The sequence below is a fragment of the Lactuca sativa genome, chromosome 9, assembly GCF_002870075.4.
Source record: "Lactuca sativa cultivar Salinas chromosome 9, Lsat_Salinas_v11, whole genome shotgun sequence".
Taxonomy (NCBI): Eukaryota; Viridiplantae; Streptophyta; class Magnoliopsida; order Asterales; family Asteraceae; genus Lactuca; species Lactuca sativa.
In genome coordinates, this window is record NC_056631.2 from 64,709,078 (window position 1) to 64,770,025 (window position 60,948).

General features: G+C 36.9%; 4 protein-coding genes and 1 long non-coding RNA gene across 5 annotated transcripts; 2 read left to right on the forward strand and 3 right to left on the reverse strand.

Annotated features, from left to right (window-relative positions):
* Positions 1-31,113: 31,113 nt before the first annotated feature.
* LOC111878104 (ABC transporter B family member 19) lies at positions 31,114-39,543 on the forward strand. Its single transcript, XM_023874644.3, has 8 exons — positions 31,114-31,362; positions 31,437-31,667; positions 31,760-31,960; positions 32,049-32,308; positions 32,385-32,701; positions 32,787-33,010; positions 37,148-37,934; positions 38,029-39,543. The coding sequence occupies exons 1-8, from the start codon at positions 31,114-31,116 to the stop codon at positions 39,495-39,497; spliced, it is 3,738 nt and encodes a 1,245-aa protein (XP_023730412.2). The 3' UTR covers positions 39,498-39,543.
* LOC111917577 (chloroplastic import inner membrane translocase subunit HP30-2) lies at positions 39,511-41,313 on the reverse strand. Its single transcript, XM_023913274.3, has 6 exons — positions 40,834-41,313; positions 40,385-40,500; positions 40,176-40,302; positions 39,951-40,099; positions 39,813-39,875; positions 39,511-39,707 (listed from the first exon to the last, which is right to left on the reverse strand). The coding sequence occupies exons 1-6, from the start codon at positions 41,131-41,133 to the stop codon at positions 39,674-39,676; spliced, it is 789 nt and encodes a 262-aa protein (XP_023769042.1). The 5' UTR covers positions 41,134-41,313; the 3' UTR covers positions 39,511-39,673.
* Positions 41,314-41,444: 131 nt separating this feature from the next.
* On the reverse strand, positions 41,445-43,133 carry LOC111917482 (pathogenesis-related thaumatin-like protein 3.5). Its single transcript, XM_023913198.3, has 3 exons — positions 42,207-43,133; positions 41,842-42,109; positions 41,445-41,718 (listed from the first exon to the last, which is right to left on the reverse strand). Exons 1-3 carry the CDS (start codon positions 42,712-42,714, stop codon positions 41,502-41,504), a joined length of 993 nt encoding a protein of 330 aa, XP_023768966.1. The 5' UTR covers positions 42,715-43,133; the 3' UTR covers positions 41,445-41,501.
* Positions 43,134-43,372: 239 nt separating this feature from the next.
* LOC111917397 (uncharacterized) lies at positions 43,373-45,161 on the forward strand. Its single transcript, XM_023913112.3, has 3 exons — positions 43,373-43,787; positions 44,120-44,652; positions 44,748-45,161. Exons 1-3 carry the CDS (start codon positions 43,533-43,535, stop codon positions 45,091-45,093), a joined length of 1,134 nt encoding a protein of 377 aa, XP_023768880.1. The 5' UTR covers positions 43,373-43,532; the 3' UTR covers positions 45,094-45,161.
* Positions 45,162-48,905: 3,744 nt separating this feature from the next.
* LOC111917339 (uncharacterized) lies at positions 48,906-50,074 on the reverse strand. Its single transcript, XR_002858866.3, has 2 exons — positions 49,747-50,074; positions 48,906-49,208 (listed from the first exon to the last, which is right to left on the reverse strand). It is a non-coding gene; the product is annotated as an uncharacterized LOC111917339 (long non-coding RNA).
* Positions 50,075-60,948: the final 10,874 nt, after the last annotated feature.

Below are 60,948 nucleotides of genomic sequence, written 5' to 3' on the forward strand. Positions count from 1 at the left end.
TGAAGATGAACTCGACGAGTTGTTCATACAACTCGGCGAGTAAGATGAAGGACTTGAATATCAGTTTAGAAGGAGAACTCGTCGAGTCGTCGCCTAACTCGACGAGTAGAAACGGGATTCAGGACAATCGTTTGGGTAGGGACTCGGTGAGTTGGAAAGCCAACTCGGCGAGTCGGGTCAACTGAAAGTTGACTCTAACTTTGACTTAGGGCATGATCAGGGGTAAAATGGTCATTTTAACCAAAGGACAGTTAGCAGTGTTTGATTGAGTATGTTGTGGGAATTGCAGCCGAAGGGTTTCTAGAGCAGCAGCAGGAGTAGTAGACAGTTAGTTCCCAATCAGATCAGCAGCTACTTCGAGGTGAGTTACCTTCCAGTAGCGATGGGTCTACGGCCACAATGTCGGCCCACCAGTAGGAGTTGTATGTAGATGATTGTCTCTGTGATATTCATCTAAGGAATTCTACTACCTGTGTTATGTTTATGTGCTAGTATGATATGATGCTATGTGCTAGTGACAGTAGGGGGGAGATAGTCCCCGAGGTATCCGGTCGGTAGGGCCGAAGGGGTAGTCATACCCATCCATGTTAGATAGATTATGATATTGTGATACATGTTATGTGGTAGTAGTGGAGGGGAGGAATAGTTCCTCAGTATCCGGTCGAGAGGACCGAAGGGGAGGCCAGCACCCAGATATGCTAGGCAATATCCGGTCGAGAGGACCGAAGGGGAGGCCAGCACCCATATATGCTAGGCAATATTCGGTCGAGAGGGCTGAAGGGGTAGGTCGGGCACCCAGATATGCCTGACAATATATGTATGTTATGAGATTATATGGTATGTGGTACAGTGGGGGAACTCACTAAGCTTCGTGCTTATGGTTTTCAGTTTTGGTTTCAGGAACCTCCTCAGCTAGGGGAAAGGAGCCGGCGCGGTAGCAGCATGTCACACACACACACACACACTCTCTTGTTTCCGCAGTTACGAGTTTATTCTGGGATTGATACTCTGATATTTTATTGATCAAATGTTGTGGTTTTCAATTTGTGTTTCGATGTGAAATGTTTTAATCAAACAATGTTTTAACTATTAATGCTTTCATGTAATGTTTTATAACGAAATTTTTGGACGTGAAAATTGGGTCGTTACAAGTTGGTATCAGAGCCCTAGTTTGAGGGATTCGGACACACCTTCGGGGGTTTCTGAACTCAAATCGAGGGATTAAAAGATTTTCTAAAAGAAAATGTTTTCTAAAAATTGAAAAAAGAGTTTTGAGGAAGAACGAAGTGTGTGATGTGCGCGACCGGCCGAGCTCAAGTAAGTATTCCCCAAAGTACCCATACGAGTTTATGTTATGTTTATCAGCTTTTGTAGAACAGCATGCTAGAATAGGACTAAGGATCTAGGAGTGATGCCTTATGTGCCTACTTTATGTGTTTCAGTTGTATGAGAATTGCATGCTAGTTATTGAGTAGACAGCAAGTAGGATAGCCTGATTAGGTTATGCCTGATAGTATGAGCTTAGCACTTTATGCTAGTACAGTTTCTGTAAGCAAATAGAGTTGATTGAGATTGTTACCCTTGTCTGAATGTTGCTTGCTTCGTGCTATTTGGGACTCTGAATAATGGGAGTTAGCCATTAGGCGAATACGTCACGTCACATGTGATCAGGGTTGAATAATCTTAGAGTGTCGGATTTGATCCTACTACGCAGCTCTTGTTTGAGTCCAACCGTTGTAGGGACGAGTTGGGTACTCGAAGGATTATCTGAGCCTCGTCACATGTGATGGTATTCCGGTAATGGCTAATTGGCATTACAAGGAGGCCTGCAGCAGCTGAGGACTGGGTAGAGTAGAATCAGAGATTTCCCTAGGGCAAGCCTAGGATGAGTATAGCAGTGATCAACAGTAGTGAAAGGGATCTGGTGGAGTCGAGGCATTCCTTGAAGAAGGCACGGATAGATGTGGAAGGTAGTATGGGCCCGTACTACTGAAAGCAGAGGATCCGTACCCGAACCAAGGAAGGCCAAGATAAGACCAGGGAACTTGTAAGTAGCAGTGATCCCTCAGGAAGTATCAGTATCACTAATGATTGTATTATGTATTGCAGAATGGTGGTACTTCGACCGAGGCCGGTAGATGGCGGTTCAGGAGAGGGGTCAGGTTCGGGATCAGGTTCCGAGCCGATAGATGAGGGACTACGTGAGTTCATCGCGTCAGAGATCACCAGAGGCATCCTTGAGTCGACCCCCATCATCTTTGGGTCGATCAAGGAAGGGATCATCGAGTTGATGGAGGATCGCCTTCGGGCATTCAGGAGTGATATGGCATCTAGCCAGTCGGGATCTTACACACTGTCCTTCAAGGACTTCAGGGGTAGTGGTGCGCCGGATTTCCATGGGGTGAAAGACCCCATTGCTACCAGGAGATGGATTGCAGACATCGAGTCTGCACAGTTGACTAGCTTCTGCCCCGAGGGGTCGAAGGTGAGGTATGCAACAGGGTGTTTATGGGACCGAGCCCGGGATTGGTGGCAGTCAGTGGGTGACTCATTGGGAGCCTCAGCTATCGAGGCTATGACCTGGTCGGACTTTGTGGCCAGGTTCAGGGCAGAGTTTGCACCGGCTGTCGAGCTTCAGCAACTGGCCAAGGAGTTTCTGGACATGAGACAGACGACGGAGACTGTGGCGGAGATCACCGCCAAGTTCTGGGAGAGGGCTTTGTTGGTGCCCCAGTATGCTGGTGACGAGGATATGAGGAGGAACCGCTATCACGACATGCTCCGGGCTGATATCCGGGAGCACGTTAGTTTTTCAGCTTGCCCCACCTTGGACTCCATGATTGCCAGGGAGAGGGAGAGAGAGATAGATTTGGAGCACATCCGGAAATGGAAGGCAGAAGAGGGTCAGTCAGGAGGGGCTTCGGGGAAGAAGCCCAAGGGATCAGATGCGGGGCCGAAAGGCCAACAGGGACGGGGATGCTGCAGGAAATGCGGCAAGACGCATGAGGGGGCGTGCAGGTTGGGATCATCATGCTGCTACATGTGCGGCAAGTCTGGGCACTTTAGCAGGGATTGCACTGCTCTGACAACAGTTATTCAGACGTCTGAGTTGCTGTGTTTCCACTGCAACCAGAGGGGCCACAAGAAGGCCAATTGTCCCCAGTTGACAGTTTCAGTGCCAGTGAAGGCGCCAGCTCCAGCGACCCTGCGAATCACGGATGGCCGGCAGGGCAAGGTAGACGCTCCGGTGGTGAGAAGCCGAGCGTTTCAGTTGACTACCGAGGAGGCACCCGTCGCACCCGATGTGGTGACGGGTATGATTCTTTCCCTCTATTTTATTTTTATGATGTTATGATATTGATATGTGCTCCGTATGTATATGTATGCATTAGGATCGTTCCATGTGAACGGCATCCCAATTCAGGTGTTGTTCGACTCGGGTGCATCCCGATCATTTGTTTCCCTTGCGCTTAGCAAGAAGTTTCATGAGACTTCGGGCGAGTTAGATTGCCCTTTAGAGGTAGAGATTGCTGATGATTGATCGGTGCGAGCATCGATGGTGTTTCGAGATTGCGTATTGCGTTTGTTTGAGGAGCGCTACTTGGTAGACTTGGTTCCCATTCTGTTGCGCGGGAACAAGGTGATTATAGGCATGTATTGGTTGAGACCTAATGGGGCGGTGATAGATTGCGCACAGCAGCTAGTGCGGGTCAGGACCCCAAGTGGGGGAGAGTTAGTGATTCATGGCGAGAGGCCGCAGTGTGGACCCGCAGTATGTTCAGCAGCAAGGGTGAGATGCTACCTTCAGCAGGGATGCGCAGGATATGTCGCGTACGTGATGGATACCCGGGAGGCGGGTAAGACGACAGTGAGCGAGGTTCCGGTGGTGCGAGAATTCGCAGATTTTTTTCCAGAGGAGCTTCCTGGGATACCTCCGGAGCGACAGGTTGAGTTTAGGATTGACCTCGTTCCTGGTGCGGCTCCGATAGCCAAGGCACCGTATCGGTTGGCTCCTCCTGAGATGCAGGAGTTGTCTACACAGCTGCAGGAGCTGTTAGACAAGGGATTCATTCGACCGAGTAGTTCACCTGGGGAGCCCCGATTTTGTTCGTGAAGAAGAAGGACGGGTCGCATCGGATGTGTATAGATTACCGGGAGCTGAACAAGGTAACGGTGAAGAACCGTTACCCGCTCCCAAGGATTGATGACCTCTTTGACGAGCTTCAGGGAGTATCTTGGTTCTCCAAGATTGATTTGCGTTCGGGTTATCATCAGATGAGGGTCAGGGAGGAGGATACGCAGAAGACCGCGTTTCGGACGCGCTATGGCCACTATGAGTTTGTGGTGATGCCGTTTGGGCTCACCAATGCTCCTGCCGCGTTCAGGGACCTCATGAACCACGTATGCAGACCGATGCTGGATTGGTCTGTGATAGTCTTTATCGATGACATCTTGGTTTATTCCAAGACTCAGGAGGAGCATGAGGAGCATCTGAGAGAGGTGTTGGAGACCCTGAGGAAGGAGAGCTTGTATACCAAGTTCTCCAAGTGTGAGTTTTGGTTGCGCGAGGTGCAATTTCTTGGACACCTTGTCAACCAGAACGGGATTCTGGTCGATCCGGCCAAGGTCGAGGCCGTGATGAGATGGGAGGTTCCGAAGTCTCCATCTGAGATTCGGAGTTTCCTGGGATTAGCAGGCTACTATCGGAGATTTATTCAGGATTTCTCCAAGATAGCCGTACCCCTGACGCAGCTGACGAAGAAAGCCGTGGTCTTTCGATGGGGACCCGAGCAGCAGGCTGCATTTGAGACACTGAGACAGAGACTGTGCGAGGCGCCGATCTTATCCCTGCCAGAGGGCGTAGAGGATTTTGTGGTATACTGCGACGCGTCCATTTCAGGGATGGGCGCGGTACTGATGCAAAGGGGGCATGTCATTGCCTACGCTTCGAGGCAGCTCAAGCCTCACGAGGCGAACTACCCGACGCATGATTTGGAGTTGGGTGCGGTGGTTTTTGCCCTCAAAATTTGACGGCATTACCTCTACGGGGTTCGATGTACCATCTACACGGACCACAAGAGTTTGAGGTACCTCATGGATCAGCCGAATCTGAATATGAGGCAGCGTCGGTGGTTGGACGTGGTAAAGGATTATGATTGCGAGATCCTCTACCACCCGGGGAAGGCCAATGTGGTGGCCGATGCGCTTAGCCGCAAGGCGGCGCCGATCAGGGACGTTTACATGAGGATGACCGTGGTGACTCCCCTGTTGGAGCGAATTCGGGATGCTCAATAGGAGGCTATCAAGGAGGAGCATCGGAAGAGCGAGCGTGTGGTGGGTCAGGTTTCCTCCTTTGATTATGATAGTTGAGGACTATTGACACTACACCGTAGGGTGTGGGTGCCGTATCACGGAGGCGTGCGCTAGATTTTGATGGAGGAGGCGCACAAGTCCCGGTTCTCTATTCATCCCGGGGCGACGAAGATGTATAGGGATCTTCGTCTAGATTATTGGTGGCCCTGCATGAAGCGGGATGTGGCATGGTACGTTGAGCGGTGCTTGACCTGCAGGAAGGTCAAGGCCGAACATCAGAGACCGCATGGCAAGATGCAACCATTGGATATTCCACTATGGAAATGGGAAGATATCACGATGGATTTTATCACGAAGCTTCCCAGGACCGCGCGTGGAGTGGATTCGATTTGGGTCATCGTGGATCGATTGACCAAGAGTGCTCACTTTATCCCGATTCAAGAGAGCATATCGGCCGAGAAATTGGCCGACATCTATATCAGGGAGATCGTGGCGCGGCACGGGGTGCCAGTATCGGTTATCTCGGACAGAGATGTGCGTTTTACTTCCAGATTTTGGAAGAGATTTCATGACGAGTTGGGCACTCGTTTGCATTTTAGCACCGCCTTTCATCCGCAGACAGATGGTCAGAGCGAGCGGACCATCCAGACCTTGGAGGATATGTTGCGGGCGTGTGTGTTAGACTTCGGTGGTAGCTAGGATACCTACAACAACAGCTACCACGCAAGTATTGACCGTCCCCTATTCGAGATGTTGTACGGTCGGAGGTGCAGGACCCCGATATGCTGGGATGAAGTTGGTCAGAGAGTCATGGGGAGCACCAAGGTGGTGCTCAAGACGACCGAGAGGATCCAGCAGGTTCGGAGCAGGCTTCAGATTGCTCAGAGTCGACAGAAGAGTTACGCCGACATGCGTCGATCCGACTTGGAGTTCCAAGTCGGGGATATGGTTCTCCTGAAGGTGTCGCCTTGGAAAGGCGTCATTCGATTCAGGAAGCGGGGCAAGTTGGGCCCAAGATTCATCGGACCGTTCAGGGTCGTAGCCCGGGTGGGCAAGGTGGCGTATAGGCTGGATCTGCCAGCCGAGCTCAGCCAGATCCACAACATTTTCCATGTTTCTCAGCTGCGGAAGTGCCTAGTGGACGACTCAGCAGTAGTGCCGTTAGAGGATATTCAGGTTGATGACAGCCTGAATTACATTGAGCGCCTAGTCACAATCCTCGACAGGAAGTCGAAGGATTTGAGGAACAAGAGGGTGGAGCTAGTGAAGGTGAAATGGCAGCACCACAAGGGTTTGGAATGGACTTGGGAGCCGGTGGACGAGATGATGGAGCATTACCCCGAGCTGTTTCAGGATCGAGCAGTCGAGGACGAAGTCTAAAATAAGTGGGGGAGATTTGTAGCACCTGGTTCCTGGTACGTAAATCTTATTTGTGTATTTTCCATTTTTTAGCCTTGGACTCGACGAGTCATAGGTCCGACTCTTCGAGTAGAGACGGGACCCCGGGACACGTTTAAGTTGGTGACTCGGCGAGTCCATATTCCGGACTCGGCGAGTCACCGCTGTTGGATGAAACCCTAAGTTTCAGGGGTTTGCACCTTATTTAAACAACATATCCGCCCCAATCCAGCCCCCATTCACCCCCCAGAGCTTCCAACCCTCGTTCTAAGCTATTCATAGAGAGTTTGAAGCAAATGTTGTGTGTTCTTGAAGGTTTTGAGGCAAAAGGGAAGTAGATCAAGAGGAAGGGAAGGAATCCAAGCATCTTTGTGCTCTCTCAGTATTTCCTTTGAGGTATAACCCGTTTTCCCCCTGTTTCTATGCTTATTACTTCATTTAAGTCATTCTTGAGCCAATCCCCAAGCTTGTATGTGCAAATTATTTCATAATAAGCTGATTGGCCCTTAGATCTAGGCATGATTGAGCTCCAGGAGCTCAGATCTGTTGCCTTTATGGACCCTCATTGCATGAAGACCCTAGATCTACCCTTTTGGGTGCATTTTGAACCCTAAAACCCTTATTGGTGAATATCTACACGTAAAGTTGGAAACTTTACGTGTGATTCATGCTCTAGGAACCCAGATTTGTGAATGGCATGGACTGGAATCGAGCAAATCTGTGTAGTTAGTGATTGCATGGCAACGACTCGGCGAGTCGTTCATCTGACTCGGCGAGTCGGTTCGCGAGTCTCCGAGTTTGTCCCCTTTTCGTAGTGTCGAGTGAGCAGTGAGTCACGGGGTGTGACTCAGTGAGTCGGAAGCTGAACTCATCTATGGAGGAACTCGGCGAGTCAATGCCCTGACTCGGCAAGTTCAAGGCAATCTCCTTAGATCAAGAACAGACTCGGCGAGTCGCAGCATAAGTGTTCTTCGGATGAAGATGAACTCGACAAGCTATTCATACAACTTGGCGAGTCTTAGCATAAGTGTTCATCGGATGAAGATGAACTCAACGAGTTGTTCATACAACTCGGCGAGTAAGATGAAGGACTTGAATATCAGTTTAGAAGGAGAACTCGTCGAGTCGTCGCCTAACTCGACGAGTAGAAATGAGATTCAGGAAAATCGTTTGGGTAGGGACTCGGCGAGTCGGGTCAACTGAAAGTTGACTCTGACTTTGACTTAGGGCATGATCAGGGGTAAAATGGTCATTTTACCCAAAGGACAGTTAGCAGTGTTTGATTGAGTATGTTGTGGGAATTGCAGCCGGAGGATTTCCGGAGCAGCAGCAGCAGTAGACAGTCAGTTCCCGATCAGATCAGCAGCTACTTCGAGGTGAGTTACCTTCCAGTAGCGGTGGGTCTACGACCACAATGTCGGCCCACCAGTAGGAGTTGTATGTAGATGATTGTCTCTGTGATATTCATATAGGGATTTCTACTACCTGTGTTATGTTTATGTGCTAGTATGATATGATGTTATGTACTAGTGGCAGTAGGGGGGAGATAGTCCCCGAGGTATACGGTCGGTAGGGCCGAAGGGGTAGTCATACCCAGCCATGTTAGATAGATTCTGATATTGTGATACATGTTATGTGGTAGTAGTGGAGGGGAGGAATAGTTCCCCAGTATCCGGTCGAGAGGACCGAAGGGGAGGCCAGCACCCATATATGCTAGGCAATATCCGGTCGAGAGGACCGAAGGGGAGGCCAGCACCCAGATATGCTAGGCACTATCCGGCCGAGAGGGCCGAAGGGGTAGGTCGGGCACCCAAATATGCCTGACAATATATGTATGTTATGAGATTATATGGTATGTGGTACAGTGGGGGAACTCACTAAGCTTCGTGCTTATAGTTTTCAGTTTTGGTTTCAGGTACCTCCTCAGCTAGGGGAAAGGAGCCGGCGCGGTAGCAACATGTCACACACACACACACTCTCTTGTTTCCGCAGTTACGAGTTTATTCTGAGATTGATACTCTGATATTTGATTGATCGAATGTTGTGGTTTTCAATTTGGTTTTCGATGTGAAATGGTTTAATCAAACAATGTTTTAACTATTAATGCTTTCATGTAATGTTTTATAACGAAATTTTTGGACGTGAAAATTGGGTCGTTACATAAAAACACAAGGAATGTTGTGCTTTAAAATATAAATTGCTTATCATGTCTTTTTACCAATAAACTGTATTTAAAACATGAAACTTTTTGGAAAATGGAAATAAACTTATAAACTTTAATAAGTATAGCTTAAGGAACAAAAAGATCTTTTATAAACTTACCTGTTAATTATAAAAAGGGTTTTCACATTATTACTTGTAAAGACGTTAATCTAGTTTGTGAGACACGTCTTCGTGTACTTACATAAGTACCAATGGGAGACTACTCTTATGACCAGAGTCTCCTGAAGGGAGAGCGTGAGTTTGTGTATAGATCTATAGTAGGACCGGAAAGTCTACGGGTGACAAATGTCATATTCTTTTTCGACGCCTACAATACGTCGTGTTTTATACTAGTCAAATTAGTATGGTTGTAAAACTCACAAAAGATATCAACGATATATTTACTTAGTAATATACTTTCCTCCAAGAATCTCAAGGGATATTAACCATGTGATTACTCAGTATATACCATAAGGTTAGATAAAACTGAAATCCGATAGATAGTGGAATGTGTAACTTCCGCCTCATTTCCTATTCATTGTTGTGTTGTGGGCTTAGGGAAGATTCACCCATTCAACTATTTGTTCGATCTTGGTTATATACAACTCGTATGTATTAAGTGATCATAGGAGGGTAGTATCGTCGTATCAGGTTTTTAGGGTAAACAAGTCTTTATTCAGTTTAACATATCAACAAAACTAGATATCATTGAAGTAAGTATATTGATTATACTTGTGCTTTTCAATCTTGGAACAACATAGACAACCAGACAGTTTTATAGAAAATATAGGATTTTCTATGGTAAACATCATTCTTTTAAGATAAACAGTTTTCGATAGAACTTTCTGAAAACAATAACATTTATTACCGAAATAATATTTCACAATAAAGTTAGTGAAACTAGAAACTTATCTATAAAAGGTTTAATACGTATTATTAAACTAGTATAACATAAAAGACCTTAAATGGTTAATTCTATAATCCTTACTTTATACATCAGAGTTATATATAATTAATATCCGATAGCCAGTGGAATGTATGACTTCTGCCTTACTTCTTGTTCCTTGTTTGGTTGTGGACTTATGGTGGATTCACACATTTAACTATCCGCTCAATATTAGGTTATATATCTAGTATAAACTAAGTGATTACAGAAGGAACTATGGTGGTCACTAGTTTACTAAAGAAAAAAAATATAATTTTCTTAAGGAATATCTTCATCAAATACCAAAGAACTATTACAGTTAACTCCGTAAAAACCTGATGAATACGCCATGGTTATATACAATGAAGATCTAGTAAACAATGGGATGTGTGACTTCAGCCTCATTTCCTGTTCTTTGTTTGGTTGTAAGCTTAGGGCAGATTCACACAATTGATTGTCTGTTTGATCTGGATTGTATATAGCTTGTATCTATTAAGTACTCATAGAAGGAATTGTAAGAGTCAGTTTTACTTATTATTCATCACATCAGGAAATATAGGATTTTCTGGAAGAACAGGCGAACTTTTCTAAAGAACTTAGAGTATACATTTTTATAACAAAAATACTTATGAACTCACCAGCTTAAACGTTGATCTACTCTTTCAAAATAACTTGTATTCTTAGGAAACTAGTAGACAGGTACACGTACAAGGATTCAAAAGATGGAGCATATTAGCTTCATGTCTTTGTTTTGTTAATTACTTTTGGAGTCAATCTTTTGTGAATCGAATACAATGTAAACACTTTAATATTTAATGCAATGGTTGTTGTTACTTTGATTACTATGATGCATGTGTTGTGATACTGAGCATGACGTCATCCGCCCCCGAACGTTTCCGCCGTTCTGGTTTGGGGGTGTGACAATACCACATAAACCCTAAGACGAATATGGGGAAAAATGAAATGATTCTACCTTAGATGCAAGATTATTAAAAGGGTTTGAGCAAGGAATCATATAAACATTCCAATCATCAAAACACCATGGATTAAGTTGGGAAAATCGACCCAATATGGAGGGAGAGGGCTAGAACCGAAAAGAGAAGAAAAAGGAGTAAAAATGGGAAGAAAAATAGCAAAAAGTGTTGTTTATATATGATCAAAGTCGGCGGATGTGACATCCCCATTTTCTCGGCCAGAAAAGACCGATTTTGTTTATGCTTTATAAAAATCAGAGTACCTCTTGTAATAAAAATGTTTGCGGAATTTGTTCCCAGTAAAACACGATAAATACATTATCAAAGCATTTCCGAATAAAAATATTTTTATTCATTTTAAAACATTTGGGATGTCATCGTCAATACAAAAACACAAGCATAAATAGAACTTACATTCATTATCACTAGTGATTTATATCTCCTTAATCTCTCAGCGTAATGTGACTTCATATCAACACCTGTGATATAAATAAACTGAGTGGGTCAGGTTGGGAAACCTGGTGAGTACATAGGGATTTCAATCCCACAATGTTATATCATATATATAATTTAGAACTCACAAAATATACAATTTCACCATATATTTATGTGACAACCCGAAATTTTCTATCCTGTACAGTCAAACACTTCAAAGAAAGTCAAACTCGTTTCTGCTACCTTTTAGCACGTTTGGTGTCCGTTTGAGCAATTCTGAGCTTTAATCCTTCAAAAGGTAATCATAGGACGTATACTCCATGGCATATTATACATCATAGAAGTCTCAAAACTCCAAGAATTTGGAGTTTATGGCCCAAACATGGAGTTTACGGCTGTAAACTCCATGGAGTATATATATGGCACTTAGCCATTTTTACTTCATTTCTTTCATTTCAACTAGAGAAAACCCGATTTCTCTCCCAAGGATCTTCAAGCTTTTGTCCCAAATTGTAAGTACTTCTACCCTAGAGTGTATTAAAGCTTATTACATGTCCATATATCAAGGAAATCACCAAAGAATCACAAGAACAAGGTGTTTACAGCCCAAGATCTCCTTAGGCCATAAACCCTAAAAAGGGTGCCAAAGTGTGCCCTAGCTCCTTCCTTATGCATAGGACTTAGCATAGAACCTTTCCTTGATGAGTGTAGCACCTGAAAAACACCAAAACCCACCATGATTATGAGTTTACAGTTTGGGAACCTTACACCATTGAACTAGGGACTTCAATACATGATTTGGTACTTCATACCATGAGTTTACGGCCGTAAACTCATGGGGAAGTGGTCCCAGGGCCGTAAACACCATACAAGGCCATTCTTGGACCTTAAACCCACCCAACCTCTTGTTTAAGCCTTGGAACACTTAACCACTTAAGTCTTTATAGCTTTGAGCCTCATTTTGTGACACAATTGAGAGTTTACGGCCAGGAGTAAACTCCCCTGGGCCGTAAAGTCCTTAAGGTATGGTCCATTGACCATAAACTCCCGTATAAGGCCTTGCACTCTTTTGTTGCAACCCGATAGCCTCTTAACACTTTGACCAAAGTGTTTTCCTCACATTAGGATGTTTATACTTGTTTAATTAGTGTTATAATCACTAATTACATATATACATATGTCTTCATATGTTATTAGGATCATTGTGTGTGTGTCTAAGTCTTCACTTGACACCAAGCACTTGTCCGGCACTTCCATCCGATCCGCTCACTGCAGGTGAGTTCATACCCCTTAATTAAATTTTTAAATGTTTATAAATGCTTTATGGGGAGGGGGAATACAAGTTGAATCATGTCTAGTTATTATATCAATCACATGTGATTAACAACTAGCATGCAAATGGATTACTATACGTTAACTGTTTTACCAAACAGATTTCTTCAAATGACTTTCTTAAATATTTTTACTTGTTTAAAACTCTTTATCAAAATGTCTTATATACTTTAAGTTTCCTTTCAAACTCTTTTACAAATGTGTTTCAAACAAAGGTTTTCCTTATACTTAAACTGTTTTATCAAACAAAATACTTTCAGATCGTTTCATAAACTGACATCAAGCCATCATTTCCTAGTATTAAATCTTTCAAAGGTGTTACAAAACTTCTTTTATGTTTTTATATTGTAAAATGCATGCCTTAATATGTATAGTTATATAAATAATGTTTAAAGGACTTAGGACGGTCAGCTCGCTTTATTTCCTTTTCCTCATTGGGATGTGGCCTTAGGGCATCGATTGCTCGTCCGAATGTCATCTAAATATTAATTATATATCATGTATACATATATAGAGGTCTAAACGTTCCATTAGTCAGTTCAGTACCTTTGGGTAGCAAAGGTATACTTCCCGATATACTCGTACATTACTAGTAACTATAATAGGTATAGTTAGGAGATACTACTTATAATTCCAAGTACAAGGAATCACACAAGAGTCAGTTCATTCATGAGTCTATACTAATACATTACATGTTACATGAATACGTTTACATAGATACGCTTACATGAGTACGTTTACATAGATACGCTTACATGAGTACGTTTACATAGATACGCTTACATGGATACGCTTACATGAGTACGTTGACATAGATACGCTTACATGAACACGTTAACATTAATACGTTTAATAGATACTATTACATAGAATCTGTTATAGACGTTTCGGGATTTACCATTCCACACCCAAAATTGTTAGCTACAGTAGGGAAAAGGAGCATCGACGGGTGTCCGAGGTTGTGCTTTTCGGCGAGTTTCCACGCCGTGAATATCCTAGTACAAAAGGATACATTCTTTTAGTTATTATATTATTTTCCTTACTTTACTTTGTGACACATTCACATGAACGACGAGATAGGATATATTTGATATAGATAAACTATTTTCCTTCTTACCTTTATATTGTGACTCATACACATAAACGACGAGGTAGGCTATAGTTTTATACTAATAGTTTAAACAGGGAAAAACCGTCACATTTACAGTGATACTTACTTACAAAACGGTCGGGTCTTGGTAGAAGACTACTTGTATACTAATAGGAAATATGGGATTTTCTAGGGTTTTCAAACATTTACGATTACTTACAAACATTTTCATACTTATACAAACTTTTCTCCAAATTTCCAAAGTCTTTACTTTACAGTTTTACAAATCAAATACACTTTAATACTTATGAATTCACCAACTTTTTGGCTGATACTCGCTTTCAAAATAACTTGTATTCTTAAGTCACAAATAGAAAGGTACGACGACCAGGTTTTGTGAAGACGGAGAAATAAAGACTCCTCTTTTATTTGGATTATTTCTTATGTTGTCTTATACTATGAAAGAACACACTTGTAATTAAAATTATACTATTAATGCAATGGATGATGTTGTTTCTTGTTTACTACTTTGCATTGTTGTGATACTGTACATGACATCCTCCGCCCCAGAACGTTTCCGTTGTTCTCGGTTTTGGGGTGTGACAATGTATAAGAAACTCTTATCCCACCCCGTCGATCCCCACAACGAGACTATCCATACTCTCAAACCCAAGATTAACCGTTTTACCTAATCCATACTCCCATATAAGAAATGAATGGCTTTACCTAATCCATACTCTCAGATTAATGAAGAATGGTTATGCCTAATCCATACTCTCGGACTAGGGACGAATGACTAATCCATACTCTCAGACTAATGATGAATGGTTATGCCTAATCCATACTCTTGGACTAGGGACGAATGACTATGTCTTAATCCATACTCCCGGACTAAGGACAACTGGTTATGTCTTAATCCATACCCCCGAATTAATGACAGTTGACTATGTCCAATCCATACTCTCGGACTAGGGATAATGACTGTGTCTAATCCATGCTCCCGGATAAATGACATATACTAAAGTTCTATTCTCTGAGTATAACTCACTTGTACTCGTAAGAAAATACTACTCAATATTCCTCATAATTAATTTAGGTCTACTCTTTATCCTAAATCATCATATATAATCAGGTATGTTCTTTAACACGTATTTCAGACAACCTCAATTAACTCGCACATAAACATATAATTAATACTTCAATCAATACTTGTATTAAAATCATGTTCATGAAAGGGACTATGCACTCACCTGATACGGTGGTGATTCCGAAATCAGACAGCGCTTCGATTCTTAAAAAAATAATTTCCTTCGACGAAACATAGTATTATTACCACTAGAGTTTAGTCTATTATTCGCCGAGACTAATTAATAGTCTAGCTATTATTACTATTATATAAGTGTTAATCAATACTTATATAACCCATAATAATAGTCAAATTACTTATTATAAGTTCCTAACAACGTTACTATAATTAAATAAAAGCTATTTAAAAAATAGCGTAGGCATAGCTCACTTACAGCGGGTTTTATGGAAAACCGGGCTTCGCTGGAGCAGCGTTTCTGAGCCGAAAGCTTTTCTTCTCGGAGCCGTCGGGCGCTCCGGGGCTTCCTTCTCGTGCTAGGGAGGTTCCCTAGACTTGGGAGGGGTTTAGGGAGGCTAGAGAGAAGTTAGAGAGAGAAAGAAAGGCTTATGGTGTGAAGAAAATATGAGGAGTTCACCATTTATTTATATGAGTTTTATAGTAAAGTAGTCTCTAAGCTTCGTCCGTATCTTCCGCGTACGAGCTCCGTTTTCTACGTTATTTATATCTACGCATTGGTATTTACGAGTACTACAACTTTCATTTAGACCCCGTCGGCTAATTCTTATTGTATCTCAGATTTACAAAACTGTATTCGAATTCGTCGCGCTCGAAAAGTAGAGACTAAGCTTCGTCCATATCTTTCGCATACGAGCTTCGTTTTCGACGTTATTTATATCCACGTGTTTTATGAGTACTATAACTTTCATTTAGACACTGTTGGCTAATTCTCATTCTATCTTGGATTTACAAAATTGTATCGAATTCGTCGCGCTCGAAGAGTAGAGACTAAGCTTCCTCCATATCTTTCGCATACGAGCTCCGTTTTTTACTGTCTTTTTATCGTTTAACTCCTATTAACGATATCTTCATTTCTCGTTTAGATTGTTTTGGCTGAAAATCGACCGATCTAAAATTCGAATTTTCGGGTTGTGCACTGTTGTGCTAAATGTTAGAAAAATCATAACTTCCTCATACGAAGTCAGATTTGGGCGTTCTTTTTATAGATGTTCTCGGTTTAATGTATACTAAAACCTTAGTTTAAATCACTAAGGCTAGAAAGTACTCTATTGTAAATTCACTATTTACGTCTCACGGTGCCGTGTCGGTTTTGCCGGAAAACTTCAACGGGCCATAACTTCTTCGTTATAACTCTGATTTCGGCGTTGTTTATATGTACAGAACCCTTGAGATATATTCTACAACTTGGTTAAGATTAATCCTTCTAAATAATCTTCCATTAAAAACTTGTTTTTGACGATCATTGTCTCTAAATTGGCTAGCCTGAATCTGCGGGCGTTACAGCGGACGCGGTGCACCATCCATTGGGCGTAGGTCACCCTTCAAGAATTGTCGAATTGACATTTTTGGTCCCTTATTTGAAATTTTTTTCATGCTTGGTCCCTAACTTAGCTAAAAACTTAATAAAAATTATTTTTAGTCGACAATTGGTCCTTCTTTACCACGACTCATGCAAATCTAGTCTGAGATGCTTATTTGGTCAAATGAATGAGGGCGTGTTCGGCATGCAACGTTTCGGAGCTTCTGGCTTCTATCTTTTAAGAAAACGCTAGTAAAAAAAGGAAAACTCTCATTCGGAGAAAGGAGTGTTTAGCTTTTAACCAAAACAAACCGCTCAAAAATTAAAAGCTACATGGAGTAGCTTTCAACAAAACGCTCCAGAATCAAACGCTACCCGCTACCCGCTATTAGCTATTTTTGCCGAACACGCCCTGAGTAAAAAACAAGTTTCTTCAAATTGACAATTTTATCCCCTCACCTTAAAAGTTTTCTTTTGACACCCAAACTCTATCATAATTTGTTTATGACTTAGAAAATATGTTTATTATGGTTATTACTCAAAATCATTTACTTCCATTTATTATTTCTTTAGTTTCAATTTATTTTATTTTAAATTAAAGAAACTTTTATTTTTACCAAAACGCTCAAAACTTCTTGCCCCAAAATAAGATGTTACATTTGTGTGTTAAAGAATATGTGTAAGCACGTAATTGTATGGATGTAATTAGAGATTACATCATTGTTAGATTTTGATATGTTACACAAGTTGTGTTATATTGTATGATGTGTGTTTTATGCATGCAAAGAGTAGAGTAAGGGATCCCTAGGAGAGAATGTTAGATTATGCATAGAAACAAAGATGATGATGATGACCGATGGTTCACCTCTCGTATATGTGTAAATGCTTGTTCACTTATGTGACAAGCCAAATTATGTTATGTATGAATATGTTCTTTATGGTTATATATAACTCACGAGACTTATAGTCTGACAAATATTGTTTCCATGTGTTTATAGCAAGCATTAAAAAGCGAGGACTTAGAAGCATCAAGGACTATGGACTACACTTTTGTTTCCGCATTTATCTTTGTTTGCTTAGTAATGGTTATGATATGGAATTGGTGGCACTCATGAATGTTTTGTTGGGAATACTTTTAAAGCTTTTTAAACTCTTGTTTTTGGTATCATTTATGTAAACTCATATATCATTCCTAATATTTTAAATATTAAATGTTTGTGAAAAGTACGGGTTGTTACATTTACCATTTTAGGAGTTTTCATATGATTCTATAAATCTTTGATAACCAATATGTTGCCTTTGAGACATGTTTGGAATTATGGCTTATATAATGCCCTTTCAGTTTGGTTTTCGGTATTTTAAAACCTCAATGTATTTGTGATATTTTCATTGTTTTTGTGGTTTGATTCGAGTAAGTATATTGTTACCTTCTTACTCTAAGTGAATCAACATTGAGTATTCTCACTAGAAAATTCTATTGTCGAACTTTTTTTTAATGTGTGCTTAGTTTGAAGCCTTAGGGGAAGGTTAGAAGTAGCATGGACTTTTGAGAATGTCACATCATGTGTTGTGTGTTGTTTATTAAACTATGTTAAGATATTGTATTGTCATATAATGGTTATTTGAACTTTTAAACTTGTTTTAAAACCATAGGACCGTATATTTTTCGTATTTAAAAACTCTGAAAACTATTTTTTCTTAAAATTTAGGGATAATGACTTAAAAGGGTAATATATTTTTCGATTTGTACACATTTAGTCATTGAGTTTTTTTTCGTCCACATTTACCCCTTCAACTTGTTAAACTGTACATATTTAGTCCTTATGACCGGCTACTCCAGGTTAGCCGGTAAAAATGACTTAATAGGGTAATATATTTCTCACTTTGTACACATTTAGTCCTTAATATTTTTGTACACATTTAGTCCTTAATATTTTTTTTGTTGCAAAATAAGTCCTTTTTGTTTTTGTATTAATTCAGTACTTATGAATTTCTTTAGGTTTTTCTCACGGCATCTTATGTGGGATAGCCATATGGTGGTGGGATAGGTTAAGGTGGTCCTCCTATATGTTGTAGACAAAGATACATGGTGCGAGTCGGCTATAAGCTATAGGCACGGAGACTCGAGAAGAGCGATTGGGTTAAGGTGTCATGCCAACAAACCTTGGGTATTCCAGTCTGATGACTGATTAGACATGTTGCATGTTGGCATTCCAGTCTGATTACTGATTGAGCCAAGGTATTCCAATCTGATGAGTGTGGGTCTGTTATGCATGATAATACGTTTGTTGTATCGGGTATTTTGGGGGAAACTTACTAAACTTTGTGTTTACCTAGTTGTTTATGTTTTCAAGTTCTATCGTTGGTCGTGGAAAGGAGAACGCATGACTCTACACACTCATCAACAATATTGTGGATTCCACATTTCTTATATTACTCTGATTTTCGATAAATGTATTTTGGAATATACATTTTTTCTTAATAATGGATTTATAATTAAGGAGTTTTGCCTTATTTAAAAATGAAAATTTTTTGTTGTGAAAACGAGACATTACACATAAATATACACAATCCCACACACTTCATTAATGATTGTCCCACGTAAGATGTCGTGAGATAAACCTAAAGAAAATATTTATAAGTACTGAATGTGTACAAAAATAAAAATGACTTATTTTGAAACAAAAAAATATTAAGGACAAATGTGTACAAAAATATTAAGGACTAAATATGTACAAAATAATAAATATATTACCCTATTAAGTCATTTTCCCGGTTAATCTGGAGTAACCAGTCATAAAGACTGAATGTGTACAGTTCAACAAGTTGAAGGGATAAATGTGGACGAAAAAAAATTCAGTGACAAAATGTATATAAATCGAATAATATATTACATTTTTAAGTCATTATCCCTAAAATTTAATGGTCTTAAATAGATATTTATAACACCAAGCGAAGGGTGTTTCATATTTTTTTACTAAATGCTTATAATTATATCTGAATGTACAACCTTACATTCACACATATTGTACCTTTTTTTTGTACAACCTTACATCTTCCTTCCCACAATAACATTTAGTCTTAAAATTTAATGGTTTTAAATAGATATTTATAATACCCAAGCAAGGGATGTTTCATATCATACATACTTATAAAGCTAGCATTTTTTTCTTGAATCTCATGCATTTGAAGCCCCCATTCTTTTTTCCTTTCACCACATTCATTTGAAACTCCCATGACTTTTCAATTTCCTTATAAAAATAATTATAATTTGGTAATTAGGTTAAATAAATATCAAATCTAAAGTGTATTCATATATAAACTAAATTTCAATATTAAAATAATATCTTTAATTTTACTTATAAAATTATGTTTTTTAACTTTTAACATATTATACTTAATTTATTAGTTTTAATATATTGTTGGATGTAAACCATTATCATATTAAAGGTATAATTTTTGAATAATTTTTATAAAATACTTAAATTATTAATTAAAATATAACATTATAGGCTCAACTTAAATATAAATTTTATTTAACTTAAACAACCAAAAGATTATTTTATAAATAGTTAAAAGTGATAAATTGTAGTGTCTTTCTAATAATGATTGTAAGTTGGTTAATAAGGTTAAATAAATATCAAACCTAAAGTGTAATCATAAATAGACTAAATTTCAATTTTAAAATAATATCTTTACTTCTATTTATAAAGTTATGTCTTTAAATTTTAACATATTATACTTAATTTATTAGATTTAAAATGTTGTTGCATGTAAACCATTATCAGTTTAAAGCTACAATTTTTGAACAGTTTTGACAAAATACTTAAATTGTTAATTTAAATATAACATTACAGTGTCAACTTAAATATAAATTTCAGTTCCACTAAAAAAACCAAATAATATTTTGTAAATAGTTAACAGTGATAAATTATAGTGATAAATGCAAAAACTAAATTGTAATATAAGTTTAACTAAAATATTTCCTAAATATATTTATATAATCGTTAAAATTTTTCAAATAAGTAGCTTAAAATAACTTATAATAACAACAGTTAAAAATAACTCTATATAAAAGATTATATTGTTACCTTTAAAATCAAAAAAATAATGTTTGATGTTTTAAACAATTATAATGATATAAATTAAAACATTAAGCAAATAAAATTTAAAAAATTAGTTAAAAATAACAACTATAAATAAAATTAAACCATATATAATATTTAATTTTATTGATATGTAACTCGTGAGTAGAAGACATTCAAATTATTGAGATTATGACGTTATAATAGATTTATATCTTATCATATAATTAAAAATACTCAATATATTATATCAAATTAATATACGAATTATTATATCAAATTTAACAACAACGTTATTGTTATATTTTAAAGAAAATATATATATATTTGTAAAAACTTCAACTATATAGGTATTTCTGCGTATTACAATGTCAACTAAAATATAAATTTCAGTTCCATTTAAAAAAACTAAAAAATATTTTGTAAATAGTTAAAAGTGATAAACTGTAGCGATAAAAGAAAACACTAAATTGTAATTTCAATTTAACTAAAATATTTCTTAAATATATTTTTATAATCGTTAAAAGTTTCCAAATAAGTAGCTTAAAATAACTTACAATAACAATAGTTAAAAACAACTATTTATAAATGATTATATTGTTAGCGTTAAAATAAAAAAAACAATGTTTGATGTTTTAAATAATTATAATGATAGAAATTAAAACATTAAACAAATAAATTTTAAAAAATTAATTAACAATAAAAACAACTATATATAACATCAAATCATATATTATATTTAATTTTATTCATGTGTAACTCGCGGGTAGAAGTCATTCAAACGATTGAGATTATGAAATTATAATAAATGTATATAGTATCATATAATTGAAAATAATCAATATATTATATCAATTTGGTATATCCAAATTATTATATCAAACTTAATAACAACGTTATTGTTATATTTAATAAATCATATATTTGTAAAGATTTCAACTATATAGGTGTTTTTGCGCAACGCGCGGGCATTCGCCTAGTTTCTTTACTAAATGCTTACAATCATATCTAAATGTACAACCTTACGTTTTAGTTCCCAGATTGTACCTCTTTTGTACAAGCTTACATTTTCCCCTCCACACTAACATTTAGTTTATCAACGTTCACTTATAAGTTTTGGATGCCACACTTTGATTGCAATATGAATATTATAAGTAATTATTGCATTCATGAAATCTATTTTGAAAATATTTGTTTAACTGGGAAAGCTAATGCTTATATGGAAATCGTTTTGAGCATCTACTTGTATATTCACGTAGTATGGGAGGCTTTAAATTCATTTATTATATCTATGTAGGATTTGACTTTTTAGAAGTGATTAGATTTCTAGATAGGCTAATTACCCCTTGTGTGGCAGGGGCGGACGCATGATTTTATAGTGGGGGTTGCATAGGAAAGTTAGGAGTTGCACGATAATAAAAAAAATAAAAATTTTCAAAAAAATTTCCACTATGGCAAAAAAAATCAGGAGTTGTCGATGCCACCGGTGACCCCTCCTAAATCCGCCCTTATTGTATGGTGTGTATATGTGTATGATGGTTTAATTTTAAATTACCTAGTTTAAAATGGACATGGAAAGTGTAGTGAGCAAATGGTCTACCGTGCATGAGCTCGAACTTAACCATCCCCTCTAGAAGTATTGAACTCTTAGATTTTGATTATCTCTTCTTTGCTAACCACTTGTTTAGCTTTATTGATCCCTAGTCTAATGAATAGTTAACTTTGAATAGATAACTATGGGGTTGAAATGTTTTGAAAATTATTTTTGGAGGTTTGAATTTTAGTTTGAATGATCACCATCATCCAAAACTCTTAAAGAGTCAATCTCGAGTATACTCATCAGGCTTTTCAAACCTAATATTTGTATTTTGATATGTACTCATATTAGGTGATCATAGAGAAGAGAAATAAATGATAGCAATGATATTTAGAATGCCATAGAAGTCTATGTAGTGATTTTAGTTTTAAACCGTGTTTTGAAGATTGGTTATTACAACCTTGCATTTGAACAATCTATTCAAATATTCGACTTCGATGACCTTAATTTCACACTTACAAATAACTGAACTAATTTAAAACTTAAATATTGGTTTTATATCATTTAAAAACCAACCATACGAGGGATGTTTCTGACTCCCCGCTAGGAATAATTTGGTGAATCGAAGAATTGATTTTAAGTCTATATTGTGCCTGCTTTGTGAGAGTCATATAGAACAAATGTATCATTTATTTTTGTATTGTATATTGGTGAGATCCTTATGAGATATGGCCGGTGAGTGGTTTGATGTTTAATTTTTGAATTTTGTAGAGGTACTACCGTTACTAACATGGACAGAGTTAGAAGAAATTTGTCGATTATGAAGAAAAGAACAGTTAAAGTGATGGTCTCGACAACAATTTGGGTGCTTTGGTCAGCCAATAATATCAAACTTTTTTACCGATAAATATTTTCTGAAAAATATAATGCTTGAAAAGTTATTATTATTATTATTTTGCATTCTTGTGTTTAGAACAACAAATTGTAGGTCAACTGAACTTGTTGGTTAAAAAAAATCCTAATTTGGCTACTTTGATGTAATTGGTTTGCTAGCTTGCTACTTGTTATAAATAAAAATTGGGCTATTAAAAGAAGGGTTTTTGTCATAAAAGCTCCAAATTTTACACAAAAAAAAACGGTTATGCCTAAAGTCGTTTTTTTTAACACAGATGCCTCAAATACCGGAAAATTGGTTCGATTTTGCCCTTTACCCTGATTTTACCTTCTATGGCCGGTAGCCCACCTGGTCTTCTTCTCAACACCCTCTCTGCCTTCACCACCATCTTCGATTTTCCCTTCACCACCGTTTGCTTCTTCGATCGACAGGATCCAAAGAAACAAGAAAAAATTGCAGCTCTCTCACTCTCCAAAATCGATTGAAGGTTCTTCTTCCTCTTCTGATTTTGTTCACCAATAATAGGTGGGGATTGATGCTCGATTAAATGTATATGTATGTTTGCGTTCAAAATTCTTTGAGTTCTGAATTCAATTGAAGAAGGTTTGGTGTGTCTCTAACCCAGATTCATGTTGCTTTGAATGTGTGTGTATGTGTTTTCCAAGAACAAACCCAGATTTTGTTTGAATTCTTCTTGTTTGAGTTCTGAATTGTGTTTCCAAAATTTCGTTTCAAGAACAAAAACATCTTGTTTCCAAAATCTCGTTAGGTGGATAAATAGCACATAATGAGGTATGATCGAGCTTATGATTGAAGAACCGGATTTGCAGGTTTGTTGATATGGAAGCAAGCATTTGGAAGAAGGAATAGAGGACAGAGAATACGAGCATTTGCATACCGAAATGCTTGATTCGTTAAACACACAAATTCCGACCAGACTGGGCTTGACATTCTGTCGAACAGTTGGAAGGCACCATTAGAAACAAGAATAACTTGAAGATCCGATTGATTTGGGGTTGCTATACTTCTTCAATAAACAATATTGTTTTCCCACTTGAGTTCCAAATCGCTGATGGCTCCAATTCTCAGACTGTAAAAACTCCAAACAAAATTGTGTTTGAACTCTTCTTGTTTGAGTTCTGAATTGTCTTTAGTTTTGAATCTGAAGTCATTTCTTTGTTTGAGTTGTTCTGAAAATCTTCTTTAAGTTCTGAATTCTTGTTTGAATGTGTATGTATGTTTGTGTTTCAGTTAAGAAACCATGTGTGTTTAAGTGGAGAAGATGATGGTGGTGTCATGATGGGTTTCTGTGATGGAGGGATAATGATGGCGTCGGGTAGTGGTGGTGATGGTGGATGATGGACGATAGTGGTGGTGGTGGTTTGTGTGTGGCTGATGGTGGTGCTGGTGGCAAAGGGCAGTGGTGATGGAGGTGATAAGTAAATATAAGGGCTTCTATGACAAAGGTAACTGGCCCAGAAGGTAAAATCAGGGTAAAGGGCAAAATCGAACCAATTTCCCGGTATTTGAGGCATCCGTGGCTTAAAAAAATGACTTTGGGCATAACCGGTTTCACTACAAGAAAAATGCTTAATAACTACGGAAAGTTGCTACGGAATCAAAATTTGTACCTATTATATTATGGAATATGCTACGGAATGTTTTGTCGTAGCTATATTGCTACGGAAATGGTTATGGAATTGCATTCCATAGCTAAATCCTAAATAGCTACGGAAAGTTACTACGGAATGATAACCGTAGTTATTTAATTACGAAATATGCTACAGAATGGCTGGTCGTAGCTATTTTGCTACGAAAAGGGCTACGGAAATTCATTTCGTAGCTAAATCCTAAATAGTTGTTACGAAATCAAAAGTCCGTAACTATTTTACTACAAAATATGCTACCGAATTGTTGGTTATAGCTAGTTCGCTATGACACTTGTTATAGAATTCATATATGTAGCTAGTAAGCTACATAACTAGCTACCAAATTAAAATTCGTAGGTAGTTGGCTACGAAATTGAAATTCGTAGCTACTTTTGCTACACAATAAAATTTCGTAGCTAATCTACTATAGAACTTTTTACGAAAATCTTAACCATAGTTACTTGTGTATACAACTTGTTTTTTGAATTTGTAAAATAGCAACGGAAACATATTCCGTACCTATTTGGCTATGAAATATTTCGTAGTCAAGTAGCTACGGAATATGATTCCATAGCAAAAAATAGAAAATTGTTTTTAATGGTAGTTAAAAAAAGAGAAAGTGATCATGATAGATTAAAGAGGATGGTCTCCACTTGCAAACTAGTAATATCACTTAAGAATATTGGGTATTTTAGTTGATAAATGTTTTATAAATCGTACCACTTCCATTTAGGAACTGTGAGTTAGTGAATATATAAAAACATTTGAAGGGTAATTTAGTAAATTAAGTATTAAGGGGCTTAGAGTAAAGATGAGAATATAAAGGGCTTAAATTAAATAAATGGAATCAAGTTTGGTAATGCTCAGACTACTTTATCGTGTTCATAAAATTTATTCTCGAAGAGATTCTAGATCTAGGGCAGACAGAAGCAACGCCATTTCAGACCACACACGATGAAGAGCTAACTATTTCTGGAGCCTAACATGCATTGATTCTATGAGGTTTTTCCAGCAATAACACTCCGGCGTGGCTGAAATAGCTTCAATAGAGAGAGAGAGAGAGAGAAAGAGAGAGAACTAGACATTCACTGCTCAGATTTCCGGCAAAGGTTTGGTGATTGAATAAAGTGCTCCGGTGAAGTGGTTACAAAGGATTTCAGCTATTTGATTACAGAGGTCGGAAGTTGAGTCGATGGTAGGGACGAGTCTAATCTCCAATGTATCTAATAACCGGAAAGCAGTAACTTCGACGAAGAAACTAGGTGGATCAAGTTTAATCTAGAGTTGGATCAGTACATATGTGTAATTGTCATGTATACGAATTGATTAGTTGCGGTATTAGCTAAGTTAGTGTACATAGATCAAAGGTGAGGTTGGATCTGTGCTCGAAAACATTTTTCTGGCAGAGCATCTGCTTTCCGGAGAAGATCAGGTAACTCCGACGAGCGCATTATGCTCAGGCCAGTCGCGTGAGAGATACGATGTGATCTATATGATTTTTCTGCACCATTAACCCTATGTGCTTCTCTGGAGAGGAATCCATGGTGTTGGACGACAATGAGATCTATGGTGGAGTCTGGCGTGACCTATAGATTGTCTCTCATACAGGGAAAGTTCCATTCAACTTCCAAGTTGACTTCCACTGATGAGATTTCAGGAATAAATTAGAGGCCGTTAATAAGCATTCTGGCATGACCTACAAACATCCTCTACTACGCTTCGCCCCCAAATCCTGTAAATCCTCTTGTCTGCTCCGCCTATAGCCCCCTGCTCCGTCAATCGCTAGGTACGTTCCATCCATTTTTCTTTATTCTGGTCTTGAAAAATCTAAAACATTTTCAACAAGAATGTTGAGTTCTAGAAGATTTGCTAATTACTTATTAAATTGAGTGTTTGTGATGTCTAATTTCAGTAAGTACTATTGTTATAGAGTAGTTTTGTCCATTTTAGCAATTTTCCAGTAATTGGTTTTATAAATTAGATCCTCTCGAACAATGTTTAGCTTTTGAGAACTATGAACTCCATAGTAGCTTCTCTAAATGTTGTGGTAGAGTTAATGAGTGTAAGGAAGAAAAAGTTCACGACACATTTCGTTTGATTATTGTAGTGTTAATTGGCTTAGTGCTCAGTATTAAAAGAACCATCGACATTACAAATCAAACCAAATAGATAAAACATAACTCAGAGAAAATATATAAGGTTCACATAAATCCATATGCATTCATTGAATAGTTCAATTATCATATTTTTAACTAGCAACATGTTATTCGACTGAGATTATTGATTGCTTGCTTGGAGTTAAGAACTAAACATACCCTGATAAAAAACCACATGATGCAATCCTAATCAAGAAACCATAACCTAAATAGATTATACAATCTAAAACTTGAAACAGATGATATCCATCTAATGATCTAAATCAGAAGTCCAAAAAAATTTATTTTTTTTGTGTAATATACATTAAATCTAAGTTAGAAATTAAACAAATTCTTCCATTTCTTTAAGGCACATGTTATTATCTAATAATAGTTCTAGCATTATCATAAAAATCATGTCTTTTGGGCTCCAACTCCTAGATAGATAATCCACTACACCACCATTGTAATTGTTACTATATTCCACAAGATTTTCAATTCCTGATATGCCATCTCCTAAATTGCCTCATCCAAGATTCTTCTTGGTTGCACATAGACTCACTTGTAAAGGCTAAAAGCACATAAAGGAACATCTAATCATTGAGACATGGACTGATTGTAAGATTTATTTAAAAAAAATACTTTATTTAAGAAATTATAATATGATTATAATTTCTTTATGAATGATGCAAGTGGATTGCAGGAGTAATGATGGTGATGATGGGGCATTGAGAGTTATTGATCTTTAATATGATATTACGTTGATTTCTAGTGGTTTCACTGTGAGTAATTACTGCGATTTATATTTTTGTTTGCTTTGTTAAAAAGGTTGAATATAATTACAAAAATGGAAATATTTAAGTACTTTTTGTTTTGGTCATTATTAACATACAACGGATTGATTTTTAATTAAGTTTATTTTAAATTTGATTTTGCAGGTTCTGCGATTTTGGTTGAGATTATCAATTTCTGGATTGGAGTTACCTAGTTACGTGTTGACTTTAGCTCATTTTCTAGTAATTCGTTTGATATGAGTCAGGTATATAATTTTTTTCGAATATTGTCGAAGTGTCTAGCATAACTCTAACCACTCTCATAAGAATCCAGAAGCTCTAATTCTGGTTCAGCTTCAATGGTTCAAATATGGGTAATAACATTTTAATTCTATTTATCTACTCTGTATGTTGTATGTAGGTCGTGGCATTTAAGGCCAACTTTACTTCCATCTCACTCTCGAACCAGCCGTAAGGTTATATATTTCATCTTCTGTCAAATTTTTGTTGTTGGGTTTTTTTAGCAACACACTTTGGCCACTCTCTAATTTCTATTTGATTAAAAAAATCAATATAATAGAAAATACTTAACTTATATACTTCTCAACTTCAGTTTTACCTTTAGCCAACACCTCTAGTACTTTGTAGATCTTTATGCTAACCAAAAATATTGTCCACAACTTTGGATGAGACATACTTCAACTTCAGCAACATTAGTTTAGATATTTAACTAGTCACTTTCAACTTCCCGGGTTCATAATCCACCACCATCACCTACCCCAAAACCAGTCAAATGTAATTTGTATTTTGTAACTTAAAACCTATAAAATGATGATGTGGCACCGCCACACCGGTTGCTGCCATGTCATCGTCAATGTGAAAATAGTTGCCTATATCAGTAAGAAATGATAGCTTGTTGCTATTATGGGTAAAAATATCAGTACATTGTCTTGATTGGTATAAATACATAAGTACATTGGTATTTCTTGTAATTTGACATCCATTTATTTCAGGAAAGATGTCACAGTTCATTTTAAGAGGAGCATATGGTGATAATCAAAGGAAAAGAAAGGTGCTCAAACATTGCAATGAAAGCAAAATACAAATATGGTGATAGAATATTATGTATCGAATAATGTTTTTCGTTAAATTTGTAGCGACTTTTGATTTTGAAATATGTATCTTTTGATGTGTTGGATATGTCTTTTCGTTTCTATAGAAATACTTTTTTATTTTTGGTTTTATATTAATTGTATTTTTGTAAATTGATATAATAAGTCAAATTAAATAACCGAATTTTATAGAAAAAATGGTATAGAACGATTGTTATGAAATTGACTACAAAAAGTTGTGACGAAATTTGCTACGGAACGAATGACTATGGAATTTGTTACGGAACGAATGGCTACAAAATTTGCTACGAAACAATTAGCTACAAAATTTGCTATGGACCAAATGGCTACGAAATTTGCTATGGATCAAATGGCTACGGAATTTGCTACGGAACAATTAGCTACGAAATTTGCTATGGACCAAACGGCTACGGAATTTGCTACGGAATTTGCTATGGACCAAATGGCTACGGAATTTGCTACGGAACAAAATAGATACGGAATTTGCTACAAAATTCATTGTTACGGAATTGTGATGAAAGTGTATTGTAGTTGAAATGCTACGGATAGACGTCGTAGCAACGACTATAGCAAAATTGCTACGGAACTATAATTTCGTAGTTAAACATTTTGCTACAAGAAATCTTACTATGGAATGTCATTGGCAAATTCCGTAGGAACTTCCGTAGTTATTTAGGTTTAGCTACGGAATTACATCATTTTGCTACGGGATTTTTCCATAATTAAATCAAAATTTTCTTGTAGTGTTTTTTTGTGTAAAATTGAAGGCTTTTATAACAAAAACCCTTAAAAGAAAACACTAATGCGAAGTTTGATGAAAGAAAACATCTATTAATATGAAATGCGAAGTTTGATGTAAATCTGATAACTTCCTACTATAGATTCGTTTTGGATGGAAAAGTTAAATTGCAAATTTGCAATAGTAATGGGCACTGTTTTGAAAACCGGACCGGACCGGCCGGTTGAACCGGGAACCGGTGGGGTTACCGGTTTTTTATCTCTCAAAAACCGCCTATATTATGAACCGGAAAAAACCGCCGGTTTTACTGAAACCCGGAAAAAACCAGGCTGGTTCAACCGGAATTAAAACCGGTCTATTGAAAAAAAATACTATTTTTCTCATATCCAGCTCAAAACAAGCAAGCTGACTTAAAGAGTCAGCCGATTGAAATGTTATTTGGCTTGTTTTCTAAGCGTTGTTGGCCAGGCTCCATTTTATAGCCTTAGTTTACCTTTTAATTGTTTCTCACCCGCCGATGTGGGATAACTCAAATATAACTCTTCTATATTTTTTTAAGCTACTACTTTCTTTTTGATATACACATATTACACCATCTTTTTTCTTACACAGCACACGCATTTTACATATATTCACATTCACTTATTTAGGCTATTTGTTTTATACAACTTGCGTAATATACATAGGCACATATTTAATCTATTCTTATACACATAACACACGCACACTATATATATATATATATATATATATATATATATATATATATATATATATATATATCCGGTTTTTCCAGTTTTTAGAAACGGTCCAACCGGTCGGACCAGTTGAACCATCGAACCAGTAAGACAACCGGTTCGATGTCCGGTCCGGTTTTCAAAACCTTGGTAATGGGACAAATCCTTGCAATTTTTTTTAATTTGCATAATGTTTAAATTTGCCGAAAGCATGACTCAGGTCAAGGTTGTCAAGATCGGGATCCTACCTAGGATCGTTTTTGGGTTTGCAAGATCGGGATCGTAAGATCGGGATCGAGATCCTAAGATCCCACAAAATATAATATAATTTTAATTTATAATATTTAATCATGAAAAATATTTCAAACATTTAATTTTTCGTTCAAAAATTATAAGAACTTCAAAATATTAGTCATAAGTCACAATAAAAAATGATAAATGATAGATTGGTAAAGGGTAAAAGATATAAAGTGGTAACAAAAATTCATTTGCAAAAAAAAAGAAAAAAAAATCAAAGGAAGGTAGGATCGGATCGGATCTCGATCCTACGATCCTACCTGCGATCTTACGATCCTACCTGCGATCCTACCCCAAATACGATTCTTTTACGATCCTGATCGTTTTTCACACCTAGGATCGTAGGATCGTACGATCCTACGATCAGGATCGCGATTTTGACAACCATGACTCAGGTATTCAAAAGGGTTAAAGTATCCAAAACCAAAAAACTCGATACGATTCCTTAAAAAGCAAGATCGAACCTATGAATCAGTTACCCTTTGATGCCATCTGCCATATAATTAGTAGACCAAGCTAGTATATATGGCATATTTATTAGCTACAGTACTAGAAGAATATCCTTATCCTTCAAGAGGACGGCAGCACTTGAATAAAACAGCATTGTTCCACCTTGCCTAGTCGTCTACACATTAATTGACAACTGGTCGTTATCTCTGGACGAACGTACAAAACAACGATTCATTTGTCACCTTCTTTTTATTCTACAAAACCCAATCGAATATGCACTCACGATTCTCTGATGCTTCTTTACAGTATGTAATTAAATCAATATAAACCATGTAAACTATAACCAAAACCAAGTTGATTTTACCAATCTTAAACTTTGTTGCAAGCATAATGAAGAAAGTTAACACACAAGAAGTAGTAGATGATGAAAAAGAGATCTTGAACGATCAGCCATTGCCATTCACCAAGCTTTTAACCTATGCAGATGCACTGGATTACACTCTAATGGCTCTTGCATCCTTGGGCTCCATCATCCATGGGCTTGCTCAGCCACTCGGTTATTTACTGCTTGGGAAAGCCATAGATGCATTCGGGACCAACATACATGATGATGCTAATATGGTTAAAGCCCTCAAGAAGGTAACCATATATAGAAATTTTACTTTTCTAAAAAGTAATTGCTATATAATATTTTAATCTCTATTTTCACTCAGGTTATACCGTTTGTGTGGTACATGGCGTTTGCTACATTTCCCGCAGGAGTTTTAGAAGTAGGAGGGTGGATGTATGCAAGTGAGCGACAAGTAGCACGATTGAGACTCGCATACCTGAAAGCGGTTCTTAAACAAGAGATTGGAGCTTTTGACACAGAGTTAACAAACGGAAAAATCATCACTGGGATTAGTAATCACATGAGTATCATACAAGATGCAATTGGCGAGAAGGTAATGAAAAAATCTATATAGAAAGAAGTTAATCCAATCCATGGTCATGATTTAATGAAATAATTCTCGTATATATGCATGCATGCATGCAGTTGGGCCATTTTCTTTCATGTTTCGCGACTTTCTTTACTGGAGTTGTGATAGCTTTTATATGTTGCTGGGAGGTCGCGTTGCTCACTTTATTGGTTGTTCCCATGATTCTTGTAATTGGAGCGACTTATACGAAGAAAATGAATTCCATTTCAGCCACAAAAGCAGCCTATTTGTCAGAAGCTACAGTAATGGTAGAACAGGTAAGTTTTTGTCTTTTTCATTGAAGTTAAAAGTAAGCAAGTTTATCATTCCAAAAGTGTTTCAAAACTAGACTTTGATTCCATGCAGACAGTTTCTCAGATTAGAACAGTGTTTGCTTTTGTTGGAGAAGGTTCTGCAATAAAATCGTTCTCAGAATGCATGCAGAGACAGTTGATTATTAGTAAGGGAGAAGCGTTGATTAAAGGAGTTGGAACTGGTGTATTCCAGACGGTGACGTTTTGTTCTTGGGCTTTGATCGTGTGGATTGGAGCTCTTGTTGTTGTAGCCAAAAGAGCTCAAGGAGGCGATGTTATAGCTGCAGTTATGAGCATCCTCTTTGGAGCCATGTAAGATTAATCAAAGGATAATATTAATTATCGTCCTCTAATACTCTTAGATTCTTATATTCATCATATATTTCAGATCAATCACATATGCAGCACCAGACATGCAAATCTTCAATCAGGCGAAAGCCGCAGGAAAAGAAGTGTTCGACGTGATAGACAGAAAATCTTTGATAAGTTATGATTCAAAAGGGGAGATTAATCTTAAAAAGATTAATGGAAACATCGAGATACGTGATGTTCATTTTGCTTACCCATCGCGCCATGAAAAAATGATTCTACAGGGATTCTCTTTATTAATCCCCGCAGGAAAGGTTGTGGCTTTAGTGGGTAGTAGTGGTTGTGGTAAAAGCACCATCATCTCTCTGGTTCCAAGATTCTATGATCCTGAAAAAGGTTTGCAATATTCTATAATTCAAGCTGCGATAATCTTAATAACATTAATGTAGTTTGACTTTCTGACCGGATTCCCGTTGACTAGGTGAGGTCTTCGTTGACAATCATAATGTCAAGAATCTTGATGTAAAGTTCCTACGAAAAAATATAGGAGCAGTTTCGCAAGAGCCAGCACTGTTTGCTGGCACAATCAAGGATAACATGAAGGTAGGAAACAAAGATGCAGATGATGAACAGATCCAGAGAGCAGCAACAATGGCAAATGCACACACTTTCATATCCCAATTACCGAATCAGTATTTAACAGATGTAAGTTGCATTATTATCTTATTAACTTGTTTCTCATAAAGAGTTAATCACAAAATTGACAAACAAAAAAAGAAAGTGATATCATAAAAAATTATATCTTAACATTTATTACAAAATGATCACATCAAATTGTTTTTTAGTAGTCACACCACCATTTTCCCTTAATTAGATTTTTTTTTCGCAAAAATAAAATAGCTTATGTTTTGCTTTGGTACTTTCTAGCGAAATAACAATAAAATTCCGTGAAATTGGTTAAGGTTATAGGATCTCTTGACTCATGAGTCATGAGCACTGGCGGATGTATATGGAAACAAAAGGGATGCATAGACCCAACTTGAGTCTCACCATTAGCTATAATTTTAAGAAGTTTCGATCAATACAAACTCACTGTAATTCATTTATGGAATACTTTATTGACTCATTTTGAAAGTTTTAGAACAAAACCTCTCCATGTTAATTGTTAGTATGTAGTGGGTTTTTTGCAAGGATTTATTAAGAGTTTGTTAGTTAGTCAAAATTTTGTGATAAGGCCATGCCTGTTCTAGAATACAAATTGAAATTCACAAAAGATTTATGACGAATGTTTAGTAATACAAATGATAACAAGGGTTCCTAATCTTTGCGACTCTCCAAATGACAAAGGTCAATACAAAATAATTCTTAGTTGTCTTATTTTAATTTTAGGAGCTACTAGGGGATATTAATATTAATACTGCTACTAAAGGATAGGACAAAAGGAATGTCAACATAACATGTTAAGCGTTTTTTACTACTAACTATACTAATATTAGACCAAAGTGCTTAAACCATAATATAATATTCTATTAAAACAAAACAATAAAATAACTCTACTAAAACCAATAAGCTAGTCCAAGGTGAGTTGGGCCTGCCATAATTCAAGTCTTGGGCTTCCTTGCTTGTTTGCTATAGACCCAAGAAGTTTGGAGCGGCCCAAATTTTCACTTTACCCTCAAGTGAAAAGAAATGGTGGATAGCATCAAAATTCAATTCCACATCGAAACACGTTGGCCTAACCCTAGTATGATAGGCAATAACTACATCCACTTGGCCGACTGCATTTATCACATCTCCATTTGTATTAATAGCATCACCATTCTCATCAAAAGATTGAACATGTTCCTCCCTATGAACTATATTCATTCTCAAAAGCCTCCGTACGGATAAGAGATATCCTCACTTGAGGCTTCGGTGGATATTTCAGCCAAACAAACTTTCCATCATTTACTTTCATACATAATTCCACAATCGCCTTCACTATTCCTCGCATATTTGAAGTATTCAAGTTAAAATAGCCAGCAAACTCCTTCAACTTGTACCCAATAACTTCTTTTCCGATATGTCACAATTGTAATCCATTTCAAGAGAAACTAACCATACAAATGCAATAGAAATGCAACATCAATGGTTTCCTTGGTGATTTCTTTTGGTTTGTGAACCAAAATGGTTTATGCTTGCTAATGAACTCCCAATTGTTTGAAACCTTCTGATGCTTTACCATTCTTATATTAAGGTGCTAGCGATTAATTTGAGCATAACAATTGTTGTGATTCTACTACTCAATTCCTTTCACAATTACCAAGTATGCAAGCTCTACGGGTGTAAACAGACAAGATCAATACTCAACAATTCTTTACTATAATTCTCAATTAAAAAGTATCAACATCTCTATGTGTTAAATGTGATTAGAGCATTTGGAGCATTCTTATGGAAACAATTGAGTTCAATAGAGCACTTGGAACTCAATGGAGCATGTGCAAAGGAATGGACCATCAGAGAAAGTAATGGATCTCCTGACAAATGAACGGATATTCTAAAAGGGGGATATGGAGCACCTGGAAGTGGAATGGAGCATTTTGGTGCATGGATGCACCATCTATGCTTGAAGCACCATTCTAGAAGCGCCATTATGGATTCAGAAGCGTCATCCATAATGTGAAAGCACCACTTATTGTCTAGATATGCCATTCTGGAGGAAGAAGCGGCACTTTGAAGGTAGAAGCACCACTATGGTTCTAGAAGCGTCATTCTAGAGGTAGAAGCGTCATTCTGGAGAAAGAAGCACCACGTTGAAGGAAGAAGCGCCAGTATGGTTCTAGAAGCGCCACTCATAAGGAGGAAGGGTCATCCCTTGAGAAGAAGTGTCATTCCTTGCACAAGAAGCGTCATTTTCATGTTGATCAGTTGATGTGCCATCTTGTTGCAAGGATGTGCCATTTATGTTCCTTGATGAGTCGTATGCTATGAAGTCCCCTATGATTCTCAATATTCTTCAAGGAAGCTCAAAAGTTAAAGATGCTCAAGGATTATTATTTGATGTGCCACCATGATGGTTGATATGCCATGATGATCTTAATGTGCCACTCTTGCATCATGATATGCCACTATGGATCATGATGCTCAATCATGTGTGTTGTTGATTCTCATGTAAGAATGAATATTCTAAAAGATGTTGTATGACGGATTGTGATTGGTTGACACCTTTCATGGGTCTATGGGCCAATGGGCTTGGTACATTATGGTTTTAGGTCTGATCATTCAAGTATAAATAAGGATGCATGCTAAGTCATTTTGTATCTTGAATTCTAGTATGTTAGGCGAATCCCTGTGAACACTGTACTTGTAACATCTATTTGAAAGCTCTGAAATAAAGAATATTCCCCTCTTACTTGCGGACTTAGGTCACCTAGACCGAACCACATAAATATTGTGTCTTATATGCTTTTGGTTTTGCTAGTTACCCGCTTTACTTCCTAACACTATGTTGTCCATTTTCTTCCTTCACCCTTAATATCATCTTCGAAAACTCATGATAAGTTACTTCACTAATTGAAGGATAAGTTACTTCACTAACCAAAGGTAGGTCATTAACTTCCAACCGAACTCTTCTTCCATGACATAGCAATTCTCTAGCAAGGGCCTATATACCCATAATAATATCTTCCATTGACATTCCAACACCAACCATTGTTGATGTGTTGCTAATACGAGCATCAACAGTTTCAGTTCCTATCAAACTTATCCAAGCCTTCTTTCCTCACCGGGTTTCCTTCTCCTGGTGTTTTGATCCCTCCATACTACTTCAGGTGAGAAGCTCTTTCTTCTCCAAGATCTTCACCTTTTCCAACAATTCTGCCTTGCAAGAGCCTATCCATCATCTGATCTATTCTTCCAAGAGACACAAAACTATTTTGAAGTGGTTCCTACATTTTCCAACACTTGTTTCATATTATCATGCATTTTGTTGTCATTTCGCCTCCAAAATCAACTGCTATGATACTAATTGATAACCCCATGGATATTTTGGAATACAAACTGAAATTCACAAAAGATTCACGACTCAAATGTTTACCGATATAAGGGTTCCCAATCTTTCAAGATGAAGGGGTCTCTTCAATGACAAAGGTCAATACAAAATAATTTTTAGCCGGAGACTATTAATAATACTACTAAAGGATGGGACAAAAAGGAATGTCACCATAACAAGTCTGTCCCCACTAACTTTGTCCCTCCACTAATATTAGACCTACATGCTTATACCATAACATAATATTCTATCAAAAACAAAACAATAATCTACTAAAGCAAATTAGCCAAATGTATTCCAAGGTGAGTTGGATTGTCATAAATTCACGCTTTGGGCTTCCTTACTTGTTTGCTATAAACCCAACAGGTTTGGGGCTTATAATATCTTAATCTGTTAATATGGACCCCGATTGATATTATTTCTTGATCTGCTACTGCTCATGAGGTTCCATGTTCGACTTCAATAGAAGACTATTTTTGCAGAATTTAGCTAAGCCAAACCCCTTAACAAATTTACTACACCTAACTTCGTTTACATTTCATAGAAAATACTAAAGATAGCAAATTTCGTTATTTTTTATTTCACACCAATGATACTATTTGTTCAGAAAACATCATGTTCATAAAAAAATAATAATTCGTGAAATAAGAAGTTAGAAACAGCAATTCCACAAAATAAATGGTCATTTTGTGATAAACATTGAAGAAGTAATGCAATATAGTCTTCCTATCGCTGGTCTATTTTGTGATCAACTCCCCTCATGAATCACTATAAACCTTGTGATCTAAATAAACTTTTTTGATGGTATTAAGGTAGGACAAAGGGGTGTTCAGTTATCAGGGGGACAGAAACAGAGAATTGCAATTGCAAGAGCTATATTGAAAAACCCTCCGATTCTTTTGCTTGATGAAGCAACAAGTGCACTTGATTCAGAGTCTGAAAAGCTGGTTCAAGATGCACTCGAGAGTGCAATGAGAGGAAGAACAGTCATCTTAATTGCACACAGGATGTCCACCATTGTTAATGCAGATATGATTGTAGTTGTTCAAAATGGACAAGTTACAGAGACAGGAACACACAGTAACTTGCTACAAACCAGCGAGTTTTACAGCAACTTATTTAGCATGCAGAACATCAACACAGAAGGTGGCGTATCTTCCACTAAGGAAACAGAAAAGAAAGATCAACAGGTTTCTGAAGAATTCGCTCAACTTGTTACACCTATAGAAACTAACAAAACCCTAAAAGACACACCCAAAGAAAAACAAGAAGATGGGAATGTGGAAAGAGTAGAAAAAGGGGAAAGAGAGATATTTTTCAGAATCTGGTTTGGCTTAAACAACCAAGAATTTGTAAAGATTGCAGTTGGCTCTTTTGCTGCTGCTTTTTCTGGCATCTCAAAGCCTGTTTTTGGCTTCTTTATTATAACAATCGGAGTTGCTTATTATAAACATGGAGCTAAAGAGAAAGTCGGGTGGTATTCATTACTTTTTTCTGCAATCGGTTTGCTTTCACTTTTCAGCCATACTTTACAACATTACTATTATGGAGTAATTGGAGAAAAAGCAATGACAAACCTCCGCAAAGCTTTATATTCAGGTACTTCTTTCATATTTCAATAATTTCACACCACTATCTTCTATATATTTTTACTGATATGAAATTATGAATTCCTGATTTTCAAATCTTACAGTGGTGCTTCGTAATGAATTAGCATGGTATGACAAGTCTGAAAACAGTGTTGGTTCACTTACCTCACGAATCATCAATGAAACATCAACAATCAAGACTATAATATCTGATCGAATGGCTGTAATTGTTCAATGTATTTCTTCGATCTTGATAGCTACCATAGTTAGCATGATTGTTAACTGGAGAATGGGTTTAGTAGCATGGGCTGTGATGCCATGTCACTTCATAGGTGGTCTAATTCAAGCTAAATCTGCAAAAGGGTTTTCAGGGGACACAGCTGCAGCACATTCAGAGCTTGTCTCCCTTGCTTCTGAATCTGCGACAAACATAAGAACTGTCGCTTCTTTCTGTCATGAAGAATGTATACTGGAAAAAGCTAAATTGTCACTAGATGCGCCATTGAAAAGGAGCAGAAAACAAAGTCTCTGGTACGGATTCATTCAAGGTGTGTCCCTTTGTTTATGGAACATCGCACATGCTGTTGCTTTATGGTATTCGACTGTTTTAGTTGAAAAAAAGCAAGCTAGCTTTGAAGATGGGATTAGGTCATACCAGATTTTTTCACTTACTGTGCCTTCAATCACAGAGCTATGGACTTTAATCCCAACTGTAATCTCAGCTGTAAATGTATTAACTCCAGTTTTTCAAGCCCTAGATCGAAGAACAGAGATTGAACCAGATGAAACAGAGAACCCACCTTCTAGAAAGATCATAGGAGAAATCGAGTTTCAAAACATCCATTTTAGCTACCCATTAAGACCAGAAGTCAAGATACTCGATAATTTCACTTTACGAATTGAAGCTGGATCAAAGGTGGCGTTAGTGGGACCTAGTGGAGCAGGAAAGTCGTCCGTTTTAGCCCTTTTGTTAAGATTCTATTGTCCCCTACAAGGATTGATATTGATTGATGGAAGAGATATAACGACATACAATCTCAGAAACCTAAGGAGACAAATAGGGTTAGTACAACAGGAGCCTTTGCTTTTTAGTTGCTCAATAAGGGACAACATCTGTTATGGAACAGAAGAAGCTTCAGAAAGTGAAATCATAGAGGTGTCAAAAGACGCTAATATTCACGAATTTGTAAGCAATTTGCCAGATGGGTATGATACTGTGGTTGGGGAAAAGGGGTGCCAGCTGTCAGGAGGACAAAAGCAACGAATTGCAATTGCAAGAACACTGTTGAAGAAGCCTGCAATCATGCTTCTTGATGAAGCAACAAGTGCCCTTGATGCAGAATCTGAAAGGGCTGTGGTGAATGCTATGGAATCAATCAACCGGAAAGGGAATGCCGGATTACATTCCACTCAGGTTACAGTTGCACACAGGCTTTCGACTGTTGTACACTCGGATTCCATAATTGTGATGGAAAAAGGTAAAGTGGTGGAAATGGGAACACATTCAGCCCTTGTTGCAGCATCTGAAGGAGTTTATTCTAGATTTTACAGGATTCAGAGCATGAAAAATTAGCAAGTTAGAGAGATAATGAACAAGTTTTAACATCTTATAAATGTCTCAAACAAGAAGCATATTCCCATGTATATCTTTCAATGGAACCATATCTTATTACATAAAGATAAAATTTGGTATCTCTTTTCATCTTCTTGTACATAAGCTGATAAGCATATCCTAGTTTTGATTCATTCCTACCACCTACCTTGTTTCTTCACCTCCTTGTTCCTATCAAAATGGAACAACCCAATCCAATCTCAAACTAATTCATTCAAATCAAATCCTTTAAGAATTAATAAAATAAAAAAAGGAGTTTTTTTTCAATTTTCATACCTTTGAACATGATCAAGAATGACAAGTCGTGGTCCAGGAGGGATGTTCACATCTCTCAAAGCACTGTAGTATCATAAGTTAGGATAATATTAATGAAAAAATGTAAGCTTTTCAAGATTTAAAAGATTTAAAACTTGCCTATCAGTAAGCAATGGCAAAGTGGTGTCAGTCAACAAGCCCTTTTTGAAATTCTTCTCATAATTTTGAAGACCAAGATTAGACAGCATGGATCTAGTTTCACTATATAACACATCTTCAACTGATGGCTTTGAGAATTTTTCCCCTATCTGTACAACAGTTAATGAGTGAAATTATGTATATATACTTTCTTCAGAAGATGGGAAAAGGGAGCAAAATGATAACCTTAAAGATTCCACCCTGAACAAGAGCAAAGAAGACACCAGATGTGATTATATTTGCAGGCTGAGTAGGACTCCCCAAGCCACTAACTAAAGAAAACATGGCTCCAGAACCAAAAGCTGCTACCATACTACAATCATACAGAAAACAACCTGTCCATTTCTTGTGTCTACTAAAAGCAATAAATGAATATTGATAAAATGAAGATTTACCTTGTTTGGACATCATCTTTGCCTCTTAATCTTTTCATGACACAAGATATGCCTGCATTAACACCTGTCATAACAGCAAAATTGCGGGCCTGTATTAAGGGTCCTCCTGCAAGAGCCTGCAATACAACAATCAGTTTAAGTTTAAGAAGATATATTGGTAAAAATTCTCAACAGAATCGCACTTTCCAAAATCCAATTGCATGACTTTAGACCTAATTATCTTACAGAGTTTAATTGAGGGTTAGTTCTTTCAACAAAAGACCTAATTGCAACAACATCGGTTCATAATCACAGTATCAATCCACAAACATATCAACATTGTGTATACAAAGATGTTATCGATAATCACGGGACAGAAAAATCACGTCTTGAAACAATTCATCAAATTCCCAAAATCCGAAACCCTCGGAAATGATGATGGTAAAAAAAACTTGAAGAAAAACAGTAACCTGGGCTTGCTGGAAGGAGGCCATGGTCTGTGAATTAATAGAGGCGCCGGGAGGTGGTGTGGGGGGGAAAGCGGAGGAGACGTCGTTGGTGAGTGTACCCATAAAACCACCCATGGCGGCGCCCTGGGCTGCGCTTGTGAGAGTCACAACGGCGGCCTCAACAGGTAAAGACTGTTTGGCAAGCCACGACTTGAAGCCATTCTCTAAATCTTTGTACTTGGTTTGCAACTGTGTGATTGGATTGTGAGCCAAATCTTTTGGCGTATGAACAGCTAGCTCGCCTTGTTTTCCTTCCCCCATTGAAGAAGACGAAAGCCGGAAACTTTAAGTTGCTAAGGGGATGAGACGGTGGGTTTTGGTTTCTGGATTGGGTTGGATGGAAGAATAGCAAAGTAACAGTAGACGACGGGTTTTGTACTACTCTAATTTTCCATATCTAGCCATTGATTGTGTACTTAGCTCAAACACCCATGTTCTATCTTTTCTAATTCCGTAAGGCATTTGTTAATTTTAGGCAAGATGAGTTTCTCATGATTTTCCACCTTGTTTCATTATTTTGTATCTTTTGAAAAAAAAACTAAGGAACGCCTAAAATTGTATACACGATGCTATTCAAGATAATAAATTATTTTATCTAATTTTATGTAAAATACATGTACAATAATCTCTTATACAATGTACAATGATGCAAATGAAACTATGATAAGACATATCAATATAGAAACTTGTGAGATGGCGTTTGATGATGTGTTTGTCCGCATAGATCCTCTTATCTTGTCATTTTTCATATGTGGAGCGCTCAATGTTCCAACCCCAGTTCCGGTTTCAATTCCAGTCCCGGTACTAATACCAGTACCTGTTCCGGGACCAACTGTTTGGTCCATCCTGCATTGCAAACCAAAAAAAATCAGGAATGAGGATATAATGGCCACAATTGGCATCAAAGCTTGCTAAATCAAAACTTTGTTGATCTATTTGCTTTTGTGATAGCTAGAATGAAAAAGTTACCCATTGTTGGGGCAAAATATGATGGCATATTCATAGGCGTTGCAGGTAAACGTGCTTGTGCCATCATCAAATGCGTAGCTATAAGCTCGAGGACACGCTCTCTTAAAAATGCTCGAGTAGTAGGATGGCCGACATGTATTTGGATTTGCATATTGCCCACTGCAACAATACTGGTCCATTCCAAATGCACCACAAGCACTGTTGCACGCGATTACCCCACCTACTCCTCCACCATCCCCACCCACCACCTGAAGCTCTTTTGGGCACCCTGTATATGTTTTCTATTATCTAAACATATTGAAATACAAACATGAAGTTGGAAGATATATAAAGATTTGACATGAGAATCAAGATTCAATACTCACCTATGTTAATATCGGATGCACAACCCGTGGCATTACAACCACCAGAAGTGGACCTTGGGACAGCAATGATGGGAAGATTGTATCCATCCACAAAACTAACGTCATAATAATCCAAATTGTTGTAGCCTCCTATGGTTATCTCAAAAAGGGAGGCAGGAGGGGTAGCACCCATCCCACCACACTCCATCTTCCCTCCACAATCTGCGGTTTCACATTTACCTACACCAGATGCATCAAACGTACAGCCTGTTCTTGCCCATACCCTACCAGACCATGATGGAGTCGTAGGGATTTGTGCACTTTGGCCTGAATTCAACTGGAACCCTGTTGTTGGAAGTGGAGTAGTGCCTGCACCAGAAAGTGTGGCTGGCCATATTGTAAAAGGACAGTTGTTGGTTATGGTGAAGAGAGCAGCCGAAGAACTTGAGATCAGGAAAAAGGAGACGAGAAAGATGACATGAATGGTGAATTTGAAGGTTGATATTGTAAGCATATTAATTAAACGCATGAGGGTTGTGTTTTGTTCACAAATGGGGTCATGTGGTGCACCATATATGGGCCATGAGGTTGCTTTGATAAAAGGGGTTTAAAAAACGTTGCTTTTTAGCATGCAATGGGTGGCCTTTGTAGTAAGTAATTCCTTTCTTTAGAAATTTCATGAGATGAAATCAGAAATAAGTGTTGGAGGTGTGTTCATGGTGAGAAAATGTATAATATTGGTGAGGCGAATGAGGTGAGTTAACTTGATGTGGGGTGTAGGTTGCCTAAAGATGGTTGTGAAAAGAGTAATCTAAAGATTCCTAAATCCTAATAATCTAATATGTAGATCTCAAAAGACACTATTTGAGGAAAAACGCAAACAAAATTCCCTCCTATAAAGTTTATCCTAAGAGCATCTACTAAGGTCCAAAGTTTTTGTGAAACTGTGAGAAAAAAAAAAAAATAGCCACAACGATTAAAAAAAAAAAAAACTTTTTTAACGTGTACATGGTCCATGTACACGCTTCTTAAATCTAAAAAACTATTTCTATAAAAATTTAGACGAGTGCATCATGATTCATGAATGTTCATTTCACCTTTTTTTTTTTTTTTTTTTTAACTTTTTATATAGAAAAGTTACTATATAAGTATATATCAATAATCAATCTAAAAGAAAATTACACTTATCAAAACGACATCGCTTGAAGAGAGTAGTTGACGAAAGTTGGACCCTAGCCGATGCTATCGGGGGGACTAAGCCACTGATGCGACCAAGAATGGCGAAATCACTGCCTAAATCCAAAACCCTAGATTTCACTTCCATCCACCACCATCATCCCCTCGTAGATGCTGACTATGAAACATCTCCTGCTCTTCTTCTTCACCTTCCTCCACATATTCTACGAAAATTGGGTCCCTAACCCCTCCTGCAACGTGGTTCACAGTGGCAACAATCAAGAAATCGATCAGGGAGACCTTACAAAAGTGGAAGATGATCTTAAGGTTATGATGGTCGCTGATTTGCTCTTGACGGGACATGAAACAGCATCTGGATCCTTTGATCTACACTTGAAAGACTTCTTCTTTTCTCGATTCTTCAGAGTACGTAATTTGTTAAATTGTCTGAGTAACTGTTAAATCATATATGATCATTATGCTTCAACATCGCATTGCGCAAGCGATGATGGTGATTTCGACTTACAAATTCTGTAGTCTGATATATAGGATAATAGGTTGTTGCATTGCATTAAAATGTACTCTGTGAATCCCTTCCCCTCACTTTTCAACTTTAATCGGTTCAATTATTGTTGTTGTATACAACTGTGTCTAATAATATGCTATTATTATTGCTCAGCCAATTGGTGTCTTCCTTTGAAGGATTCACACATAAAAGATTCATAATCTGATCCCTCACATGTTGATATTTCAACCAGAAATCATTTGAATTCCTGAAGCCTGATATGCTGATTGTATTAGGAGACGTATCTGCACAAGGAGCAAAGTTAAGTACAAGCAAATGGTCATTTGTGCTACAAGAATTTCACAGTCTGTTGGGTCCATTTCTTGACCTACCATACCATGTCGTTCCTGGAGATAGAGACATCGGAGAATGCAATGGCCTGAAAGAAAAATCTGTCAACAAAATAACTAGAAATTTTCCAGGATTGGATTCCGGTGGTTGTGGTGCATTTGAAATTGGTAATGTTAATTTTGTCTCACTTAACTCCGTGGCATTGCTATGTGGAAACAGCGACCTACGTTTTAGTGTTGAAAAGGCTCTGGAAAGAGAACGTATAGAAATGGAAACGGAAAGCACAATTGATGAGTCCTCCGGAATCAAGATTCCAAAGTATGACATTAATTGGAGAGAAAACACAATGTCTTCCGGTTCGGGTCCTGTACTTTTGCTCCACTTTCCATTGCATCAAACAGAAAACAACTCAAGACCCGAACCATCAAAAACAAGGTAGATAGAAATACAAAGATCTTTTAGACTTTTAGTAGTTACAAGTTATAAAATATTGTATCTAAATTCTAACATAAATTTATTATTTTTTCTAGCCAACATATTGGGGTTGGACCATATGAATTATCACAAAGGCTTCCACCAAATGCAACTGAATATATCTTCCATGCTCTTAGGCCTAGGATGGTTTTTAGTGCACATGCTCAAAGTTTTTCAGATCGGATTCATCCAGATGGGACCCGCGAGATAGTTGTTCCTGCCATGTCATGGGATACAGGGAAGAACCCTGCTTTTGTTGCTGTAACCTTTAGAAAGAATAAGAATGCTACTTCTGCCATTGTTAGCCATTGCAAGCTTGCTGGAAGATCTCATGTTCTACTGTTTTACATGTCTCTATTCTTTCTGCTCATATTAACTGTTCAAACAGCTTTAAGAAGTTGATATAAATTGGCCTCTCAAATTCATGAACCATTTGCTTTCACAGGAAATGACTACAGTGTAATTTGTCACCTTGTGTTTGTGTTTGACTTTTTGCAATCTCAAGATTAACTACTTTGAGAACTCATGTTTATAAAGTTGATCATAAACACTTCAAGAAAGATGAGATGTTATTAAAATGCGAGAGATATTTTCAAAATAAGAAAGCCAAGTGGCGCTGATGTGTTATGTTTGATCAACCACGATTAGAAAACTAATGTTGCCCAATAAACCTATTTTAAAATGTTTATTTTTCGTACATGCTCTCACGTTATAAGCTTATATGTGCAAGTAGGATGTGATGAAAAATACTATTAAAAAATCTAAGGAAATGTTAAAAACTACTATAAAAACATGTATGTGATAGGTATATAAACATTTGTAAGGAAGATGTCGCTGGGCCGGCTTTCATGTTCAAGTTTTATGTTGATATTAGCATAGATGACCAATGAATCTTTCTTCTAAAACTTTAAAGGCATAAAGTCTCGTTGGTATAGCCAAGGAAGAAAAGATGGCATTTGTTGAACAAGTACTTCGAGAGGCCAATAGGTCGGGTAACAACGACTATAACAAATATGGTGAGGTGTCATGTCACTGTTATCTCGTTCAGGCCCGGTTTTAAGGGAGGGCAAGAGGTGCAGCCGCACAGGGCCCCCAAAAAAATAGGGCCCGAGTTTTAATTAAATTATATATTTAATAATTAAATATATATGAAACTATTCGAATTTTTCCATAAAATGTGTATAGCTCAACTGGCAAAAGAGTCTTTCCTTTTCAACCAAGCGATAGTCTGTTTGACTCATATTCATGACATTTTGATTTTTAAAATTCAAATTACAGTTTTGACCCTTACTTTATGCTATATATTTCATAATCAACCCTTACTTCCAATATGTTTAGCAAATCAGTTTTTAAAACTTACATAATTAACCCTTGAACTTTTTATAAAATTCCATATGTTTCTTTTTAATTAATCTGTTTACTTTTAAGTTTTCCGTAACGACAATTCACCGTCTTAAGTTTGTTTACCTTATATATTAAAAATTATATTTAGGGCCTCATTTTTTTTAGCACAAGGCCCTTAAAATCTCCGAGCCGGCCCTGACCTCGTTATTACACAAATATCACATAAGTTTGGTACATCCACCACTACATATTATCTTTTTTTAATTAAAAATAAATGAAAATACTAGATATTTAATTAAAATAAAAACATCACATTACATACATCTAAAAAATACCGAAAATTAAACAAATAAAATAAAATTAAACATAAAAATACCGAACATTCAAATAATCCTAAAATTATATAAATAAAAATAAAAGCTTCATAAAATATACATAATTCAAAGATAATTTACTAATCGTCGTCCATGTTGTTTTGATATAGATGTTCTGTTAGATTTTCTCGAAGACATTGTCATGTTTCAACATCTTGAATTTCATATACTCTGCCTAAAATTTCGATCGAACGGTGAATAAATTGTTGATCTGCATTAACTTTGTCATTCTTATCATACGTGCAAATTGGACTACATTTATATTCAACTATCATATTATGTAATATGATACATGCATACATCATTGTTTGTATCCATTCATTATTCCAAAGTTATTCAACGTGTTTCACTACATGTCATTTCTGCTTGAGGATTCCAAATACCATCTTTATGTCCTTTCTACCGGATACTTTTCGTTTTTGTGTATTTCCTTGCTTTTTCATTTTAAGGTACCGCACATGCCATCATAAAGGTGGATTAATCTGGGTATATCACATCATAAAAGTAATAAAAGTATTTGTATTCATGTATGTTCACCATGAACGACATATCGGGTGCTCGGTGGACCCTATAACCCCAAAGTACACATGAAAAATCCACAAACTATGAGATGCAACAGCTTCTAGTATCAAAGATGGTTTACATGTCACCCTGTGTAAATTGATCACACCATGGATTTGGACATCTTTCACACACCCAATGCGTACAATCAAGGTTACCGATCATTCACGGTAAACAATGCCTTACTTCATGTATGACATATGTTTTCATGACATGTATTATTACGAGATATGCAACCCATTGATGGGACATGGAGATGCTATGTGATGTGTTGCCAGAGAGAATGAGTTAATAAGTTGTTAAAAATACTTTATGTATGAAGGGCAACATACTTTGATAAACGCAACACATAAGTTAGAGAAACGTGGCGCGGAGGATATTATGTTGTTATAAATTAAAGGGTTGGCAAGAATTCGCGATGAGAGTATGAGTTCTGTCACGGCGCGATGATAAGCACATGCGACACATTAGAATATGACATGTCTAGAACACGTATCAAATGAAGATGAGGTGTAGCAAGACCCCAATGACACACCTAGTAGTGACGATCACGACACGTCCTCGTGAAAGTCAACCATTATATAAAGAGTTTAAAGACTCTTTCGGTGGTTCTTTTATGATTAATGAGTAAAATAAGGTATCATCTTATCTAGTTAGTATGATGATGTTTGTTTTTTTGAAGCAAAAATTCATGAAGTCTGCAGACCACCTCTGCAACCCTCTGCAATAGAAGAGGTGGACCAAACGGCTGCAGACTCTAATAAGAAGCGTGTTTGTTTTTTTAATATCCGCATGCTGTTGCAGATATTAAAAAATTAAAATAAACTGATTTTATAAACCGAAGTAGTTTTTTAATACCGAAAACTAATAATGTACGACATTTCAGCAAGAAATTATGATATTACAAAAAATAATAATATTTCAACAAAAAATAATGATATTTTAGCAAAAAATAATGATATTTCATCAATAAATTATCATTATTCAATATAAAAAATCGAAAAAAAAAAAGAATTCAACAACAATAAACAAAAAAATGAAAAAAGGTAAAATAAGATTTCAGCAACATATAATCAAGATTTCAACAAAAAAAAATAAAAATAAATAAGAGGTTGGAAGAGGCTCGAAGAGGCAATGCAAGTGATGTGTCAAACAGAACACGCGCAAAGATTTTTTTTTACTCTGAAGACTTCTAAAAAACAAACGAAATTGAGATTAAAAGTGTTAAACGTGTGTTGCGCCGCACAACAATAAGCGGTCTGAAGAGGTTTTTTACAAAAAAAACAAACAGAACCTATGTAATTATGTTTGTGTAGCGTGATTGCGAAAGGGTTGTAAGAACCCAAGATAGATGTTAGTGTTTAAAATACAAAGTTATTATGAACATAGTGGTAGGCTTAATGATATTATCTACATAACTGGGTATTATGTATTAAATGAAATTGTAGAGTCGAACACATAAAAAAATATATCAAGGGTTGTGATATTTGTTATGCATGTTCATAGTAGAGTATAATATATGAACCAATATTTTTTAATATCGTGTGAGTTGAGTAATTGCATACTTGAGAATTATAGCATTTTATTCTATATGAGGAAACATGCCAGCGTAATTGAGATACATATGGATGTATTATTATATTTTGAGTGAGTACAATCGAGATACAAAAATAGAGTATTATAAGGTGAGTTGATGAGTGAGTGTTACTAAGTTATATAATACAACATTATTATACATGTTAAAGAGTTAGGGGCCATTTGGTAGGATCTGAATTTTTAAGAGGTCTGAATTTCTAAGAGGGTCTGAATTTTTAAGATCTGAATTTTAAAATGTTGTTTGGTTGGAACATCTGAACTGTTGTTCTGAAAGATAAAAATGACAATTTTACCCTTTTGTTTAAAAATAATAATAAATATTAATAAAACTACCAAAAGTTTGAAGGAAATTACAACTTTTAATCCACTATATATGTTCACAGCTTTCAAATACAAATTCACCAAAAAAACCAAATTAGGACAATGAAACAACAAATAATCTGTTAAAAACTCAACATATAAATTTTACACTTTTAATGCAGAAAATTATAGAAAAATCCATTTATAGCTGAAATACCATCCATCCATTTTTTGATTATTTCTTTTGATTCCTTGAGCAAAATGACAGTCTTTTGAAACCTCTCCCTCTCTGCAGCCACTAATGTTGCTTCACCATTCTTTTCAACACAATGTTCCAGTAACCTTCCAAATCAAATTCAGTTGGATTAAAGAAATATAATTTCAGTTCAGGCTCATAATCGGGGACAACCTCTAAAAATCTATCATGTATCCAGTAACTTGTTCCAAGTAACATAATCAGGGTCACATGTGTATACAGTTATCATCAAATTTCATGGAAACAACTTCAAAGTCATAAATAGATAACCAAGAACTAGTTCAACCACAAAGGCCACAAATCGATTTTCAAGCTTGCATCAGGTTATATTTCAAAAATAACGCTAGATATCAAAATTTGATTCAAAGCATCTGATGAGCATCGGACGTCAAAACTTGAAATCGATTGTAAATGTCAAAACTCGAAATCGATTTCTCCAGACATCAAACCATGAAATTGATTGCTCCAGGGCGGTGGCTGTAGGGAAGACGGAAGCAACAATAGTTATGGCAGAAGAGGCAGCGACTATGGAAAGGTGTTATGAGTGTGGTGTCGCCGACGAAGGGAGAAAGAAATAGAGATCTTAAATCAATTACATAAAATCGATTTAAGAAAAAACCTTACCTGATGTTGTCTTCGAGTTTTGACGGAGTTGGAAGCAAAAGAGGCTGGCGGCGGTGACAGGATCGGAGCGCGGATGGTGGAGGCGGAAGGTGTGCACGATCGAGAGAAGAAGGTCTAGGCGGAGGCTTATACGTAAATAGAAGAACGGTGGGCAAAAAAGGAAGAAGTGTCTTTTATTTCTTTTTCAGACTCCATTCTATATCTGAAATATTAAAAAATTAAGAGCCAAAAAATAAGAGGCTACCAAACGATCTATATCTGAATTTTTAAGAGGTTACCTCTTAATTTTTTAATTAAGAGGTAAACAAACGGGGCCTTAGTGTGTGTACCTGCGCAAAACGATGGTGATAAATAACTCTTTCGGCAAATAATTTTTTATTAGAAAATAAGTATTGGATTTTATTATTAGTTATTAAGTAAAAAATTAGCACTTTTAAATAAAATATTTTTGTTTAGATCTTATGTTTATATTACATGTTTATACATTTAATGTAAATTAATTACTATTGGTGTCAAGTTTAAGAAATTTAAATTTATTTATATACATGAATTTAATATTTTAAAATTATCATTTTGCTCCAAATTAAATTTCTTAATAACCTTCTTTAATTCAAGTCTTTAAATTTTTGGCAAGTATTAATGATAATTATACATAATCAATTTCTATAAAAAGCTTTGTAACTTATATCTTTTAAAATTGAAGATATCACTAATATGCTTTATAATATAATATAAGATATATATATATATATATATATATATATATATATATATATATATATATATATATATATATATATATATATATATATATATACACACACACACTATAATAAATAAAGATCTTTTTGTCACGTGTCACATTCTCATTCATTTTGCCACATGTAATTTTGTGGTAATTTTAAATTAATTTTTATTCCACATGTCATTTTATGGTTTTTCCATTTTATTGAATTCCGCATAATATTAAATGTAATAATAAATGTATATCAATTTCATTTATGAACTTTCATTCTAATTTCAAAATTACCGAGTTAAAGTTTTATTAATTTCTTTTATTTATTTATCTAAATTATTTCTTTAAATTTAAAAGAGAAAAAAAAAACACTTGAATTTTTATAATTCAATATTTTTTTTTTCATTTTTCTTATAGATTCAAACTTCTTAAATGTTTAGAATTTTATATTTAATTTTTATTTTAAATAAACTCATGTAATACATGAGTTATATATATATATATATATATATATATATATATATATATAGAGAGAGAGAGAGAGAGAGAGAGAAAGAGTTGGGTTAATTTAAATGTTTCTACTATCTATTGTATATTTAAAATTGATTATGGACAAATCATTTTAGTTATTTTAATAAAGTAATTAATACATATTAAATGTTGAAGATTTAATTAATACTCATTATATCTTCAACATTTAATATGCATTAATTAATTTCTTAAAATAACTAAAATGATTGGTTCACAATCAATCCTACATGTACACAATAGATAGTTAGAACACAATAACCTAACCATATATATATATATATATATATATATATATATATATATATATATATATATATATATAGAGAGAGAGAGAGAGAGTTAGGTTCAAATGTTTTCACTATCTATTGTGTGCATGTATGATTGATTATGGACCAATCATTTTAGTTATTTTAAGAAAATAATTAATTCATATTAAATGTTGAAGATGTAATTAATATTCATTAATTCCTTTCTTAAAATAACTAAAATGATTGGTCCAGAATCAATCATACATGCATACAATAGATAGTAAAAACAAAATAACCTAACCTATATATATATATATATATATATATATATATATATATATATATATAATAAACCATATTAGTCATATCTTTAATTTTAAGAGGTATAAGTTACAAAACTTTTTGTACAAATCAATTATTATAAATAACTCATTAATACTTGCCAAAAGTTTGAAAACTTCAAATTAAGGAAAGTAATTAAGAAATTCAATTTGGAACAAAACGAAAATTTTAAAATATTAAATTTATGTATTTAAATTAATTAAATATCTTAAACTAGACACAATATTAATTAATTTACATCAATAGTAAAAACAGACAATATAAATATAAGTTATAAACATAAATATTTTATTTCACTACTAGAAAAACAGCCTTTTACGGCGTGCAATGCGTGTCGTAAAACGCTCAGACGACGCGCAAATGCGTGTCAAAAAAGGGTTTGTCATAACGAGAGATGACAAGCTTTTGCACGTCGTCTATAGACGACGCGCATTTACAATGCGTATTTATGACACACAATGCGTATCATTAAAACCACTGTCAAGAAAGGCCATCTCATAAACGAAGATGACACACATTTTTGCGTATCGTAAATTTAAATGTTTAAAAAATATATTTATATATTTATTAATTTTTAAATTAAATTTGCATTTCATGTCTCATAATAGAAATAAAATATCATATACAATAAATACAATCCATTGCATAATATAAAATAAAATTTCATACACAAAAAATAAAATAAATTGTACAAATTTTAATATGTCATACAAATAATCATACAAATGTTAAACGAAAATAATACATTGCTAACATGGTTACATTCCTATAAAACTAACAAATAATCATCCAACTCTGTTGTTTCTTACTGGAATATGTGTGTAATTGTCTCCTTCATCAACCTCCATGTCCAAAGTCGAATCTACCTTCATAATCTGTATGTATAACAAAGACACATAAATATATTATGAATTTGTGATCTGATCTGAAATATGAATCTTGAATGTTGGTTGTACCTTGTGCTTAATTTCAGTAGCCAAAATAGCATCTTGCCTTAAGAAAACTGCTAGACCATAATTTTTAGAAATGTAATTCTTTAAAAGTAAAAAGCTGAAACTACCAGACCATAAAAGAAATGTAATTGTTTCAATATATTAGTAAAGGGGCAGAATAGTCTTTTTGTCTGTTATTATCCTTGTCCCAATCCCTAAAAGTCATGTAATATATTAACTACACTAAATAACCATCTTACCCTTACTTTCCAAAAGCTCATCTAAGGTCATATAAGTAGGTATATAAACAAAGTTGACTTTTTTTCTTCAAGAAAGATATGACCATCAACAACAGACAGTTAAGTATTAAGTCCCTGTTTGGTTTTTTTTACCTGATTTGTACAGCATCTCAGTGCAGCACCTCCACCCCCACCTGCATACTAGAAGGTGATGCGGTATCAGCAGGAGCACCAATTATTTTCTTAGATTCAGAAAGAACCTGAAACAAAAAGCTTATGTTCCGTATTAATACTAAAAGAAAAAAAGGCTTTGATTATTTGAAGGGAAAATGCATACCTCAGCATCTTTAGCTTCAGATGCTTTGTTACAATCCTGCAATGAGGAGTCCCTATATGCCTGGTGAAAGTTCAACATACATAGCAAAAAGATAAATGAATTGCATGAGTTTATAAGCATCTAATATGACAAAACACAAAAGATTATATATGAACAATTATGTTAGGATTTAGAAATCCTAAGTTATGATTCATTTGAATCATTTGAATTGATGAAGCTGGAGAAAACACATTGTACTTGGTACCAAAGAACATAATGTAAGCAATTCAATATGTAATAATTTTAGTTCAGTCCAATTTTGTTATGTTATGTTGTGTTGTGTTCTCTTCTCTTCTCTTATGTTACGTTATCAATTCAATTCTACTTACTCCATATACCAAGGGATTTCAATTATTTAATTATATTGGTTGATTTTCCTGCGTACCTTACCAAGGGATCTTGATCACCATATTGGAATTTGCACCAAGTCAAGTAATTAATCAAGAAAGGCAACTGGGGAACTGATTCCAAGAGTCGTAATTAACACTACAAATTGCACCATGTGAACCTATCAAGAATGTCAAATGGGCAACAATCTTTTTGTAAGAAAGTTATCTTACCTTTAGTCTCAAGTAGTTTTTATCATCCTCTATGTCTCGGTACACAATAGCAGAAGCCTTAAGTGACATGGATGAGTTTAACTAGAGAGTTGACTTTAGAAGAGTTGCACCATTTGACTCTTTGAAGAAATGTTGCATCCAATAACTTGGTGTTCCATATGATTGAGAAGAATCAAAAACTATTGCATCCGACATCCACCTTAACAAAATAAAATACTTCCCATCATTTACCATGAGAAGGGTATTTATGTCTTTTTCACATTGATTGAATAAATGTCATACCGCCTATCGTTGGTGTTCACGAACAAAGGTGCATAATTCGCCATTTCAACAACATCGTTGCAAATAACAATCTCGTTAGAAGTCAAAGTCAAAATCGATCAAAGTCAAAGAATCTGTTCTTTTCTACACCAATAAGGAATCCAGCTTCAACGAGAACTCCTAAAAGACTTCCAGAACCAGCGTCATTTCCTGTCATAGCATACTCGCTCACAAATGCTTGAAATAAATAAAATAATTAATTTTCACATGATTAATTGATTTACATTTTACAATTAACAATTAACAAACCTTTGGGCCAACACGTGATGTATGATCGAAGGTATTAGCCATAGAAAATACAGTGCTTGCATTTGCGTAAATCTAAAATAATAATAATAATAATAATAATAAACCGATCATTAGAAAATAAATCTCATTTGAACTTTTATATATAAAATATAAAACAAGTTTGGCTTTGACTTTAGAATCTTACATGAAAATCATACATATCAACAGGGTGATCCAATGGACCATTTGATCCATCACAATTGAATATCATTTTAATATCTGGATAAGCTTTTTGAATTGCAGCATAAAATTGAAGGTAGTTTGTTGTTTCATAAATAAGTACATATATATTAGATTAATTTCAAGGAAAAGACAAAAATGCCCTCAAGATGCATACCATGATACTTTTTAAGCCAACAATCCTCATTTCCAATAGCAACATATTTCAAATCAAAAGGCTTTGGGTGTCCCATAGCAGCTCTAACACATCCCCATGTTGAATTTGGATCACCTCTAGCAAACTCAATTCCATCAAGAGCTTCCTAAATATCCAAAACATTGTTTTATAAATAATAAAAAATGGTTATAACTTCTAAACATATAAAAAGAAAAGAGTAAGAGTAAGAGAATATACTTTTACAAAAGGCATGATGTTGGAGGGATTAACAGACTCCTTATGGCTAATTCCTTTAATTACCAAAAGAAATAAGATTTTTTTTAGATAAATATCGGATTATAATTTATAAATCATATTATGTTTCTATTATTATTATTATTATTATTACCATTGTTGAATTTAAAATATATACACTTTCCATTCATTTGAAAGAATGGGGTAGCACTCTTGACCATGTAACCAGGTATATATATATATATATATATATATATATATATATATATATATATAATGATTCAACACTAAAAAAAAGTGTTACCTTGTTCCAGCATTGTATTAGTGAACAAGATGAAACTGTAGAGCAACTCTTTGCCGATGGTATGTTTTGTGACAACTCTCCTCATATTAAGAGTCTTCTTGGGGTCCAACTCAATCACTTTGCCTGTGGTGGAGTCATTGTGGGATTGTCTATGTAAAATTGTTGTCTCCTGATAAATTAAAAAAAAACTATAACATCAAGTGAAAATACAATTATATGGTTAATTTGTTTTTTTTTAATAGGTGTACCATTTTGAGCATTTGATCGCTTGTATATAACTCTGTTCAGATACTAATTAATTACATAACCTAGAAAAAGATACAAACACACAATATAAAACTATAAATACAAAAACAAAAACAAGAAATATGTAAATTAGTTAATTCAATAGCAACATTTACCTGTGGATGCCAAAAATCTTCATACTTGGATGCTAACAAAAGTGATGTGAGACCGACTAATTGCATCAAATCAAATTTTAAATATACCTATAATTGTAAAAAAAAAAACAGAAGCAAATTAGTAACTTGTGCTTTGAAAGAGGTACATAAAGAATAAGGGAGATTATGTACTTACTTCTATGAGCAAATTTATCAGAATCCCCCACATTTGAGGCGTGATGTCTGTTTGGATCTTCATGTAATTCTTCAGTGACCGATGATGTGCCTGCATTTTTAAGCAATTCAAAACAATGTTTGTTACTTACTGTGACTGTTGACTCTCGTATGCATAAAGAATAAGGAGGCACACCTGGCAATTCCTCGGGAAAAACATCCGGGAATTCGCACACTATTGGAACCTCATCAATTGAAATTGGCCTCCCAACGGCCATCCGCGTGTCCAACACATAAGCTACGAATCCACTGCAGCCTTGCTGCAAACTCTGTCTCGCCCTGGCAGCCGAGCAAAACGCTGACCCACATCGGGTTCCCTCGCCATATACCGTAAGCACTCCCCCACTGGGGTTTCGTATCGTCACCAACTGACGCTCGCAGTCTATAACAGCTCCAAATCGGCTCAACCAATCCATGCCCACTATAACATACACGTCCCCTATCGCAATCGGGATCAGTTCTATTAGGAACTCCACACCGAAGATCTCAAGGATACATCCTCGAATCACATCCGTAGCATACACTGCTCGCTCATCAGTTATGGAAACTCGTAGAGGTTAACGCCTCTCGACGGATACTAATGTGCTGACTAAATGCCAAGGAAACAAATGACCGACTCGCACCCGAGTCAAATAACACCAAAGCAGGTACAGAACTCACAAGAAAAGTACCTACGCATACCATCATATAAGCATAATATCTCAAAAGAAAAGATAAATACAGAATACATACCAGCCACGACATCGGGAGCTGCGCGGACCTCCTCCGCAGTCAACTGGAAAGCTCTTCCACGAGCCTTCGGAGCCTCGTCCTTCATCGGTCGAACCTTGGTAACCCTAGCAGCAGGTGTAGATCCCTGTGCTGACCCTTGATGCAACTGTGGACACTCGGCCTTCCGATGGCCCGTCTGGTTGCAATGAAAGCAAACCATAAATCCCTTGGGGAAATCCTTGGCGATATGCCCCTCCTTGCCACATTTGTAGCAAGCACCCGACCGATAGGCCCCCTCATGACCCTTCTGGCCTCCCGTCCTCGAATCAGCGGACTTGGTCCGCTTGGCTGCCGGCTGAGACTGAGCCGGCCGCCGATCCATCCTCTGAGACTCGGCCTCCTCCCTGGCCTGAGTCTCCAACTCAATCTCCCTCTTTTGGACATTTGCCTGGAGCTCAGCAAATGTCCGGTACGTCGAGTTCGACACGAACTCCTGAATGTCCCTCCTTAGAATGCTCAAATACCGACTCATCCGTGCCTGCTCAGAAGACACCTGCTCAGGGCAGAACATCGCCCTCTCATGAAACTTCCGGGTAACCACAGTAACTGAATCATTACCCTGCTTGAGGGTCAAAATCTCCTGAACCAACCGTTCCCTCTCCACCGGGGGAACATACTCGTCTCTGAACTTGGCGGTGAACTTCTCCCAGGTCACCGCTGAAATCTCTGCAGGAGTGAAGCTCGTTGTCACGAACTTCCACCAATCCTTCGCTCCCAAGTGAAGCTGGTTCAAAGCGAACTGTGTCCTCAGATGCTCTGGACATGAACACGTATAGAAGCATCCCTCAATATCATCAATCCATCTCATCGCAGCGATCGGATCCTGCGTCCCATCAAACTCGGGTGGCTTCGTGTTGCTGAACTCCCGAACAACAACGAGTCACCTCCTTGAGGCCTGGCAGCAGCCACAGCTATTGTAGCTGCAGCGGCTGCAGCCTCAGTCACCGCGGCGTGCCGCTCATCGAAAGTCTCAATCAGTGTGGTCTTGATAGACCCAAACATCTCCAGAATCTCGACCCTGATCGCCGCAGCCACCTCATCATGGATCATCTGACGAAGCTCCTCGTCACTCACACCGCTCGCCTCAGGTCTGTGGCGTGTCCCAACCATGATGTCTCTGAAATATAACATAATAATATCAAAGACTCATTCGAGCATGCCCACACTCGATAACTCGACCCTACTTGTTCCTTAGTACCCAAAGGATTCTTACTTAGAGTGCGCACTGCTCCGGTGTATTCGGTAGTACGAGCCCTTATCCTACCGCCTACACCGCATCAGTGTTCACCCTAAGTCCTCCTCTTTGGATCCCAGATCACAAGTAATCTATATCTTACTGGTATAGGCTACCCTTCGGTAGACCTCTTATCAGCCCCTCACTGCTACCTACTCGCTCTCAAGCATCACATAGCAGCACATCCTTCCTAGGCTAAGGCATCACAAAATCAGGCCACTCTAGTCCTAATATGAATACCTAGAAAGCTCTAGCATGCATCATATAACATATCATATCTCATAACACATAACGTAAGGGTAGGGATGAGCATATGGACCGGGGAACCGGCCGGAACCGGTACCGGAACCGGAACCGGCACCGGAACCGGAACCCGATGGAATCGGTCGGGCCGGGACCGGGACGTTATTTTTGTAGATTTTTGGAACCGGGAACCGGTAAGAACCGGAACCGATTTAACCGGAACCGGTAGAACCGGCAAAAACCGGTACCTTATGATGCTATTTTTCAAGGAGCGGTTCCAACATTTGAAAACACGACAAGAACCGGTAGGAACCGGGAACCGGTAGAACCGGAACCGGTAGAACCGCCGGGCCGGTTCGGTTCTTGATTTTGGCCGAAGCCGGTTCCCCGGTTCGGGCCGGTTCGGTCCTTTTGCTCATCCCTACGTAAGGGCATTTTGGGGGTTCACCATTCAGGCGCTGGCTGACCGTACACACTGCTCCGCTCTGGTTGTCTCAAAATCTATTGCTTTTTAGAAAAATTAGTTCTTATCGTTTGAAAATTTTCTCAAATCCTCAGTTTGAGTTCAGTTACGCCCGAAGGTGCATCCGAATCCCTCAAACCAAGGCTCTGATACCAACTTGTAACAACGTAAACTTTCAAAACAAATTTTTTTCATTTCTTTAAAACATAATTTCATTCAAGTCAACCCATAGAATCTAATGTAACATGGTCATAATACAAAACATATCAATCCCAAGATCAAACATATCCAAATCCGCCTGCGTGTGTGTACGAGTCATGCTGGCGCCTTCCCACAGTCCTCACTAGTACCTGAAACACATTAGACATAAACACTGTAAGCAAGAAGCTTAGCGAGTTCCCCAAAATACCACTTACACACATACGCCTTTCCAGGCCATACTCCACACGACCTTCCGGTCTCTGTGTCTCAGGGGACTTCTGTCCCAACCCGGTAAACCTTCTGGTCCTACCCGTGTCGACCTTCCGGTCCATAACTCCCTGACCTTCTGGTCCACATCATAATGCCTTCCGGCCCATATCATAATGCATTCCGGCCCATATCAAGCATAACATACATATCACATACATAGCGCATACGAAACAGGCAACTCATAACATACAATGCTTATATCTCATAGCATACCAGACCTTCCGGTCACACATAGGTACCCTTCCAGGTATAGTATAGTGAGAAGACTCACCTCGGGTATCTCGGGTGATCTCGCACACGAATCTACTGGTCTAGCCCCCGCCTATTCACATGCAAAATATCCTTAATAAGTATTGGCTCTCAAAGGCTAGATTAACCCCACTTCTATGATCCTTCAGAAGAGTAAAAGACAATTTTACCCCTCCTTGACTCAAAAGTCCAACTGTTGACCGAAATCCTAAAGGTCAATGAAAGTCAACGATCACAGCTGACCCTACTCGCCGAGTGGACTAAGGTGACTCGGCGAGTACACACCTGTCCTCTTCGCCCCTGGTTCTCCTTTGACTCACTGGGTCAACCCTAAATTCCACGAGTCGACACAGATCGTGAGTCGCGGGGAAAACCGACTCAACTCGTCGAGTCCTCCCATGGACTCGGCGAGTACCTGCCATGCACTCACTCAAACGACCTTCTGAGGTCAGATCTGTTCCTCTAATCCATAGATCTGGCCTTTCCAAGCACTATAATCACGTAAAGTCTCAATCTTGATGCACATGCAACAACTATATGACCATATATGATGATTTAGCCCCAAATACCTTAACCCAAGGTCATGACCTCCATTGTTCTTCATAAACCTTGAAGAATAAGGCTCTCTGGACCTCTATGGATCCAGATCCAAAGTCTCATCACCATAAGGGACTATTTGGACCTCCAATCGACTTAGACAAGGGCACAAGAAACCCTAAAACCATCTATCTTTCCCAAAACAGAAGAAGGGTCGAAGTAATACCTCAAATGAAATATTCTTAGCTTCAAATCCTCATAATAGCAACCTCCTTTTCTTTCCCTCGGCTAGAACCTCTTTCTTCTTGCTAAACAACACCACAAAGGTCAAGAATGGCTTCTTCTCTCTCTCAATACGCTCCAGCACTCTAGGGTTTCTCTCACTGGACTGGTGGCCACAAATGACGGCCGTAAGGGCCTTTAAATAGGGAGCAAACCCGAGAAATTAGGGTTTCATTAAACAGCGTGGACTCGCCGAGTCCCTCAATAATCAGACCACTCCAACCGCGATCCAACTCGGCGATTCGGGGCTCCTACTCGCCGAGTTTCTTTCCAAAAATTCAATACAAAGAATAAATTAATATACCTGGGAATTCGGATGTTACAGTAAGTAAAGAGATGAATTTAGAAAAAATCATTCCTAGGAATGATGAAGTCGAATGCGATGATGAGAATTCGTGGAAAGTAAATGAAGAGATGATGATATTGGAGTTTAAAAGAGAGTTGTACCTTGGAATGTTGAGCATAGACGAAATCAGATTGATATATGAAGATGATAACATTTATTTGAAGGAGTCGATAATTCTTCCAGCCTTGATCACATGTCAATCGGAGTTGAGGGCTTTAAGAACTAGAATCGGACCATATTTGAGTCGGTTGACCATATTTCGTCTGACATTTGTGTGCATAATACTTGAAATTCAAAAACCCTAGATGTATAAACCACGCTTCGTGAACCCCATAGGAACAGATAAGGAACTCATAATCCATGTGTGTTTGTGAAGGAAAGGGGGGGGGGGGGAACGAACTAGGGTTAGAATCGAAGGAAATATCTTTAGAATTAAAGACAAAATTAGCATCTTCTAAGTCGTTTGCTTTGATTTTTCTTATATCAACTTTTTCTCCAAACCCTATCAATTGTTGGTACCTATTTTAGGGTTTCACATAGAACA

Excerpts from the sequence above, each read along its gene's own strand:
- LOC111917397 (XM_023913112.3), top strand. The coding sequence starts at position 43,533 with ATGCTGACTATGAAACATCTCCTGCTCTTCTTCTTCACCTTCCTCCAC. Across the intron at positions 43,788-44,119 it reads TCTTTTCTCGATTCTTCAGA|AAATCATTTGAATTCCTGAA; the intron begins GTACGTAATTTG and ends TATTTCAACCAG. Across the intron at positions 44,653-44,747 it reads CCCGAACCATCAAAAACAAG|CCAACATATTGGGGTTGGAC; the intron begins GTAGATAGAAAT and ends TATTTTTTCTAG.
- LOC111917577 (XM_023913274.3), bottom strand. The coding sequence starts at position 41,133 with ATGGGGGAAGGAAAACAAGGCGAGCTAGCTGTTCATACGCCAAAAGAT. Across the intron at positions 40,501-40,833 it reads CCTCCTTCCAGCAAGCCCAG|GCTCTTGCAGGAGGACCCTT; the intron begins GTTACTGTTTTT and ends GTTGTATTGCAG. Across the intron at positions 40,100-40,175 it reads TTCAGGGTGGAATCTTTAAG|ATAGGGGAAAAATTCTCAAA; the intron begins GTTATCATTTTG and ends ACTGTTGTACAG.
- LOC111878104 (XM_023874644.3), top strand. The coding sequence starts at position 31,114 with ATGAAGAAAGTTAACACACAAGAAGTAGTAGATGATGAAAAAGAGATC. Across the intron at positions 31,961-32,048 it reads CTACAGTAATGGTAGAACAG|ACAGTTTCTCAGATTAGAAC; the intron begins GTAAGTTTTTGT and ends GATTCCATGCAG. Across the intron at positions 33,011-37,147 it reads CGAATCAGTATTTAACAGAT|GTAGGACAAAGGGGTGTTCA; the intron begins GTAAGTTGCATT and ends GATGGTATTAAG.
- LOC111917482 (XM_023913198.3), bottom strand. The coding sequence starts at position 42,714 with ATGCGTTTAATTAATATGCTTACAATATCAACCTTCAAATTCACCATT. Across the intron at positions 42,110-42,206 it reads TGCATCCGATATTAACATAG|GGTGCCCAAAAGAGCTTCAG; the intron begins GTGAGTATTGAA and ends AAACATATACAG. Across the intron at positions 41,719-41,841 it reads ATATTTTGCCCCAACAATGG|GATGGACCAAACAGTTGGTC; the intron begins GTAACTTTTTCA and ends TTTGCAATGCAG.